Here is a 72089-nt window from a genome sequence, read left to right as displayed (position 1 = left end):
CGGTCTCCTTCCCGTACATAAGAAAAAGAAGAATAATAAAGATTTTTAAGGCTACGGCCTTCCACACAGGGTTCCAATTGTTGTCAATAATCTTGGGATTATCTATGTCATTAAGGTTTGGGGTGTCTCCCTTCCAATACTCTTTGTATTCTAGCAGGTACACCTCCTCTGTTGCTTTCTCTGGTTCCTCTACTTTGAGCCTGTAGCTCTGGAACATTTCGTAATCCTCCATTTGCCAATGGAAGAGCCCGTTCAATGACCCTGTCTCATCCTCGGAGCATTCTCCTAGTTTGAGAATCCCTTCATCGTTGGGCTCCCTGCAGCCCCGTCCTTCGTCCCTCGAGTCACCTTTTCCTTCATCCTCTAATTCTGAAGATGATGCCAGTTCCTCGTCAACAACCTGGGTCCTCAGATCAATGGTGTACTTCCGCCCCCCTTTCTCCATAGAAAGGGTGTTCTTTTTCCAGTCGTGGTTCACCTTTGTTGTAACTAGCCACCCTCTACCTAAGATGGCATCATACCCCTTCTTCTTGAGTGGGATTACCACAAAATCTAGTATGAAAGGTTGCGTGCCGATGGTGACTGGTTGGGCCATCAGGGTGTCGAGTGGCTTGATGTTGTGTTGGTTTGCACCTACCAAGTTGAACGTGGGTGGCCATAGTTTTGGCTTCCCCAGCTTCTTCCACGTATCCTCTGGCAGTACATTCACCCCCGAACCTCCATCCACGATGGTGTCTTTGAGGATAGCCTTGAGAATTCCCATCTCTACTACAGTAGGATGTCGACCACTATTCAAGGCCAACAACATTGGGTTAGCCGAGGGGCTGACCAAAAATTTCGCTCATGTGGCACACAAAGGTGCCTGCGTAGTGGTTTGTATGGAATTAAAAATGGCGGTTCTTAACTGTGGCATTGTTTCTAGAAGGTCCTTTACCCTTATAGGTACTTCCATTTGCAGTACTTGCCCAATGATGTTATTTTCCGCTTCCATACAGGATGATGTACTCGCCACCTCATTGTCCCGTTCAATATTGGCCTTTGCCTCCCATAATCTCTCCTTCTCCGTACGGGGGTCGGGATAAGTGGCCTTTTTCGTTTGGGCACGGGTGATTGCCAGTACTTCTTTCTCACCAGTCTTCTCAATGTTGAGGAGATTAACCCCTACCTGTGGGCAATTTGCGTCTCATGGTTGCCTGGCCCACACCATCGGCAGAGGTGCTGAGGGGTGGCTTCCTTCATGCAATCACGGGCGAAGTGCCTCCATTGATTATAGGCCCTACATTGGATAATTGGTCGGCCCTTGGCATCATACTGGATACAGCTTCCATTATTATTATTGTTATTGTTGCTATTTCTTTCGCCACTGCGTCTGTTGTCCCGGTAACCTCCAAATGATGTCGTTGTGTTGGTTTGCGAAGTTCCAACGGTCGGCTGCTCTTGTGTGAAGAGAACTTGTTGGCTCCTGGTTTTCATATTGTAGGGACATTCCTTTGTCAAATGTCCTGCAATCTGACAAATGTTGCAGAAAGCCTTCTTGGGGCAAGACCCCTTGGTGTGTCCGTCACTCCTACAGTCGATACACCACATGCCATTTTCTTCAGTCTTACTTGTACTCCCCTTCATGGCTTTGAATTCTTTCCGCATTCATTCCATGTCCTTTTGGAGAGCGTGCACCTTTTTACTCGATTTGCCACTGTTGTTGCTTTCCCCGTCAGAGTCTTCATCATTATCAGATGAATATTTATTACTTTTCTTCTTCTTTGACATTTTGTATTCGCTCTCTAGGTCCATCGCCCTATTATAGGCATCGTCATATGACGTCGGGGGTACAATTTTCATCTTTTTTCGTAGGGAGGATTTCAATCCTTCAATGAACCATCATTTCTTCAATCCCTCTGCTGGTTGGCTTTCCATTTTACCCAGCAATTCCTTCAGCCTCCTACTGTATGTCCGTACTGTCTCCTTGGTACCTTGTTTGGTACTGTATATCTCCGTTACAATTTCATTGTCATCATGGAGCAACTGAAACTCTTCCGTGAATTCCTTCTGTAGGTTGGCCCACGTGGCCACTTTTGCTTATCTACATCGAAGTACCAATCTATGGCAACTCCACATAACGTGGCTAGGAACTATTGTACCCAGTCATTCTGGTCTGTCACTCCATTGGCAGACCAAATGGTTTCACATATACGGCAGTGCCGTAAGGGGTCTTCCTTTCCGTTCCCTGTGAACTTTGGTAATTTTTGTTTACTCACCAACCTGGGTCGTCTTCCTGGGGGCGGTTGTGTCTATGTCTGTGGCCCTATGTTGCTTCCTCTGGTGGTGTTGGTGGTGTGTCCTGCGTGGGCGACTAGAGGTATGGTGTTTTGCCTATCGTGTGTGGCACCTACACCCGTATAGTTACCCTCCCCTTCGCTCTCACATGCACCCACTCCTGGTTCCCGTTGGTGATCTTCACTCCATGGCATAAGGGATAAGTTTCTGAACTGATCCCGAGTCTCCTCGACTAGATTTCGCCGTAACCTTGTTTCTTCCAGAAACTCTTCGTGGCTCCACGTCCTATGATGATCTGGCGATGCGTAGAAATTTTTGTCGGCCTCTACACCCTCCGTGACACCTCCTTGGTTCCCCTCGGGCCCCCCTTCGGCAGGTCGTCCTTCAGCAAGTTGCCTCAACCTCCGTCTACGTTCTACTTCTGCTCCAGAATCAAGGCCCTCTGCGTGGCCTCCCACTCGTTCATTTCAGCTTTTTTATTTCTATCTTTATTCAATAGGTTTAGCATTAATTATCGCACATTCCCATAACTCACAATACATAAATCAAAACATGTCTTTATTAATTCATCTGCTCAAATACAACTCGTGTCAATGACACTTTTATTTGAAAATAAGAAGTTCAAGGTTCAATTCCCTCCTGGCTTGGTGCCATCTCGTTCTGTTTCCCGTCGGCTGTTCTCTTCATAGTGTTGTAGGATTTGTTGTCGTCACTCTTCCTGGGCAATCTCCTCCAGGCAGGCCTGTTGTGCCAGCGATGCATGTGCAAGCAACCGGAGGAGGTGGTTCATCAACCAGTTTACTGTCGGGCTAACCTCCAATGTTGTCCACACGGCACTTGGTGGGATTTCTGCCTCCGCCACCTCTCATCAGACGTAGGTCTGAATGGCTACCTAGAGAAAAATTGAAAATTCTCGCATTATCGTGTCTTCTCTTATGTAAAGTTCTGTTCACGCGTCGTCGGCCTCTAGGTTTATTTCACCAACGGGTAGGCCCATTGTGTCTGTGCACCATCCGTGTCTTCCGTTCCTGAGTACTTCTAGACAATGGCACCAAATGTTTACCCTCTCGGGTGAATAGCTTAAAGCACACAGATAAAACACGTAATGCAGAACAATAATGCCATAGATATCAGATGCAATATATCAAATGTTATTCCATTGATCATTGTTTCCATTACAAGTTACATTTGGAAGTATACAAAGATTCTGAGGGGGTGCGAGTGCCAACCGTCGCACCGCAACTACCACCCCTCGGTCGCCAACTAACCAACACAATTACAACTTAATTAACTAGTTTTATTTCTGTGTACAATATTGCCACCAACACCCTTAAGCTCTTTCAATGTGTACTCTCAACATTTAGGATTAGGACCTCTAGCTAAACTAGGACCCCTTAAGTTTCCATTTATCTAATCACATTGAACTCCCCTTAAGCCATCCTATAATGACCCCATTAAGACATATAAAATAGATCTTAACCCCTTAAGCCTTCCCATTCAAGGCTTAAGATTTCATACTTGTTATATATAAGTTTAAAATTTAGACATATATAAGTTTGATCATGACCTCTTTATCTCTTTCATACATAACATACTTTCAACATGTATACAAGTGACAAATGTTCATGATTAGGATATCTAGCTGAAGTAGGACCCCTTAATCTATATTCTTAATTGCGTGTGTGACTCCTTATCTAAGCTTTCATTTATATCTACAATCACGTTGAACTCCCTTTACTTGTCATCCTTAAATTTGACATCATTTATATCTACGATCATAAGTTTGGCATACTTAACAATTAGATCACCAATTAGGTACCTTCAGAGCTTCCATATACTTGACATCATGTACTCATGTATAAGTTCGATCATGACCCTTAAGCGAGCTTTCATATTGAAACTTACTTTCAATGTATACTTTCAACATTCAATATTAAGACCTCTAGTTGAAATAGGACCCATTAAGATATTAACTATCACATGACCCCTTAAGTCATTCATTATCACATGACCCCTTAAGACATTAACTATCACATGACCCCTTATACTTTCAATGTATGTACTTGACATTCAAGATCTCATTAGAACCTTTAGTTAAAATAGGACTCCTTAAGACATCCTCAACCACATGACCCTTCAAACATTAATTATCCATGACCCCTGAAGACATTCATTATCATTGACCCCTTAAGACATTCATTATCACATGACCCCTTATACTTTTAATGAATGTACTTGACATTTAAGATCTCATTGGCATCTCTAGCTAAAATATTACGCCTTAAGACATTCATTATAACATGACCCCTTATACTTTCAATGTATGTACTTGACATTCAGGATCTCATTAGGACCTCTAGCTGAAATAGGACCCCTCAAGACATCCTCAATCACATGACCCTTTAGACATTAATTATCACATGACCCCTTAAGACATTGATTATCGCATGACCCCTTATACTTCAATGGGTGAACTCACAATAATGGTTCCCACTTTTTTGCCACTTTTGACATTGAGATGAACAATTTTAAAATAATCTTCAACTTCCGACAACTATAACTTTTAAACTATTAAGAATTTGAAGATGATGTAAATTAGTGATTTGTAGAATTTTGTCTGTAGATTCTATATATTTTTTTTTTCAAATTTTTTTGAAGGATTTTTAAAAAAAAATTCCATCTCCCTCGAAAAGTAGTTTTTTACAACAAACTACATTTTTTAAGAGTGATGTGCCTCCCGAAATGCATAAATTTTTTTCTATAAATGATAAAAACTCAACTCTTTCAAATTTTGGTTTGTAACATCAATATCAAGGGCTTGCAGTTGGTTTGATAGTGATATGTTCAATATTTTTCATTTTATTAAGTTTTGAAGTCCGACTAGTCATAATTCAGACATAGGTTTACGTTTGAACACATAACTTATTCCATATTTATCGAAAATCAATTTTATTTTTTTTGTTAGAAATAAGACATCAATACTCAGAGCTTAGATATTTTTCAGAATTTTTTTGAATTAGTTTCCTATTTTTCCCAATGCGTTGAACAGAGAAGTTCATGTTCGGTGAAAAACCTATATTTGGTAAAATTAAAAAAACAAGTTCATAATAAACTCAATATGTAATAAAATTATATTCATTGGAAAGCTTACTTTGAGGACTATAATAGTACATTTTGGGTTGTCAAGATCATTCCATTTGAGCCTTCAACCAGAGGTTTCAAGGCAAAAAATCTGCAAAAAAATGTAGAAATCTTTAGAGAAGTGTTAAAAAAAGGGTTCGAACGAAGGGGGGTTCGAGCGAACCCCCCTTTTTTAGGGGGGTTCGATCGAACCCCCACGCTATAATTGAAAAATGACATAAACGGTCATTAAAGATGCTTCGCTCGAAAGATGGGGTTTGAGCGAAGTGGGGTCTTCGCTCGAACCCCAAAGGGTATTCCGTTCGAACACCCCCACTTCGCTCGAACTCCCCGTAAACAAAATTTTCCACTTTCGCCAATTTCCTTTGTTGGCAAAAGTGGGAACCAGCTTTGTGAGTTCACCCCAATGAATGTACTTGATATTCAGAATCTCATTAGGACCTCTAGCTAAAATAGGACCCCTTAAGACATCCTTAATCGCATGACCCCTTAAGACATTCATTATAACATGACCCCTTACACTTCAATGTATTTACTTAACATTTAGGGTCTCATTAGGACCTCTAGTTCTGATTAATTAAGAAAAATAGGTTTTGCAGGACTCGAAACCTTTAACAAAGGAGATTAAAATAAGACAATAAAAAGTCCAGAGCTTATAAACCGCTTACAAAATGACTAGCAAAAAAGCCAACAAACCAAAAAGACAGCTAAAGATAAAAACAACAAAGAAACAAGGAAAGCACTACACAACTATAGTCTTCAGCAGGTCCTCCGCCTTTTTCACCAACTGGTCATAGGTGGCCCCAATAGCTTTGAGATCTTCCAGGTCCTTGTTAGGTTTCTTTTCTTTCTTTTTGCCTCTGGTTCGGGTTCTGGGTCCTTGAGCATCCCCTGTGCCTTCAGTGTCTGGGTCAATATCCAGGGTCTCCTTCTCTTCGTCCAGTTTGTTGATGAGAGTATTAGTGTTGCTAGCAGAAATCTTCAAGATGCTTAAACTCTGTTCAACAATACTCTTTAGGTACTCCTCAATTTTGTTTACTTTACTGGCGGTACCCGAGATAGTTTGATCATTAGCATCAGCAAGATTTTTCCTTTCCAGCATATCTTTCTCTATTTTCTCAAATCTGGGGTTGAAGGAGTCTCTTATGTTTTCAGCTTTTGCAATGGTATTTTTCAGGTCCTCAATGTAATCAGCCATAGTCTTCCCTTCCCCAGTGTTGATGGTTTCCAAAATCTGAATTTTGTTGCTGAGTTTTTTGTTGTCATCCACAACTTTCTTGTAACCAGTTATTAGCCACTCCATAGTATCCATGAAACCTTGGATACCCTCTAGAGGAGGGTTAGGGGGAGGATCAACCTTACCAGGGATATCCTGTTCCTTTTTTGGGGTGTCCCGAATAGTAGTTGTGTCTTCAAACCTAAGAGCCTCGCCCGTGGTCACCTTCTCCAGGTTCTGTTCGGCTTCCGAGGTCCTTTCCTGCTTATAAACCTCCAACTCCTTCACATTCTCCTCCTTCCTCTTGTGCTTATTTCTAGTCTAGGTGTGAACTTTAGTTTTCTTTTTCAGCGAACCTTGAGGGTTCTCCTTCTCTGAGTCTTTAGAGACCTCCTCCTATGAGGAAGGGCTAATCTGGAGGATTCTGCCTTTAAGTTTTTTACCCTTAGAGGAAGAAGGTCTTGTTTTAATGTATTTCCTCTTCTTACCAGTTTCATAATCCGAAACATCCAAGCTCTCCTCAGAATCACTCGATGGGTCACTATTAGACTCCTCATCCACTGAAAAGACAGAGTCAGACCCATCCTCCTCAGACTCTATAGAGGGCTACAGGTGGGCTATTTGATTGGCCTTGAGATGGTCATAAATAAGGACCATTAAGCCTTGATGCATGACAGTGTCCCCCATAGGGTTCTCTTTGTAGGCCTTAATAGTGGCATTCATCGAGCATAGCAGAAAATAAGGAAAAATAACCTTCTCATCATGCCTAAAATGATTCAGCAAGATGAAATGGTAGCCATAAACTTTTGTAAACCTACCATCTAATGTAATCTAGCGCATTAAAACAAAGAGGACCTCTCGCCAGGGTTTAACAAAAGCCCTAAGGGGGTAGTAAGTTTTACTTAACTTCACCAGGTGTTTATTCTCCTTCTCGGTTTCCAGATATCTGTCAATGGCCTCCTTATTGACTTTTTTGTCTCTATAGAAGTTGCATCCTTCCCTTCTAAGGCCCGTGGCTTGGGAAATAAGGTCTTCATCAATTTCAATAGTCTGGTCTCCTATTTTCAACATACCCTTTCTCCAGTTTTTGCAGAAAAAACTAGTAACCATGTCATCCCATCCGTGGAGTCTCTCCATGAATTTCAAAAAACCACCCTTTTGCAGGATGCTCCAGACCTCCTCCTTTTGTTTCCATTCTTTGCAACTGCTTGGTTCATATCGCCGCATTATTATAATAACTCGAAGTACTCCATTTAGTCCTTTTCATTATTATTTTGTCAATCAAAAATCTTTGGAGTGCTTCTATATCGGTCCTTAAAAATGATTAGTCTGACATTTCAGGGAGTCCTTGTTCTCCCGTCCACGTAATCATCTCATCTTTGTTAACCGCCGCATTGGAAGCCCAATCAGCAGAGCCATTGGCCTCACGGTAGATGTGGGATATGTAACTTTTTTTTAAAGTGTTGATAAGGTCTCTAGCGGCTTTAATGATATTGTTGATCGACCATGAGGGCTTTGAGGTCCCCTTAAGACATTTGATGATATTGTTTGAGTCCCCTTCAATCCATAAGTAGGGGCAATTCCATTTTTTAGCAAGGAGAATACCTTGGAGAGTTGACATTGCTTCTGCTTTATGGTTTGTTTGGCTCCCAATTGGGACAATAACCCTTTCCTTGCAAATACCTTTAGCATCTCTAAGAATAGCTCCACAACCTGCAGGGCTCGGGTCACCTTTGCAACACCATCAAAATTGACTTTGAACCAACCATGAGGGGGGGGTTTGCCACCTAGCTTCAAGTCTTTTATTTTGGTTGGGATCAAAACTATCAGCAATCTTAAAATTCCATGAGCTTAAAATATTTGATTCCAGGGGGTTGTTCGAGAAACAGGGACCCTTAATGATCCCAATATTTTCCACAATCGCCCATTGAATTTTCTGGAACACAATATCCTGATTAAGAGATAAGTCCTTGAAGATACGATTGTTTCTTTCTTTCCATAATCCCCACAGGATGTGAGGAAGAGATAGCTGCCACAGAGATCTCAAAAAGGAGTTAGTCCAATGACAATTCCAGGAGGAAAACAGTTCACTGATAGTGCTAGGAAACACCCAATCAATGCTAAAACTTTTAAGAAATATTTCCCAGACTAAGGTAGAATAGGAACAATGGATGGCCAGGTGGTCCATAGACTCTTCCTCCTGAAGACACAAAGAACATCTATTAGGGAAGGCAAAGCCTCTGCCCTTTAGGTTGTCTAGGGTCAAGATCTTATTTTGAAGGATGGTCCAGTAGAAAAAATTAATTTTGGGGGTCAGATCCTTAATCCAGGCTTTAGACCAGAAAGGATTACCAAGAGGGGTGGGGGAAAGGACACAATACATAGAGGAAATAGTTAAAATACCTTTGGGTTCATGTTTCCAAATAAGGGAGTCTTCCTCTTTATTCAACCATACCGAAGACAGATGGATCTTGAGCTTAGAAAGGCTAGGGTGGATACTTTCAATGTTCTGTCATTTGTTACCAGACCAATACTCTGCAACTAGGGAGCCAAAAGTTCTAATACAGGAGGGAGCATGGAGGGCCCATTCATTGATTTCAGTCAAGGGTTTATCAAAAAGTCAGGGGTCCTCCCAGAATTTAACTTTCCTGCCATTTCCTACTTTGCAGATCACTCCTTTAGCAATTCTTTCTTTGCACTTAGAGGCATGATTCCATATATGGGACCCATTAATACTGATTTCCAAATTGATAAAAGAAGAAAGAGAAGAGGACAGAAGAGAGTACTCACTTCGCCAGATTCATTAGGACCTCTAGTTGAAATAGGACCCCTTAGGTCATTAATTATCACATGACCCCTTAAGACATTCATTATCACATGACCCCTTATACATTCAATGTATGTACTTGACATTTAGGATCTTAGGACCTATCTAAGCTGAAATAGGACCCCTAAAGACATCCTTAGTCACATAATCCCTTATAATTTCAATGTACACTTTCAACATTCGATATTAGGACCTCTAGCTAAAATAGGACCCTTAAGACATTAATTATCGCATGAACCCTTAAGACATTCATTATCTCATGACCCTTTAAGGCATTCATTGTCAATGACCCCTTATACTCTTAATGTATGTACTTGACATTTAGGATCTTAGAACCTCTCTAAGTTGAAATAGGACCCCTTAAGACATCCTCAATCACATGACCCCTTATACTTTCAACATTTAGTATAAGGACCTCTGGCTAAAATAGGACCCCTTAAGACATTAATCATCACATGACCCCGTAAGACACTCATTATCACATGACCCCTTAAGACATTAATTATCACATGACCCCTTATACTTTCAATGTATGTACTTGACATTTAGGATCTTATTAGAACCTCTAATTGAAATAGGACCCCTTAGTTGACATCCTCAATCACATGACCCCTTAAGACATGTATGAGTACTGACTTGACATGCATTTATTAGAAGTTTGATCATTCTCAATCATTATTCACTTAAACATCAAGAATGATTTATTTTTTAGTATGTAAATGTATTTTAAAGTTGTAGTAAGATATCTGTAAATTTTGAATGTTATAATACATATGTACATATGTACATGTGCTTAAAAGTTTCAAATGATACATACATACTTTGATTTATAGTTAGATTGTGATTTCTTTCAATACATGTATGTATGTACATATGACTTAATATGTATAGTTTTAATTGTGTTTAAAAATAATTTAAATATATATAGATTCTTTAAAGTTAATTTTATAAAAATAAAATTGTGTATTTTGTTCATGTATATAGGTAGAGCTTGCCCATAGATACATGATGGATGAATTTGACATAGAAGAGTTGCTTAATCCCCCACCTCCACCCCCTCCACATAAATTATTTCCACCTGACCCACCTCAACACCCTCCACCTCCACCTCCACCCCTAGATCCAATGAGGCTCGATATTAGTCGGGATCAATGATAATATAGCATCCATTCAAGAAAAAATAAAGGCAACCTTAAATGAGCCATACATGCCCCCCATGTAGTGTGTTTTGCATCTTCAATGCAAAATGTTGTTGATGTTGTTAGGTCCATTGATGTGGACCTAGATTCATATTGTTTATGGAGTGAGGAGAGACAACAATTTTATTCAAATGGTCTCTCCTATAGGAAAATATTAGACCTGAAAATAACCAAACCCGACTCAGCTCTGTGTTTCATTGACCCCATCATTGGCTTAAAAATTTCTCCAAATAAATCATGCATATACATGAGGTGGTGTCAACATGCTGCGAAGGTGGCTCATTTTTGGGAGTAGTGGTGGATGGCCTTTGACCATTGACCACATGCTAATTTAGAGGTTCCCCTTTATTTTTTGATGAAATTATATGCTGAATTTTTAATGGGTTATCGAACCCCATTATTTTGATGTGAGATCATTTCGGGGTGTTAGTGGTATCATGCCACAACAAAGGTTGAGGGAACGAGCTCACCCTAATCGACCCATCCCTTGTTAGCTTAATGTGGATCCTCCTTCTATCGCTATTCCTATTCCTATTCATTAGCATTCCATGATATCAACACTAGGAGCATTGATTGTGCTCATTACTAATCTTAGCGAGTAGAATATTGATATGGCAGTTTGTTGTTATGATGGAGGAGCATCAAGAGGAGATGGTGCCAGTAGGTCCACTCCATGTGTGTCGGCATCCCATTTTTACACAAATTGTAATTGATTATGTTATGACCCTAGTGATGTTGCATCCACTTTAGGTGCACGTGGTCCATCCAATTTAGTTGCACATGGAGTATCAATTCATGATATTGGTTCATATGTAGATTTTCTATGTGTTGACGATCATCCAATGGATCACCATAGACATGTACATGTTGCATTATAAATTTTTGTTTTTATAATTTTAATTTATAATGGACATAAATTATATATTATAAACTAATTAATAATTTTAAATGTTTTGTGTCAAAACCATGGTTAGGGGTACATTTACTTCTTCTTTTGATTGATTTTGTTTTATATCGACACTTGTGCAACTCGACACACATTTTGGGGTATATTATTTGATTGATTTTTTAATTTGATAAATTTTAAGTCGCAACATTGTTCATCATACAATAAATTTATAAACTATATATTAATGTTGGTACATGTTTAGGGAGTGACACTGACTTCCACGTCAAATCATCCACCTAAGGTTGTGGCAAGTGCTCCTCCAGTATTAGTTGTTGCAAATGAGGTAATCAATGTATGTTGACCAATTTTGTATTTATAAATAAAGTTAGATATTTATGCATATGTAGAAGTTTATATTAAGAATTTAATTACTTAAATTTTTAAATATGTATATACATATGCAAATTTTGTAGGTGGACACCATTATGCGGATAGGTTTTTCACACCCATATGATCTTGGTCAATTTCAGGAGTCATCAGTTGCATTTCAGGTGAACAATTTTATTTTAATATGTACATATATGAATTTAATTTGTATAGTTCTTTTAAATGGATCAATATCAATTTATAGACCATGACATGTGTGTGCTTTATTTGACCTTGTAGGACATTGTTAATACTACTTTTGTTCTTGATATAGCCACTCAAACCATGTCTCAAGATGAGAAACAAGCAACAATATTTTTTAATTTTGATTATGTATTTAAAATCAATTAAATATTTCACTTGATTTTTAGTGTGAACATACATATGTTTATTTATACTTAAATTCTGAACTACAAGTTGAGATAGGTTTGACCATGGCCATAGCACCTATATGTAGAGATGTAGAGCACCTGGATGTGCTAGGAGGAGATGATCGTGTACGATAATTTGTCTATGATTTTATAAATTAAATCGCTAAATAATATATATGATTTCATTTTCTTCTATAGCATGAGACAGGAGAGACAAGACCCATAACACCTAGAGATGGAGAACACCTCGATGAAGGAGGAGGTGACCAGACTTATACGATATTTAATTTAGAGATGATTTTATTTAAATTAAAAAGTGAATTACAAATATTAAATCATTTTAATTAGAAATAAAAATCTGACTTCAAGTTCATTTTTCTCTTACAGAGTGATTTTGTTCATTGTAGTTCACGTGGATTGAAGAGGAGTTGGGATTTTAGGGAGTCCTCTTGATTTTAGGGACTAGATATAGATTTTTATATACATGTTTCATAGACTTATTTAGTGCACTTGCTTCATGGACTAAATCTCTTTGTATGTATATGTTGAACAGTATTTCATGGACTTTATTATGTATGCTTTAGTACATTTCATGGACATTATTATATGATTTCTAGTACTTTGTTATACATTTATATGGACTTTATAATATGATTTCTTACATATTTTAGTGATTTATAACAATGCTTGTACCAATTTAGGAACTTATATAACATATTTTTAAATCAAACATTTATTCAATAAATGCACACATGTAACAAATCTCATTAATATGGGGGTGACCCATGTAGTACAACGGTTAAAACACTTGCTTGGTGAAATTGCCACCAAGGTTCAAATCCTTGCTGGTAGGCTTGGTACTTTCGTTGGGCTGGTGTGCTTGCGGATTTTAACAACAGTAGTGTTTGTCACCTTAAAAAGTGCCTCTTACTGATAAAAAAACAACAAATTTCATTAATATTTAGGAACTTAAATAATATGCACATTAACATTACAAATGAAGCATGAGTGTTTATTTTATTACTGTGGAGGTCGCGTGATGGAAAGTTTGAAACGACCCGTGCATGATTCTCCCGCTTGTTCCCCTGCAGGCCCCCTACTGGTGATCGCCTCGTTGGTTCATACAGGGATGTTGGTCCCTCATGGGCGTCTATGACCACTAGGGGCCCTCACCATGAACCTGAACGTTGTTCTGCTAGGGTTCCTTCTTCACACAGAGGGGTTGGGAGAGGGTTTATCCCTGTCTATTGTGCCGCTTTTGTTATCGAGGATAAGGAGTCTGAACAGGAAATTGTAAACAACGTGAAGGTCTTCACGGAGCATAGTGCTATTTGTAGATTCAAGGGTATTTGGCCAAGCCTCCTAGAGCTGCACAAGTGGATTTCCTAGCACTGGGATCCCCTCATTTCTAGTACAGTTCACATTTTCCCTATGGCTAAAGGTTTCTTTGTTGCTAAATTTGAGGATGCTAATGATAGAAGAAAAATCCTATGTGAGTTTTTTCTATGAGAAAGATAATATGCCGATGTTGGTCAAACCTTGGTACTCTGATTTTAACCCCCTTTCAGAGATGTTTAACAAAATTCCGATTTGGGTTAGGCTTTCTTACCTTCCTCTACACTTGTGGGTTGATTCTCTCTTTGAGGATATTGGTGATGCTATCGAGAGCTTCATTATGGTGGATAATAAATCCTATGGGCTTTATCATACTATGTTTGTTCGCATTCTGGTTGAGCTAGATGTTTCTAAGGGTCTGCCAATAGAAATTGTTATTAACTCCTCTTTTGGCAGCTAGGTCCAGACCTTGGATTATGAGGGTATTTCGTTCTGGTGTCATAGATGTTTCAAAACTGGTCATGTGGCAGGGAATTGTGGGATTGAGAAGAAAAATTCTTCGGCTTCTTGGTGGTCAGGGGCCTCTCACCAACATTATACGGTTAGGAAATCTCCTATTGATGTTGGGGTTTCTACTTTGGCTAGATCGGACTCTTTGGTAACAATGAAAGATTCTTCGGTTGCCACTAAGGATGCTTCTATGATTCATGTTGTTGTGATATTGAATGGTGATGCCCCTTCTACTGAAAATGGATTGCTGCCTCTTACCCCGTTGGTTTCTTCGTGCGTTAATACAACTTTTGTCCCTCTTGTTAGTGGCAATCATGTGTCCATGATGGTGGTACCTCTTACCTCGCCGACTGCTTCAAAGGGTGTTGGCACAACTTCTGTTGGTTGTGTCTCTATGCCCACGACGGTTGTTGCTCCCTCTTTTGGTACCCTTTTTTCCACTCCGGAAAGATCAATGTTGGGCCCTTCAAATTGGTCTGTTGCGGTAGCTAAAGTGGAAGATGGTTGGAATACTGTTAAGGGAAAGCATTCAAAGACGTCCAAGCCCTCTTTTGATATGACTCTTCATTCCCATAAGGCCAAATAAGGGCCTTTGTAGTTGGTTATTTGGGCTGGTTTTACTGGCCCTGTTGTCTTTTGGGGCAGTCCCTGTCTTTGTTTTCAGTTGTTCTATCTAGTCGGGATTTCAAAGCTTTATCTTTCTTTTAATCTGATATAAAGGGTTTCAGGGCCCCTTCAAAACATGTTTTCACTTAATAAAAAACATTACAAATGAAGCAATAAATTAGAGATCTAAAAAAATTAACATTAAAAAGTTGATCCATATTTTTAAATTAGATTTACTTTAAAATCAATATAAAAGTTCAAGAATATATACAAAATTGATCCTTCATTGGCATTTGATTGCAATGAGCTCATAGAGAAAATCGGGTTCAAGATATATATATATATATATATTGATTTCAAAGTTTTTGTCAATGTTATCATTGATGTCAAGGTATCTGAAAGTTTTCTTAAGCAATAATTCCTTCTATCGTGACATGTCAAAGCATTTGAAGGACAAAATCAAGTATTAGTATATAGTTCACATCTTGTACCAATATCAGTTGTTTTTAACTGTCTAGTATGTGTTGTTGTCTAGAAGTGTTTACAACAAGTTTTTGAGGTCTGTTGCTCAAAGACAATATATGCACTTAGTTACATTCTCCTGGTTTATCATACTATAGTCTACCATAGTTGATGGTTATGCCTTGTAGTTTTGAAGCAAAGTAAAGTTGCATGTGAAGTATGATTATCCAGAGTTTCAAAGGATTTGGTCAAGCATTCAGAAAGATAGAGATGACTGAGTGCATGTTGTGTTATCTTGTTGATTGTGTCAATGTTCATGTTGGATGCACCAAAGATTGATAATGTGTGTCAATCAAAGGAAGCATGTGAAGGTTGCTTGGGAATAGTTGAGTTTGTGTTGGGTATTGCATAGAGTGATCCTACTCCTTATATAATGTGTTGGCATTAGGATTGAATTGACTACATGTTTGGTTTAAGGAATGTACATGTGGCCAACTTGTAGCTATTGTAATTATTCTCACTGAGGTTTTTACCTCCTTGATTTTCATGCATATTTGGTGTTCTCGTGTGTTGATGTGTGGTTGTGTTTATCATTTGCACAACTACTTTAATGATAATATAGGATCTACTAATGGTTTTAATGTTGTGTTGGTTTTAAAGTTGAATTTGGCATATATTGATTCACCGCCCCTCTCTGTATATTTGTGTACTCGACAAATAGGAAGTGACAAAAATGAAAGAGATGAAGGAGAAAGAAGGCTACCAAAAAGGAGAGGAAAAGTCAAGATGTGCCAAAAAAACTCTCTTTGATAGAGTTAAGATAGGATGACATGTGAAAGTCAAACTTCAACCATCCTCTTGATTGAGGTTAAGCGAGTGTCTATTAATTTCTACTATAAACCCCAAACTGTGAAGGAACTTATGAGGGTGCGTAGTTGAGGGGATGAAGATTCTCATGATAGTAAGCAATTTAAAAGAACTTTTTTTTTTTTAAAGATTTTATAAATTTTGTTGGAAATGCTTTCCACATAGGACAAAGTAACAATCAAGATATTTGAGGAATCATGACTCCTACAAGAGGTTTATAAGTTTTTGTTTGATTGTACTCTCAAAATATATTTAGACTTGTACCCATTAAGTTTAAACACTCTAGTTAGACAAGCAAATTTTGGAGCAGTTTGTTCATAAATGTAAATTCAAAAAGCCCAGTGTCAAGTGTTTTTTGTATGCTTGTCTTTTGGTCTAGGTGGTGGGGAGAAGATAAATATGCATGGAGATTATTGTGTGATTTTTTTGTAAACCCTAGTGCCCTTGCAAAACACTCTTTGACACCAAACACCACATCTACTTGAAGACTGAATTTCTTATGAAAAAAAGACACAAATTAATTATTCCCCTCCACTTTAATTACAACATTAATTGAAATTGAAATTTATCATACCTTGTCGAATCCCCTCAAATTTAATTCCTCCACTCAATGAATGCTCTCTTCTACTTAATATCTTTACTGTTTCCCAACTCCCTCGTCCACCTATTTTTAGAGTGCCCTTTCTTCCTCCCTATTTTTAGAGTAGCCTTTCTTCTCGCATTCTTCCCCTCTCGTCACCTTTTCATGTGTTCCCTTCCCTTCATTCCATCTCCTTTTCAATTTACTACCTCTTTCAATTTCCATCTCTGCTCAACTTCATTTCTCCTTCAACACCTTTCACTATATTAGTATTTTAATTTTATTCTGAATTTGGTTCCCACTTATTACTTTCCTTATTCTATTATTTTTTATTTGTATCATTTTTACCATCTCATGATATCTCATCACTTTGTTAATTTATTAATACTATTTTGAATTATATATTAACTTTTTATAATAATGTATCATGTGTTTACACGCACAATATGTAATCCACCTCAAATTAGGTTAAGGTGGGCTTATTCCAAGACTCTATTTGGGACAAGTCAACATCTGAATTTTGTTCGTCTATTTTACATCTCATATTCTTTGCATTATTAATAAATACCATTATTTCATTTGTTAGCTACATTTCTTTTTAAGTTTTCAATCTTCTTTCTGTATTTTAGTGTCTTTATACTTATTATCACTACTTTTTCAGTCCATTTTTTTATTATTGCTTAATATTTGATATTAAGCAATGTGTTCATTAATGTGAGGAATTCTTTAGTCATAAGATTTATGTTATGACTAGGGAACGAATTTTAAGTTTGTTTGGATCTTAATTGTTTCTATTATTTTGATTCTTATTCATGTCTTGATATTATTTATTATTATTAATATAATTTGTCCTCTCTTTTCTATTTGAAGAGTTTAATTTATAAGCTTTTATATTTTCTTCAAAAGTGTAATTTTGAATTTTAATTCGAAAACATTTATACAATTATTACTAAAAGACCTTTTAATCATTTATATAATCTGTGAAAATGTCATGTCTTTATTATAATCTCATGATCAATAAAAGAGTAACAAAAGAAAATTTCTTTCTACACAAATTCAAAGGTCAGATAAAGGCTTTTGCCACCAAGTCCAAATTATAATGAGTTTGAAAAAGCAATTTGCTCAACCACGAACTTATTTGCTCGAAGAAAGAACATGAAAATTAAATCTCTATATGCTGTCATGACATAAAATCAAATAGATCTTGCAAGGTTTACTGAGAGATCAGTGTAATCAAATTGAATTTATATAAACTCCATTCTTGCTATCATGTTCTAGATTGGAGAGTATACACTCAATACTCGTTTACAAAAACAAGTACTTCCTATGTTATGATTATAAAATTTCTAGGAGAGTCCCAGCTCAATCCTCATTATCATAAGTAAGATACACTTAGCAATTTCTAAATAGGAAAAGATATGTAAGCAGTACTGTGGCAGTCAATGTATGATAAAAGCCTCACTCGTCATAGTACAACTAAACCATGTTTATTCATCATAGTCAATATGGAATATGATTAACAAGAAACATCATAAGCAATAAGTTACAACTAAACCATGTTTATTCATTATTCTCACTCCATTAAAGGTAAGAAATAATCTATGGATACAAACATGATGCTATGATCTTGGTTTGTAAGCCACAGAGGAAACGCAACTAAACTAGCTTTTTGCAACTCATAAACAAAGCTCGTACCCATATAACAATCAAATAAATCCAAACTAACAAACCCAACTCATATTTACTGTGCATTATTTTGAAAAAAGGAATAATAAATGACATGCATCAAGAGCAGATATGAAAAGATACCAACAAGATTCTTTTAATAACACTCCAAAATCTTGCAAGCAAAAAATGTACTTGGCTCAAATTTAGTTAAACTGAAATCCTCAAATATTACCCTTGCATGTCCAGAAAGGTTTTAACTTCGAGGAAGTGGACTAACAGAAACCAGGGGAAAGCAAAAGTCGCAATTCCTAGAAACACAATTAACTCATGCTATCAACTTCCAAGTCTAATCCTTCAGACCTCTGATGATGTACTACAGCTCTTTGCAGCAACTTGCCAATCACATATATATTATTTCTATCATCAAATTTCTTCTATTTTAACCTATAAATAAGATAGCCTGCATAATGGGAATAATAAGTTTAGTCTCAAACCTAGTTTAACAGAAAATGTATTTGTTGTTTTAACTTCGAAGAAGTGAGCTAACAGAAACCAAGGGAAAACAAAAGTTGCAAATCCTGATTTTATTCTCAAAACAAATATTAAATATCAACCATGTTACGAATGTTCATCCCAGCAACCAGAGCAATCAGGACCCCCTTTCAATGAGCAAATCAAATGGTTTCAATTAGAAAAGCTCTAGACGGTGAGCACAAGCATCATTGCATGGAGACTATATAACTGTAACATATAGACAAAGGTATGACATCATGTTTAAATATTCTCCACAAATATCCAGCAGGATTAAAGCACGGTAAGTAATGGAAAACTTTTGATATCTTATGTACAACTTGCAAATATTTTAAAATATAGAAAGAAAAGTCAATCAAACAACTATTCAATAGGCTATAATTTAGAAGGATCCAAAACAATCTGAAAATTCCAACAAAAAATCACAGAAATCGGCAAACATATTGTTCTTAGCAGTCCTGAAGTTTTAAGATCTCAGATTTCAGAAATCATGCTACTGTGAACAATGTTGAAGTTGATATCAATGCATGTCAACAACTTATTATCAGTATCCATCATCTTCATCTTAAGCTTATAGGAACCCTGTAACAGAGCCAACAGATATATAACATCAGACCCAATTATAGCACGAATGTTAAGAGGTCCATACTTATTCATAAAGTAGAATAATACTTTTTCATCAAAATTGTAGCATTCCTGGCACGTTACAATCTAATTATATTATATTGCAGGTGCAAAATCTGCCTTCAAGACTACATGTGATAGGCAAGTAATTAGCCCATGACAGACCAAAGTGGCAAATAAAAAATGCAAGCAAAGTACATAAATAAAATGAAAAAACAAAGATGCAGATTAAGAAATCATGATACTATCAGGTGACAACTCTTTAGAGATTTTTTTAATGCAACCACAGATAGAGGGTTCAATGAAAGAATATTAATTCATGCAACTCAAACACAAACTGAAAACTCAGAGCAAGAGTACACAACAGAAGCTGAGCTCTTTAGCAAAAGGTAAAGAACAATATAACATCTCTATGAGTGCCCCATGAAAGGCAAACTAATTTTTTTAAGTTAAAGGTTGCAATTAGTATGTAATGGCATCTGCCGTATGGCAAGTGACCAGTGGCATCCCCAACAGAGGTGGCAAAGGTGGTGGTTCTGTGGGGGGACGTTTCCCCCAAGTCCCCAAGTCTTAGAAACGTCCCCCTACAAGGGACATGGGTTTTTTTGGGGGGGACGCGTCCCTATGGAACACTGGTTTTTGGACATTGCATCTTTTGGAAATTCAGCCACATCATGGATTCTTTGAAATCATGGATCCTTCCATGAGCTATTCATTTACTCAGAATGTTAAGATCTCCGACCAGGGTTTTGAGAATTAACATTTTTGCATTTCTTTTTTAAATTTCACCTTTGTTTTTAGATTTGCATAGACCTGTCATTGCAAAGTTTAGCCCTAGTTTTAGTTACAATTGTTTCTTTGTGTGAGCGGAAATCTAAACAGCCTAGGGATTTCAGTTTGTAGTTTTCTGATAAAATCCTAGCGTTAAAAGTTTTCCAGAGAATTTTGAAACAAAACATAGGAATCTGAATCCTTGCGTGAAATATAAAGTGCTGCCAAGACGAAATTGCAACTTTAACTCGGAAATGGTAAAAAAAAAAGTGGGAAATCCACTGACATGTGCCATGCTATAGTGCAATAAACTGACGATTTGAATCATTGTTTGAAACCTGAGATCAGTTTGCAACCCGCTCCTAGAAGGTAACGATCACTTCAGCGCTTGAGTGTGAAATGGTGATTTAGATCTGCCTAAAAGCTTGAAATTTTTTACAACTCGCCTTCAGAAAACCCTTTTATTCTCATGCCAACACTTCCGAATGCAAAATGAAACAAAAACCAAACTCACAATGCGACTTTATACTCCTGCGTTACTTCATGCCATGACATTTTGGCATAATAGTGACTTTTTCCAAGAATCGTACCTCGTGGGGAATATCGGAAGTTCGACCTCAATAAAAAATTTCGCAACTTTACAATATTATCAGCACTTTAAGGTTGCTAAGGAGATTTCAGAAGTTTGCACCCAACAGGGATTTCACAGTGTCACTTGGAAATTGGCAACTTCATGAAGCCTTCAAAAATGTTAATGCCTTTGGGATTTTCAAAGGTTTGAACCTGGCCAGAAAATTTCGAAACTTTGCCAAAATCAAGGATTTTATTCTATTTAGGAGAGTTTCAGAGATTTGGGTAATGGGAATTTTTAAACTTAGAAATTACAAACTTTTGGTCAGATCGAGGATTCGCCTCCATCAAGGATGTTTCAGTGATTCTAAGTGCCAAAGGAAATTTCAAATTTCAAGAAGTTTTAGTGTATTAGGAATTTTCCTTGAAAAGTTTAATTCCCCAACACTTGAAACCTCCACGCAAGACTTTTGTAATGGAATTTGAAAATTCGGTCCCAACAAGGAATTTTGATTTTTTAGCTAGAGTTTGGACCTTTTCCATGACAAGCTTAATTCCCCAATGTTTTAATTTTCCCGAACATGCAACTTTTCCCTGACTTAAGACTCTTTTGCTTGAATTATTGACTTTAGGACCACCTCACTTGAGCAATGACTTGTGAACACTCTAGGCTAAAACGACAAAAAACTCTCTCAAAAGGCCCCCAAGGGGCAGAATTGGAAATGACAAGCCAAAAGACAAAGAAACACACCAAGAGAAAAAACGAAAGGGAAAAAGGGGATTCCTATTTCGGACGGGGTGTGTATGCAAGGCACAACAAGTTTGGACCCACTTTGGCTGTTGTGTCTAGCTTGTTCCTAATTTATGCTTGATTGTGCTCAATTTCGCGACCGTTTCCATTAACTCAGTGCATTGCCCTATTCACAACCTTTTTCCCAGCTCAAACTACTAGGACTAGGGCATCCAGTGCCCCTGTCCAAGCAATTTAGCCCCGAAATTCGAAATATGAATGTCAACTTTGCAAGCAACGAGAATTTGCCCTTGGATGTCAACCTTTCCCAATAATTAAATTCAAAAAGGTGTAAGTTGATATAAATACAACTCCCCCTCTTATTCAAACTCTCAGTCTTATTGATACATCCTATGAGCATTCAATCAAGCATAAGCAATTCAATTGAGCATAGATCTGCAATCAAGGAGCAAGGCATTCAAGCATACATCTTTGTTACAGCAACCATGATCAACTTCATTGTGTTTCTCCATGATGAAGGCACGCATTAACATCTTCTAGCAAAATCAAGCCTTATGTGAGACTTCATGCCAAAGGTTTCATGTTTGAGGTAAAATATGTCAATTCAAATATTTTGCAAACAGTCTGCTGCACAGAAATTTCTGCAACCCAAATACATTTTGCAGAGCAAAGAAAGAGTGTAGGCCATGATCACAGAGGCAAGCTCTGCAAATTTGGAGAGATTTGCGGACAGTTTGCAGCTATGAGATTTCTGCAACCCAAATACATTTTGCAGAGCAAAGAAAGAGTGCGGACCATGATCACAGAGGCGAGCTCTGCAAATTTTTGGTGCTGCTTGCAAAAGCATGCGGTGTGTGCATTTCTTGATGAGATATAAAAGAAAAAGTCAAAAAAATAAACTGCAAAACTTGAAACAATCTTCTTCTATACCCTCTGTCTTTTTCTTCTTCCAGTGATTTGTTGTTCAACTTGTAGATGAGCGCAGAGGGAATCATAGTGTTAAGAGGAACATCTGAGCCCTCCATTTCTTACATACTTTTATGATACATTGAACCTCTAAATGTTCTGTGTGAGCAAGTACACCATTAAACAGACCTGAGACCATTTTGTACTATTTCTCGCCATGCCACTCTGCTTCCGCATACTACTAATTATATCAACAGATTAGATATATTAAGCTAATTGCTCTCATGTCATCACTCTTCCAGATACTAGTGGGTATATAGGAAGGTGTGGTATTTTGGGCAGTTTGACTATTGGGGTTATAGGTATATTTAAAGGCAGGAATGATAAGTTGAAGCAATAAGGGTTTTTTCTAAGTGGTAAGTGAATACCTTAAACATTTGAAACCTATTACACTTGGACATTAGCACCATAGATCAGTTGGTTCTCCGTGTAAATGAAAATTGGTTTGAATGGAAATGCAACATGGCCACTCTTTTATTAGAACATTCATTTTGGGACATTGTGAAGACAGTTTGGCTAAATACTACAATGGTTTGAAATGTCAAAAAGCTAGAGCAATGTTGTTAAGTATGTTAATCAAGACTCACCTCATTAAGTGTGCAACTCCATATAAGATTTAGCACAATATCCTTATCTATCTAAATAAGTTGGAAGAGCACAGGGCCAACTCTGTGGTTCTAGGAAAAACAATTGGCAAGATGAGACAATTTTGTTTCCTTGAAACTGAAATGATCAAAATGTTGTGGTTGGCAATGGTCATAAGTAACAGTGTTTGGTGTGAGAACAATGAAATTCAAGAATGGCTCCTTTGACAATGTTTTGTATGGTCCTGGAATTGCAGAGAATCTTTTGTCAATGAAAGCTTGCTTTACAAGGATACAAGATTGAGTTTCTTGGAAATACGTGTTCTATTAAAGATCCAAAGATCAAATTATTTGTTGTTGCAACCAGTAATTTGAAGGATAACTGATGGATATTTGATAGATTTTGTGGTAAGGAGAATCAAGCTCTGGTTGATTTAGTTGATGATGCTAGTCGTTTTTGGGATGATAAGTTAGAACATCTCAATTAGCAGAGTATTGACTTCTTAAAAAGGCATGGTGTTCTACATATCACTACATCCCAAGGTGTTTGTGAAGGGTGTGTCTATAGGAAGCATCACAGAGAAACCATTGATAAGAACTCTGCAAATAGAGCATTAAACAAACTTGGGTTGATGCATATTTACTTCATGGGTTGACAACCAATAAATTAACAAAGTGGTTTGAAGCATAGATGGAGTACTTGGCGAGTTTTGAAAAACTCGCAAGTTTTTTTACTTTGCTAGTATTTACACTTATATTTGCACAAAAAACTCGCAGAGTTTTTGGCCAATTTTTTGGTGAGTTCTTCACAAAAACTCGGCGAGTCTCTAGCAAAAACTTGGTTGCATAAAAAAAAGAGGCCCAAACATGTCAAAAAATGATCTAAATTTATTTTTTCAAGTCAGTGTCATTCTCTTCATTAGAATATATACATGAAATATAACATTTAAGAATAAGTAACTTTAAGTTATATTTCATATATATATTGGCAAGATGCTTTAGAGTGGTTTCAGATCTCTAGGAGTTATAATGCAAATTCTAGGTTTTAGAAGATCTTTTAAAATTTCAGACTTAGTCAAATTTCAGTAATCAGTAGGCTCCTCAGCATTCTCTCGCTCTCTCTATCTCACTCACTTTATCTGCCCTGAATTTTAGACCTATCTATCTCCCTATCCCTCTTCCTCTATCCCCTCTCTCTACCACTCTTCCTCTATCCCCTCTCTCTACCACTCTCTACTCTCTCCCCCAAGATCTAGACCTATCTCTCTACCCCTCACTCTCTCACCCTCAGACCCCCACAAGGGGTGCTACCCTCAACCTCATTTTTGGCGAGGTGGAGGAGTCACATCGGACTCCTAGGACTAGACCCTCTAGTTCTATCTCTCCCCTGGTTTTCACTAGAGTTGGGAAGAGGAAGAGGAAGATCTAAAATGTTTTGATGTAATATTTACTTTTAGTTTTACAAAAACAATTTGCTATTTCATTTTGTTTTAGTCTATCAGCTATCAGCCATCAGCATTCCACAAGAGGATGCCATTTTGTACCCAGTTTGCATTTAAATCACTCAAATATATCTAGACTAAACTTCTTTCTTTTGTGTACTCGTTTATTGACTCATTGGATGCATCTCCTCATTGAATTTTGCAAAAACAAATGCATTTCTAATTAAATTTAAGCATTTTTTTAAGTTGTCAAGTTTTTACCGAGTTTTCGCCAAGTTTTTTTTTTAGGCTTTGGTGAGTTTTTGTTTTTGGCGAGTTTTCCAACTATGGTTTGAAGTATGTTTTGGTCTTGATTAGTGACATAGCTAGAAAGACTTGGGTTCACTTTTTAAAGAAGGATGAGGTGTTGTCCACTTTCGATGTCTTCAAGGCAGAAGTGCAAAAACCAGTTGAGTACAAAGATCAAGAGGTTCTGGACAAATAACAACACAATATGTCAATTGGGCATACACAAACTTTCTTAAGCAACATGGCATATTCACAATTGGCAGTTCCTCAATGTCCACAAGCAGACAAGGTAGCTGAGAGATAGAATTGTAAGCTCATGAAGATGGTTACAAGTATGTTACAAGCTTGGAAGTTTCATAAGGTTTAATGGGCAGAAGCCATGAATTGTTCTTACTTCTTACGATATTGGTAATCGAATAGCAAGGTTCTGAAGGAGGTGACTCCCAAGGAGGAATGGAGTTGTAGAAAGCTTTGCTTATCTCGTATCAAAGTCTTTGGGTGTGCTGCTTATTCCTATAATCCTTATGAGAACAGAAAGTAACTTGATGTGAAGACTCAAAGGTGCATCTTTGATGATTATAGGGAAAAATCCAAGGCATAGAGCCCAGATCCATGATTAAGAAGGTGATTATTCAAAGAGACGTGGCATTTGATGAAGGAAAGAAAGGGTTGGATTGTAAGTATAGTGTTATTCCCAATATCTACAGCTCCCGATGCATGTTCTCCCCCTTAGATTTCCTTATTGAATTTGTAAAATACAAATGAAACAAGGAATGGAAGCACAATGACTAGGAAAGTTGAAGAAGAGGAAGAGACTACAAAAGAAAGGCCAAAAGCCTGTTGCCCAAAATGCCTAAATGGGCCAGACAGACCATTTGTGATGCTCTAGTGGAGGAAAATGTGTCGGATAAGAGGAGGAAAATGTGTTAGATACTAGGAAGAGAAAAAATAAATTGCAAACCAAGCTTTGATAGCTAAGCACAGGATTTGCATGATATGGGGACATACAAGAAAACCAAGGGCAATCAATGTTGAGAAGCAACAATGCATAATGAACATGATTCTCTCGTGAAGAATTGGACTTGGAAGTTCTGTAAGCTATTGAAAGGTAAGGTCATTGCTTGCAGGTGAGTCTACAAGACCAAGTTCACTTCAAAAGGGGAAGTTGAGAAGCATAAAGCTCAACTATGTGGCTAAGGAGTATTCATAGAGTGAAGGGAATGACTACAATGAAACGTTTTCTACAATTATAGGGATCGCTGTAGTTGGGGTAGTTCTTGCAATTGTAGTGAAGTATAAGTGGCAGGTGCACTAGTTTGATGTAAAGAATGTGTTTCTTAATGGTGATTTCTAGAAAGAGAGCTTCATGTAGCAACCTCCTGGATTCATGAAGAAAGGTGAGGAACATTTGGTTTGTAGATCAAAGAAATCATCCTATGGCTTGAAATAGGGGTCTCATGCGTGGTGTGAAAGGATAGGTCAATATCTTCAAGATTTGGGCTTCAAAAACTTTGAAAAGGAGCCCAATCTATATAGACTAAAAAGACACATTGGTGGGGATGGCCCTGCAGGGCAACATCAATGTTGCAAGTGGGTGTTGATACCACTTCCACGGTTTGAACCTCAGCATGTTTATATGCTTGTCCGAACCTGCTTTCTTCGTCCTGTGTGTATTGCAAACTCCTGGTTCGTTGGAGATTGGCCCACCTCGCGTGATTCATGCCACAATGTTTGGCTTGTGGTGGATGAGGACTATGTGCTCCTTGCTTGCGCTAGTGGTCCCGACGTTGGAATTACCCACAAGATGATGCGCTGTCAGCGAAGTTAGTGGAAAGAAAGCAGGGGGTGTTAATGCCCCAATCTAAGGCTGACTCAGTGGTAGTCATGGGCAGGTTAGCGCAGAAATCAATGAGGAACCTGTTGTGACGTTTTCACACATCGCCCCATTGCAAATGGGGACCCTTGTTTTTTTTGCTTTTTAGGGTTTGTTCTTTAGGTTTTTTAGGGTTTTGTTAGTTAGCCTTTGCATTTTGAGTGCTGTCGGGGAGATCAATAGGATAGCAAGTCCGGCAAGTCTGAAGTCCTGATCCTGAAATCTGGCTAAGTCTGGAATGTCCTGATCCTGAAATTTGACTAAGTCTGGAAACTGAAAAAACCTCCAAAAACTAGATTTTGCAATATAACTTCTGGAGGTCTGAAACCACTCTCAAACATCCTGAAAGTATATATGGAATATAACTTAAAGTATAAGAAAGAAGAAACATAGAAGGAAATGACATAGAAGGAAAGAAGAAACATAGAAGGAAATGACATAGAAGGAAATGTCACTTAAATGTTATATTCCATAAAAATTGTCCTGATAGAGAGTCTCAAAAGTCAAATTTCGCTCCTGTCCCTCACCAAGGGACCAGAGCGAAAATGCTTAGTGGAGTCATTTCTGACCTTGTTTGGACGAATTGAGACATCAAAGGCATGGTGAAGGACGAAATGAGCATGATAGAGCATCCAGACTTGATCAAAAACAATGAAATGATGAAGTTTTTGCCTAGAAGGTCAAATTCGCTCCTATCCCTCACTGAAGGACCAGAGCGATTTTCTTTATATGCACAATTTTAGACTTTTTTTGGACATTAACTTTTATTCATAGCATTAAGTAAGATGATATCTTCCTTAGCCAAGACATTTTTTGATGAAAATTGTAACGATTTGGCCTAGAGAGCAAATTTCGCTCCTGTCCCTCAGTGAAGGACCGAAGCTTAAAATCAAATATTGCTTTGTCCTTGCAGGATTTTGACGACTTGACGATTTGAAGAGGTCCAAGGAGATGCATTTTATCAAATGAATATAACTTGAAGTACCGTCGTGAAGGAGAATGACCCAAGATGTAAAAATCGCTCCTGTCCCTCAGCCAGGGACCAGGGCAAAGTTCTTTGTAGCTCCCGTATCTCTCCCAGGGACCAGAGCGAAATCCTTCATAAGGCATGTTCTGGACGAAGATCAAGCAAGTTTTTGGTTTGAAGGCAAGAAAAGATGTGACTTGAGCCCGTTGAAGATAAATTGAAGATTATGAAACGTCAACAAGGGACCTAAATGCCCAAGTTCGCTCCTGTCCCTCAGGCAGGGACCAGAGCGATTTTTGTCTTAGACAAATTTTTTGCCAAGTTGGAAAGATTTCCAAGGCATGGATGAGTGAAAAGGTACATTACGAATCCGTTGAAGATAAGTTTTGAAGGTGATAAATTGAAATGATGCCTACAGGACCAAGATCGCTCCTGTCCCTTTCCAAGGGACCAGGGCGATATAATGATAATATTGCCTCTTCTTCAAATTCAAGATACTCTAAGACGGAGAACAAGGTGGCAAGGACGTTTTGAAGTGTTCCAATCAAGCACAAAGCATCAAAGGTCGCCAACATTGAAAGATTTGCACTAAAATATCCCAGTTCGCTCCTGTCCCTCAGGAAGGGACTAGAGCGAAATTTGCATAAAGGCATAAATTTTGAAAGTTTATCACACATCAAGCGACTAAGAAGGATCAAGGGACTTTATTTTGCACGATGAAAGTAATTGCAAGTTGGCCGAAACAAGGACAAGCTCAAAATGTTGAAGTTCGCTCCTGTCCCTCAGGAAGGGACCAGAGCGATATTGAATATATTGGCCAATTCATGCAAAAATCACGTTAAGTCAATGTTTTGCAAGGTCATACAAGGTCTAAGGTGTCTTTTGAAGATGATATACAAGGGTTTTGAACGTCAAAAGGTTATTATTTGAGCTAAAGAGATTATATCGCTCCTGTCCTTTGGACAAGGACCAAAGCGATTTTCATTAAAACACTCATGTTCCTTCAAAATCATGACAATACAAGGATAGGCAAGATCGAGGACGTCATTTGGAAGGTAATGAACGAAGAACAAAGATTGGAAGTTTGCAAATTTGAGCCAGGACACCAGGATCGCTCCTGTCCCTCACCAAGGGACCAGGGTGATATTTGCTAGAACACTTGTTATCCTTTGAAGATCACGTCAAAGCAAAGTTGCACAAAGTTTAAAACATCATTTGGAAGGCAATACAAAGGAGGAGAACGTTAAAATGTTACCAATTTGAGCTTGAAATGGAGAAAACATCAAGATCGCTCCTGTCCCTCTCCAAGGGACCAGGGCGATGATCCTCTAAACATCAAATATGCCTCGTAGAAGTCAAATGAAACAAGCGTGGAGTGGAGAAATGATGTCATTATTCGCCTTATGATGAAGATTGGAGATCGAAGATGCAAAATCAAGGAGAAAGCATGAAGATCGCTCCTGTCCCTCTCCAAGGGACCAGGGCAATATCACATCTAAAGGGCATTCGTTTGCAAAAACAAGTCAATCAAGCTCGAAATCCCTAGCAAAAATGGCAATTTCAACGTAGGAATGAAGATTTTGAACGTCAAAAGTACAAGGATCGAGACTAAAATGGTAGATCGCTCCTGTCCCTCAGTCAGGGACCAGGGCGATGAGGTTTGAATCTTCCCACTTTTCCAATTTTTGCGCTAAACAAACATTTTGAATTTATTTAAATGCTAGAAAATTCGATAATTTGAAAATTTAATTAAAAATGGCATTTAAATATTGCACTTGATCATTAATTAATTATTTTTGCCTTGCAAAAAAAAGATCGAATTTATTAATTAAAAAACGATGGCATTTAATAATTAATTATTAATTAATTAAAAAAATTAAATGGAGCGCTTGGTTTATGAAAGTCGGCCTTTATTATTTATTAAAAATCATTTAAATTGTCTTATTTTATAAAAGTCGGCCTAAGTGAATTGGTGGTGTAAGCGCTTATAAAGGGTGGTGAAGATTGTTATTTTCACATTACCATTTTATCATTCAAGTGCGATTTGAGGAAGACAAAGGAGTAGTGCGAATTGTGTGTTAGAGGTGCGAATTTCATTTCAAGCAAAGGAAGGCGCTAATATCATCAAAGGAGTGCGAACTTAGTTTCCACTTGAGCGAACTTGCCAAGGACATTGAAGATCACGTCAAGGACATGTCAAAGGTGGCGAAGTTCCTAATTTGAACAAGAGATCACGTTGAAGCCATCTAATATCAATTTTGCCTAGGCGAATTTTCTTCATTTTGCATTCTAGAGTTAGCTCTCAAGAGAGGTATGGCGATATGGATTTATTGTTTTGATTTTGAACGTTGATCGTCATAGCTTAAATTTTGAATTTTGAATTTTGAATTGTAATAGCTCAATCGTTTTTTAGGAAATAATAACTCAAGGATTTATTATGAAGTTTCCTAAAAATTAATCTAATCTATGTTATATATTGCAAAATCATGTTTCTAATTTTGAAATGTTGTGTAGGCATCAAATGGAGATCTTCTCAAGGAAAATCAAGCCAGATCAAGAACGATCAAGCAAGGACAAGGACGACCTTCTTCCCTCCAGCCTAGCATCGACAAGGACGGCCTTCTTTGGACTAACGTCATCAAGGGCGATCTCTCCCAATCCAGCATTCCAAGGCGAGGTACATCATCATCCTGCACATCGAGGACACATGGAGTTAGAACAAGGGCTCGTTGAAGAAGTAAATAGTTCCAGATGAATTAATTAAAGCAAGCTTCTCAACAACATCAACTTGAATATTTACCAAGTTACAAGTGTCAGATGAGGTGGCATCCTAGTCATCACGTCTCCAATCAGTGAGGTCCATCTCAGCATGTCCAGATTCAATGTACTTAACTCATGGAAGGTGGCACAAACTCCGATGTACCTACCCCGGCTATCCATTGGTTGATTTTTCTAGAGGGGACATGTGTCCAAGCAATACAATTTTATCATTGGTCAAGCATTAAATGTTATGTAATGGTTGTAACAAACCCTAATTAGGGTTTTCATTGTTGAATCTTGGCCATTGATCTTGAATTGATCTAAGCCATCAAATTGTATTGTGGGCACTATATAAGCCCAGGCATTTCATTTGTAAAGGCTAATTAGCAATAGCTAGAGAGTTAGTAGATAGAGAGTAGTTAGAAATTGATAGAATAGTAATTAGAGTAGAATAGGAGGACAAGGCAAGAAATTGTTGCCATTGATTGTAAACAAACTCCATTTTCATTGAAGTAATGGTGAAGTGTGTCGTTTCTTGCAATTTGCATGGTTTCTTGTTGAGTCTTCAATCCTAGATGGTAGATGATTAGATGAATGGAGGAAATGCGATTGATTAATGGTGGAATTCGTATATCCATACTACTAGCAGTTTGTTGATTGCAGACTTGCCTTGTGTAGTCAACTGGAATCATTCAGCTTAAGCTCAAATTTCAATTTGTCGCTTCTTCATTGATATGCATCAACTTGATGGTGTCTATGCCTGCGGTGATGATTTGAACATCATAAAGCTTCCCTTAGAAGATCGCACTAGCCTTGTGGAGATGGTCCATTGATGTCAAAACAAGACCTAGTTAGAGTTTCATCAAAAATCAAATCATTGCTCCTACATTCTTAGTATTAGGATTAGATCTTCTCTTCGCCCTCATCCTTTTTCCATTTTTTTTTTAAATCTAAGTTAGTCAGAGCCTGTGTTCCAGCAAAGCAGATCGGAAGTTCAATCATCAAATGTAAGTCCCCTTGTGATTCCAGCAAATCACATCATACCACGGCGAGCTTATCCACACGTAGAGACCCTACATCAAAGAACCTTGGAGTCATCCTGATTGATCCTTTTTCGCGATATCTTCAGCAATCAGAGGCTTTACTCAAGAGAGGATAAGGTACCTTTAGGTATTTTATTCTGTGTATGATGGTGTACAAAATACACGTCAACAGAACCTTGCAGTGAGATGTAAGGCCCCTACTCCTGCCACGCAATCATTCAATGCTTGCAAGGCGATGAGGTATTAAGGCCTCGATCATGGCGAGCAGATAGGTAGCAAATGAGGCTGCGGTAGAATGGAGAAAGTGGAGTGATAAGGTGAGAATAGTGGAGCGATAAGGGATTGTAGTTGGAGAGATAAGGAGATGCTCAATGGAGTGGAGGGATAAGGAGATGTGGAGAGATAAGGCTTGCACGAGCATGGAGGCATATGGAGTGATAAGGAGTATGGATAGAACAAAAACTTCAGCAGGAGTCAAATCTGGGAGGCGTTAATGCCTCAGCAAGAATTGTAACCACAGGGATGGAGTCCCCCAATGTGACCCCGCTGGCAAAAGCGAGAGAAAAAAGAACCATTAACCGATCAAAAAAAAAACACATTGGTAAATTCTCTTTATTGCTCTCTATGTTAATGATTTAATTCTGACAAGGAACAATATTGATTTCATTACTAGAACTTCAAAGCAACTAGCCTTACTGTTTGAGATAACAAACTTGTTTTTGTTTTTGCTTTGCTATCTTTTTGCTTTATAAGTCTGGGAGGAGCAAGATAGATTTGTTGTCTTCAAGTCAAAGTATGTCAAACAGTTGTTGACAATATTCAAGATGGAAGATGTATAAGTTGTCGAACTCCATGTGATTCTAGTCGAAAGCTGACAAAGGATACAAAAACCCAATGGAATATCAAAGTCCAAAGGGAAATTTGTTGTATCTGACCCACACTTGACCTAATGTCTCTTTTGTTGTTGGATTGGTAGCCATGTTTATGCAAGAACCACAGAGTACTTGCATCAAAGATCCAAATCATCTATTGAGATGTGTAAAGGATACTCTAGATTTTAATGTTTCATTCAAGAGAGGAAGCAAATGCATTCTCCATGATTACAAATTCATATTGGGTGGGAGATCCTAAAGACAAAATGTCTACTTCTGGTTATGTCTTCATGCTGGGAGATTAACTACTCGTGGTCTTCCAAGAAACAGAATACTGTTTCAGAATAATTAATAGAAGCAAAGTACATTATAGTTGTGACTTGTGAGAGATGCTAGATAACTTGCACGTGCTGAAAGATGTGATGATGATTCATTGTGACAATTAGAGTGCTCTTCAAATTGCCAAGAATCCAATCTTTCATGTGAGGACTAAGCTTATGAAGATCAAGTCCCACAAGATTCATGAGCCATTGCAGCTTCAACAGATTTCAGTTGGACCTATTGGGACAAAGGATCAAGTGGCAGGTATCTTCACCAAGACATTAACGGAGAGTAAGTTTGTTAAGTTTCAGCAGCAAATGCCTCAATGAGCTTGTCATAGTGGGAAATTTGTCCTCGTGACATCATCTTAATTGGCTATGTACCATCTGTGATACATTAAGTGTGTTGTAAATCCTCCAATTTCACATTAAGCAAAGATGTCAGAATATTGATGTTGCATTGTAGGTATACCTTATAGTGCTTAAATGCCTATAAGTTAACCAATGCTGTGATAGTGCTTTAATGCCTATATTTAGGTTGTGTAGATTTATCCCACATATATTGTATGGCATAGGTAACTAGTTTAGTAACTGTATTAAAAAAGGTCAATTGTAATATGATTAATACCACAGCGATGCTCTTCTGTAACTAAATGTTTGAACAGAGGATTAATGAAGCTAAGGTACCAAATGTACTTTTTTTAAAATTCGTTTGTTCTCAGTTTTTCACCCTTTCCTGCAATAATGCAGGCCCTTCATGAGGTGTATTGATTGCACAAGGATCAATAAGTTAGTTAATAATCACCATTTGATAATCCATATCTTGCTAAAAAATAGATGTTCAACATATGCAAACTGAAAACCAAAAAGCATATAAACAACAAAATAAGTCATATTATTGAAAAATAAATTGAATGAATGATTCAATAATCGGATAATTACATTGAACGATATACACACGTATATATAGAGGTTACAAGACGATGTTCTATTATTAGAACATAACATTAAAGTAAAAGATTAAAGAGCTAAACGCTAAATTAAGCGTGAAAGCTAAATTAAGCTTAAAAGCTAAATTAAGCTTAAAAGCTAAATAAAGCTTAAAAGCTAATTAACTAATAAAAAGCTAACTTAACAAGCTAAATAAGTTGACAACTTAAAATAGAAGATGACCACTAAAAATAGAAGATGACCATTATAGAAGATATTAATATTATTTTAACACCTTCCCTAATGGTCATCGTACTCAATACCCTACAGAAAACATTGCAAGTGTTATGATCCCAGATGCAAAGAACACTCTGCTGCTATGGAGACCCTCCCAAGATCTGCAGAATGTAAATGACCAAGAGTACCAAAAGCCATCCAAGCGAATGTAGCCTTCACATGCAAATTAGAGATCTGGCACACACGAATTACTGAAGCCTGAAACAATGATTTTGAGGAAAAAATCAGCAAACCCTTTTGCAGAAGAGTACCAACTCCAAAACTGACTGCAAGTTACCACGGTTGTAGATGTTCGCCCTGGCAGGTGCGACCCAAACTGACTGCAACAAAGCTCGATTTTTGGGAGAAAAATTGAACAAAACCAGAGAACTTCGCGAATCACAAATCCCACGAGAACTTGCGTATTACAGATGATTTTTGAGGAAAAACTCATAAAAACCAACAAACAATTTTTGAAGAAAAAATCGTGAAAACCTAGAAATCCCACGCAAGCTTTGCGGATGACAGATAATAATTTTTAAGGAAAAAAATTTGAAACCGTACGAACAATTTTTGAGGAAAAAAATGTGAAAACCAATCAAACAAGAAATTTGCTTATCACAAAGCATAGAAGGCTGACTCCTCTCCAGAATTCTCTGCAACATGAGCCTTCTCTTGTTCCTGAGACCCTCCCAGCCTAGATTGCACGGATGCCAATAATTTCCTGCAATCTTTCTTCATATGGCCAAACTGGTGACAGTAGTTACACTGTACACTTTTCTTCTTCGAAGACTGCGTATATTGACCTTGCCCCTTCTGCTAGAAGGACTGACCTTTACCCTTGTTCTTATCCAAAACTTCAGCTATGAAGGCTTGTTCAGTGGACGAACTAGCGTTGCTTCCATCGATCATGTTGTAGAAGCTTGTTGCAGAGATCAGGAAACTTCAGATCAACACTAGTAGATGAGATATTGAGACTATCAATGAAATGCTCGTAGGATCTGGGAAGGCTTTTCAGCGTGATCACTACCATATCCTCCTCTTCCACCATGGTTCGGCCTATAGCTTCCAACTGGTCACGGATCTCCTTGATCTTCGTGACATGTGCCTGGATAGATAATTTCTCATCCATCATGATACAAAAAAAAAAATCTTCAGAAAGAAAGCTCGGCTCTTGTTGGACGTTTCATAAAGATCCTTCAAGAGATCCCAGATCTCTTTTGTTGTTTTACCTGAAGGCACCTATGGGAGTTGATCATCTATGACGGAGAGTTTGATAAGCATGACAGCCTCTCGATTCTTCACATCATGTTTGTCTTGATCATCACCTACTGTTGTAGGACGAGATTCCTTGCCCAAAACAAGCTGATCAAGGCAACAATACTCAAAGATCGATAACATGCGTTGTTTCCAGGTGTTGTAGTTGAGGCCGTTTAACTTCTGACTGTGTTCCAACATGATGTTGGTCAAAGATGCCATCAGAGAAATTGAGGTTGAACGTGGTCAACCTAGTGAAGGCACAAAAAATGAGACAGAAGACTCTGATTAAAAATCAAAATAGAAGCAGCTGCTGAGAAAACTGAAACCCTATAGAAGAATTCTGGCACAAATTTCGAGGTTTGGAAGAAACCCAGAAATGAAATTTTTTTACAGCATAAACAGTGCCCAGAAAACAACAAAATTCCCAACGTCCACAGAATTAATAGAAATTGCGAACTGTTTTTAAATTCCAAGGCAAATTCATTGGCATGAAATTTGAGGCACGAAAAACGAGGCACCCATAAAAATATGAGACCAACCCAAAAAAAGCTCTCGAAAAACCCACCAAGAATCTGAAATCAAAATGCAAATCCGATGGCTCAAAAATTGAGGCACGAAAAACGATGCACCCAGAAAAATCTGACGACGACCCACTTGAGGTCTCGAAAAACCCACCAAGAATCTGCAACCAAAATAAAATTTTGACTTGAACTGAAGGGTCGAAACCCTAGTCGACAATTGCATAAACCCTAGGAAATTTTCAATCTGCAAAAAAAACCTCCCGAAAATCTCCAGAACCCTAAAAAAACATGAACTACTGCCCAGCACAACGAAATTCGCCCACAAACCAGAAACCCTTGAAACCCTCAAAAAGCCTTAAAAAAGAACAAAATCGTTTTTTATAAAAAAACAATTAAAAAAATCTGGAAAATATTCTAGAAAGAAGGTCAAAAGAATCCCATCGACCCGCTCTGATACCATGAAAAATAAATTGAATGAATGATTCAATAATCGGATGATTACATCGAAAGATATACACACGTATATATAGAGGTTACAAGACGATGTTCTATTATTAGAACATAACGTTAAAGTAAAAGATTAAAGAGCTAAACGCTAAATTAAGCGTGAAAGCTAAATTAAGCTTAAAAGCTAATTAACTAAAAAGAAAAAGCTAAATGCTAAATAAAGCTTAAAAGCTAATTAACTAATAAAAAACTAACTTAACAAGCTAAATAAGTCGACAACTTAAAATAGAAGATGACCACTAAAAATAGAAGATGACCATTATAGAAGATATTAATATTATTTTAACAATTATCTGCATTTCCGCAGTCAATCAGTCTGCAAATCCAAAACTCCTTTTACAGTGAAGTTTGATCAAGAACAATTGGAAAACCATGGAAGGTTCTACATAAGATTCCACCATCATACTCAAATTCAACAAAGGCAAACAATGAAGTTGATATCTTGAAATTTGAGAGATCTAGAGGATAAGAATAAAAGGTTGACTTTAGAAGATCTCTTATTCACTGAAAAACCAAATATTTTACTTTTGCAAGAGATAAAAATGGACAAAACCAGAAACTATTGGGACCCATTTATAAATTTGGGGCAACTATACCAGCACTGCAATCTCCTCTTCTGGTGCTTCTAGTGGTACGCCAAGGAACTAAGCTTCTCCCTTGAAGATTCCATCCTCAACCCCAATTGGATCATAATTTCTGTGTGACAACTCCAATCTTTTGGTTAAAACTTAATATCACTAGTGTCTATCCCCCATCACACTGTATGGAAAAAAAGGATTGCTGGCAATCTATCCCTGAGGATCCAACTCTCATAATCTCACTAAATGGATTCTTGGCAGCAACTTCAGTATTATTCTTAGGGCCTTACCTATCCATGACAAAAAAAGAGAAATAGTGGAAGATATCATGGCTGATCAAAATATTGAAGACCTTAAGCCCAAAAAAGTTAAAAACACATAGTTTAACAAGGGTGCAAGTGCAGCTTGCATAGCTGCTATATGTGATAGGTTTTTTATCTCAGGAAGCTTGTTGGAAGCCTCTCCTTTCTGTATTTCCAAAATACTACAATCAGATGTCCAATTACAAACCCATTGCCTTAAAACTTCAACAGTAGATTGAAGTGAAGAACTATTCCTTTCAAATATTCCCCTATTTGGCTCAAGGAAGATGGATTCTTAACTTGTCCCAAATGCCTAGAGTGATGCTCCCTCCCACATCTTTCTAGGTCAAAATTGGGTGAATAGAATAAAACACTCCAAATTCACTATCAGAAGCTATTGTTCAGATTGCAGCAGGAAAAGACAAGTCTAAAAGAACTACAGGAACAATTGGAGGCTATCCAAAACCAGATTGAAGAACAACGCTCACAGGAAGAGCTAATTCTTCAACAACAGGAATGCAGCCAAAAATTTCTTAGTGCCTTGCACAATGAGGAAGCCACTTGGAGACTAAAATCGAGAATACAATGGCTGTCTAAAGGTGACCAGTACACCAAATATTTCGTTACAAAAGCACAGCAACGCAAAAACCTCAAAAAAGGTGACCAGTACACCAAATATTTCGTTACATGAAAGATATCATAAACATCGAGAATACAATGGCTGTCTAAAGGTGACCAGTACACCAAATATTTCGTTACATGAAAGACATCATAAACATCTAGACATATCACAGCAACAAGCACTTCATCTTTAAACTCCGGATGAAACCCATATGTCGATTTGCATTGCCTTGTGACTCAGATGATCACTCTGTTTCAGCCATATAATGATGGCCCATAGTTTTCAACCCAAGATCACCTTACAACTTTGGGACATTAGGTTTGCTTGTATCAAACAATGCATCGATCTTCTTACCCTTGATTAGTATCTTGATGTCGAATAATTTAGCGAGTTATTCATCTTGAGAACCTACACCCACTATACACGTACCTTTACACACCATGGCAAAGAGTCAAAGACAATCTCTCATTAATTTTATAACTGCAGACATTGTTACACATATGACAAGATTTAAAGGGCAGTCATAAGGAAGTTTAAAATAATCATGAGAATGTTGAAAGTGCTCTACAAACCTAACAGTGGATGAGAAACAAATTCAGAAACCTGTGAGAGACATTAGAGAGTATAAGGAGGAAGGTTTACAAAAGCGTAATGCAAACTGAAATGGTCATGAAGACAAAAGACTGTGATAGGTATAGAAAAGCATTGCAAAGTCAAGTATACAGTCAACAGAGGTTAAATGAACAAGAGGACAGTTGGATAGATATCCCTCCCATACTTGTGGGCCAAGGAGCCGAATGACTCGGAGGCTCATTCCATGCTCTTGGGCTAAGTAGAGGAAGATAGTCTCCCAGCGTCCTAACAAGTTATATAAGCTTCGTAATTATTTATCTGATTTCCATAAGCAACCATATCTGGAACCAATGTGAAACGTCTGATAGGGAGATGCAGCAGTAATGGTTACCTCATCATGTACGCCAACCCCAAGATGGATGTACTGGAGGTCCTGCCATTCTTGTGGGTCAAGGGACCAAATCACTCAGAGGATCATTCTGTGCCCTTGGGCTTGGTTGAGGAGGGCAATCTCCCAGCATCCTATCAAGCTTTTCCATCGGATTCCTAATATGGTTGGCTACTTGAAACAAGCTATGAAATGGATACAAATAAATTTAGGATATTTTGTTTTCGATAGGCATTATTTGTATATGATCATAGATCCTTGATATTAATGCTTGATGTTAATTAATTACGAATTTTTCAAAATTGAATTGCAATTGTATGATTTTATTATAGAATACTATTTGTAAAAAAAAATATTGTTGGAATTGTTATGTTTGGGCAAAATCAGGTATATCCCCTTTGGGGATATTACACATGTCATATAGGATCATTTCAACTAGGCTGACCTGATCCTTATCAATCCACAAAGATATGAATAGAATTATTGATTGTGAAACCTTATTGGGCAACCATATGACCAATGAGTTAGGATGATATCATCGCCATTAAATATAGAATATTTAACTGGAAATTATGTTGTTCATTGCTGGTAGTACAGCGATTTCATTCCTCCATTCTAATAATTGAACACTCTAAGATGAATGTTGAAGGGTCATTCCTAAACCTCCTTTCCATCTTAAACAAGTATGGAATGGTTACTATTGATTATAATTAGTAATAATATGATTAAATTGTTACAGATTAAGCAAGTGAAAGAAAATAATTAAGACCTAACTCATATCCACACCTCTTATTAAATCAGAGACAGTTGAGAGAGGGATGATGGTTGTGCATGAAGAATATAAGGGTGGAGAGATTGATGTCTCAAAAAAAGGAAGTTGAGAGTTTAAGATTGGTCTATGAGAAGTAAGGGGATAAAAGTGTTTGTGATGATGGTAAGCGATTAATCAAATACTTATTTAAGAGGATAAAGAAACGCTAACTGCCACTAGCAGATTGAACATCAAGGTGAACAAAGTGTTTAAAGAAGTAACTAACCACTAAGGAGAGATAGGTCCATTCAAGCCAGAAAATTTCAGTAAACAACCAATTCTCTAGTGACACACTGTAACATACAAGAAGGCTGTTCCATGAGGATTTGATTTAAGGTTCATTTAGTAATGCATGTGTCACATGGATGTTTAGCAGCAAATCGGAAAAGAAGTGATATGTTTGACTGTTGTGAAAGTACAAGGAGATTAGAAGGAGGTGACTCGTGAATATAGAAAGGAGGGAAAACTTTATTAAATGGGGAGAAATTTACTGATAAAAGAGGGATCAACACCATACAGTAAGGAAGTTTAAATATTGAGGCATTGATCCATTAGAGAAATTTTGTAAGGAGAGAGGAGTGAATAGGATCTATTGATGTAGAGTCACTTGCATCTGTTCTCTGGTAGTAGGACTAGACAAGAGATCTGGACAAGAGAACATTACCATATTTGAATAAAATTTCTTAGCTAGTTTTGGGTTAGTAAAAATACAACATAACCGTGGAGGTTGTAAAGCACAACCTTCATGTTCCTATCCTCTTGCATCTGTACGAAGGGCATTGTAGGATTTGATGTCAGATAAATGGTATTCAATTATTTACATCACACGAGTCTTTGAGCTTTCCTGGTTAAAAGAACAAGCAGCAGTCAGCTGTCAATATAAGAACAAGACCAAGGTACAGAGCTTTGGTAGGAGCATAAGAATGTACAAGAGAACTCAAAAAGAGGCGTTTCCAAGCCACTTAATAGGCAGCTCATTTCAAGAGGACAAGAAAAGATCTAATAGAGTCTCTTTTTCTACATTGATTGTTTTATTTGGCTTAAGAGAAGGCCAAAATCATCAATATTAGGAGACCAAGCTAAAGCTCTATAGGCAGCTCATTTCCAGAGGACAAGGAAAGATCTAAGTGAATCTGTTTTTTTAAGTGATTGTTTTATTCAATGTTCCATGGCCGTTGGGGACGGGGGGACGCAGGGACACAGGGACACAGGGGCGGGCTTCGGGGACGGGGGGGCAAAGGGCCTAAGTTTGGGGATGGCAAGGGGAGCGGCAGGGGGGTGGCAGGGGGGCGGTGATGATATACATATAGTACTTGAAAAACTAGTTATGAAAAGATGTATAAGAATTATATTTCAAATGAAACTTTGGCAAATTAGTAAAATAGATAAATTGCAAATGCTAAATACTAAGATTTCTTGAATAATAAATAAATTTGACAAATGAAATTGTCAAATTGGAGACCTCTATTATATCGATAATATGATTTATGATCATGATTCATCATTTGCTGATTAATTTCTTAGAATCATAGTTTGATGGGGGTTTGGGGGCAACACCAAAACGAGGTTTTGAGGGTAGCACCCCTAGCAGGGTTCTAGGTAAGAAAGAGAGATGTAGAGATAGGTCTCAATCTTGGGGGAAAGAGAAGAGAGTGAGATAGATAGAGGTAGAGAGAGGGATTAGAGCAAGAGTGATAGGTAGAGAGATAGGCCTAGAGTTGAAGGGAGACAAAGAAAGTGAGATAGAGAGAGCGAAAGAATACTGATAGGAGGTTTCTAATTACTGTAATTTGACTGTCTAAAATTTTTTAAATCTTCTAAAACCTAGAATCTGCATTATAACTCCTACAGATCTGAAACCACTCTCAAACATCCTGCCAATATATACATAAAATATAACTTAAAGTATGTCTTTTTCATACTTAAATGTTATATTTCATGTATATATCTGATGAAGAGAATGAGACTGGCTTGAAGACAAGGATGCCATTTTCACAAATTTTAAACCATTTTTGCTTAGGGTTCAAACTTCTAAGTTGGGGCTATGGTAGACTCCTAGGAGTTCCCAAGATGCCCAGGAGACTCCTAGGAGTCCCCGAGACATCCCGGAGACATTTGGGCATCCCTGACGTCTTCGATGTCCTGGTGGCGGTGGTGGGACGGCAATGGGATGGCAGGGGATGCCCCGTCCCTAACCCCCATCTCGAAGACATCCCCGTCTTGGAAATGTGGGGGTTTGGGGGGGGGGGGAACACGTCCCCGTGGTTCACTAGTTTTATTTGGATTAAAAGAAGGCCTTAATCATCAATATAAAAAGGAGACCAAGCTATATAGAGCTTCAACAAGAGCATAAGAGCATACAAGATATCATAAAAAGATGATAGGCAACAAATTCCAAGGAGGCAAGGAAAGATCTAGGTGAGTTTTTTACAGTGATTGTTTTATTTAGATTAAGAAAAGCACAAAACAATGCCAAGGAAATTTAAAGTTTGATAATCTTAAAGAATTTAATTAAATCACCATAATCTAGTGGAAATGTTTATGTAAAATTGATTGAGGACTCTGAAATGATCATGGGAAAGCTTAAGTAATGCAAGCATTAATTTCTTGCTTGTTAAATTCATGCCAATATGGATGAAATTCCTGGTAGAACCAATTGTTGGTGGGAGATTGTTAATGGTTTTCTAATAATACCGATTCTGTTAAAATGAAATTGAGTGTAAACAAGTGAAAGAATGCATCATTGATCAACCATTAAGTGCATGTTAATATCATATTGCAATGCTTCTTTTCTTGATATCTTGTGTGTGATTAGAAGGACAATTTTAATTTATGGATGCTTGTGGAACCAAGTGCTGATGCACAAGAACTCATAGGGCAACTCTTACTGAAGAACGTACTCCCTTAGGAACCATTGTAGAACTTTTAAGAATCTAACATAAATTGACACTAGGATATTAAGTTCAAAAAGTAATGCATCTGTCATATTTCAACTAGGATTTGTTAGGAATGCCAAAGAATGCAGCTTTTCTATCTAGCTCAGTATGAAACAATTTTTAGTTTTTAGATTTTTAAAAGGGGTTTGGAGAAGGCAATCCCTAACAGAGTAAGTGGAGTTTTGGGAACACTGCCCTTGTCATACAGGGTAGAGTGAAGGCCATAGCCCTCACCACCAAGACTAAAAAAGAGCCTCCAAGGCCATAGGGACCTTCACGGCATATGCCATTTGGGGCCCTTGTGGGTCCCCATAAAAAGTTTAGGATTTTTTAGTTTGCTTTTATGTCTTTTTTTTAGTTTTGTTGGTTTTCATGTTTTGATGGGCAGGAGACATCTCAGGAACAACAGGCCATCCCCAAAACACTGCATCACAATGAAGATATCCCAAGAAATATCCCCTGCATTGGGGATTGCAGGTGGGTGAGGAGACTTTCTAATCCCATCCCCAAAACATCCCTAGACAGTTACATTTGAAACCCCCCGAGATGCATCCCTGGAGTACACAAAATTTTCCATGTTTTGCAATATTTGCAAGAATCACATTGATTATCCAACTTTAAAATTCTAAAGGCAGTTAAAGCTAGAGGTGAAACATTGTAAAGGTTTTTTAACAAATTTTGAATTGGAAAAGATCGAAACTTGGATAACTTGATACATATTTGAATTTCTCATTTCTACTCAAGATGAGCATTTATCTTCAAGGGTTACTTCTAGGATTATTATACAAATCCCATAGCAGCTAAGTAGCAAATATGCCAACAATAAGATATACTAAAGAACCAAAACAAAATCTTGTCTTCCCTAGTAATTTCTCTCTCAAAGGCTATAAAGGAGCCTTGGTTCCTCCACATCTCCTTAAACCAAAATTAGCAATGAATATTGCTTTCAGCCTTTTTGCCTTTGATCTAGTATGTGCAATCCACCAAGTTCAAACATTTCTTAAATATTTGAGATATTGGTCAGTCTGGCAATATTGACTAGACTTTAGATGTGGATATTTCTCCAAATTTGTGACTAAAGAATATAACATTTTTCATTTGATACGTGTACAATACAAGTGGTTTCAAGCTTTGGGTTCTCACCCAGTAGAACAGAAAGAATTCTTAGAAGAGGGAGACACTATTTTAAATTGAGTGAATTATATATTAAAATATCCAATGAAGATAATAAAAAGGTAATATTGTGACATTTTCACACATCGCCCCAAAGCAAATGGAGACCCCCTACTTTTTAGGTCCTCTTGGTCTTTTGGTTGTTTTTCTCTGGGTCTTTTCACAGCAATCCTTTTGGTCTCCCTAATCTACAAGTGTTTTGCTGAAATTTGATCGAGTCTGCAAGTCGTTTGAGCAAATTTGGCTAAGTTTGGAACTCGCTTTGCCTATTTTAGGTTTTTGCCCTTCAGACTTAAGTTTGAGGTCTGTTTCTTAGAGTTTTGGAAAATCTAAACGTTGCAATGAAGTCAAAACCTTTCAAGGAAGTTACCAGTGAAATTTGAGCAAATTTTAAGCAACTTTCTATTTTTTAGGGATTTCACTGTCTCCCGGATTGTCTTTATTTTGCCAAAAATTAAACTTACTATTTTTAGCAGTTTCTATTTTTAGTAAGTTTTTATTTTTAGTGTCATCATGTCCTGATTTGCCCTAATTTTGACGTTTTGAAGTACTTACTATTTTTAGAAAGTCTATTTTTGGCAAGTTCAGCACAAGCAGGGGTCCCAATACTAAAGACTGAGTAGTCTTGAACATTTGTCTATATTTGGAAAGTTTGAAAAAGCAGACAGTTGATCAAGAATGGCTAAGTGTGGAATTCATTCTAGAAGCGGAAAGGCATTAAAAAAATATCTTCCAAGGCAAAGAAAATCACTTCAATCCTGAAATGGCATCCCAATCCGGAAATGAGCAAAAATGTCAAAATCCAAGGAAATCCTTACCTAGCAGTGAATGGATTCCAAAGATGGCATGGGCGCCAAAGTGAGGTCATGGAGGATTTTTCCTCAATGACTAAATTTGGTCTTCTAAGTCATTGAGCGCCCAAGTCAGGTAAGAGGGCGCCAAATTGGGATTGTGGAGGAATTTTTCTCCACAACACATTTTCCTGCACCACGATGAAATAGCGCCCAAGCAAGGTACTGGAGCGCCAAAATGGCCTTGTGGAGGAATTTTCCTCCACAACCCAAATTCCTGTTGCATATGCTTCCAGAGCCCAAACTCAAGACAGAGTGCTAGATGAGGGGTGTGAAGGAATATTTCCAAGGCAAGGAATTCCTGCATGGGGTGATTTTAGCGCCAAAGGATGGATAGATAGTGCCAAACTTAGGCACAAAAGGAATTCATGAAAGACTTGAAAATCCTTCCAGTGTGTTTCTAGTGCCCAAGACCAAGGGGAGAGCGCCAAATTGGAGGTATGAAGGAATTTCTCCTCAACATCAAATTCCTCCACTACATGCAATTAGCACCCATATCAGAGGAAGAGCACCAAAATGTTGGAAGGAAGGAATTCATTCCAAGTAAGATTTTCCTCCACAACATCAATTCCATGCCCAACGAAAAAGTTGAAAAGAAGAGCATGGGAATTAAGGCAAGGAAATCTCCTCAGGGAGAAAAATCAAAATCCCCTCTCAAGCATGGAAATTCGCCAAAGAATGAAGAAATTTCAAGACGAGAAGAAAATTGACCAAGTGAGAAGTTTTCTCTCTCCTGAATTCTGGAGCCTAAAATGAAAAAATTCCTAAAAAATAGGAAAGGTGAAAAATTGACTAAGTGTTGGAAATTCCTTCCTTCAAGACAGAATTCTTGGAAAATGTGAAATTTGGCTAAGGATTGAAGAAATTCCTTCCTCAGGGGTAAGTAGAATCAAGGTCAAGATTGAGCACCAAAATGAGGTTAAGGAGGAAGTTTTCGTCCACAATAAAATTCCTTCACCATGGAGAAATTGTGCTCCAAGAAAGGAATGGGTGCCAAAATGACGTCAAGGAAGAAAATTCTAATTTTTCAGAACTCCTCCAAAACAAGTAGAAAATGAAAAAACATGATCTGGGAAGAAAATTTCAAAATTTCAAAAAAAAATTCCTTTCACAGGGAAGAAATTCTACTCCAGGTGAAGAAATTTCAAGGCAAAGGTAAAAATTGGTCAAGAGAGAGAATTTTCTCTCCCCTGAATTTCGGAGCTCAAAATGAAAAAATTCCTAAAAAATAGGAAAGGTGGTGAATTGATCAAAAATCTCTTGTAGAACAAGATGAATTCAAAAACACAAGAAAATTCTTCCAGGAAGAAATTCTCTCTACAATAATTTTCTCTCCCAAAATTCCAAACAAACAGAATTCTTGCATGAGCTGATAAATTTTTTAAAATTCTTCCAAGGCAGGAAAATCTTCCAAAAATGTCTTTTGTGAGCCTAGAATGGAAAGATTCTTGTAAAGGATGAGTTGGCGACATGCAAAGAGAATATTCCATATTAATGAAGCACAACCCGAAAAATTATGTAAGTTCCTATGACAGTGGGGTCCATTTGCATGGCAAGAATCTATTGAGTACATGAAGGCATAGTGGTGCATTCATTGTTGGAATATTTGACCAAGGTGGCGGCTAATTCATTGCATGGTAGTCGTTGCATGTTGAGGTAGTGGAGCATATTTTTGCATGTTGTCGTCGCATTTTGGAGATGATGGAGCATTTATGGCATTATGGCTGATTTTTGCATGGAAGAATATTTATGACATATTGAGCAAATTTGATGGAGAGTGGTGCATTTAATGCAGTGGACGCCATTTTGGGCAAGTAAGAATTTATTGTAATTGGGCATGATGGGCATTTAATGTTCATTCCCACCTTGTTGCATCATGTGTGAGGAATCTTTTGGGTCAAACCCTAATTAGAGTTTGCATGTAATCAAGGCTTGAAGCCTATATAAAGGGGTGATCCCCTCATTTGTAAAGGGAGGGAGATTTGTATGAAATTGTTGCAATAAGTTATTGAGATAATACTAGTGAAACATTGTTCTTTGATGGTGCCCACTTAAGTTATTTTTTGAAAACTTGCATGGTTTCACCTTCCTCACTTAAAGTAGAAGTAGAGTAGTGCTTTGATTTCAATGGAAAATGTAATGGTGTTTGATGAATTTCCATGGTTCATACTTTTTACATCTTGTTGATTATAAGTTGCAGTGTAAAGTTAGTCTAAGCCACTAAATTTGTGCTAAGTTCGATTGCGGATAGTCGTTTGGATTGTGTCGTTTTGGGTATTCAAATGTACTTCCTCAATGCGAAAATCCTCCAACATCCTTGGAAAATTGCACCAGTTCCTGTGGAGTTGTAGTTAATCTTGGTGAAGCAAAACTTGGTTTATTTGGAATTCGTCCATTAGAGCACTATATATTGATATCAATACCCTTAGGAGTAGATTTAGATCCTTCTAACCCTTTCCCCTTTAATTTTAGTCCGTTTGAAGCAGAAGGATCATAGAATTGCTATATCCAATGATGAAGTTTCAGCCACAACAAAGAGGTGAAAGAATGATCAAACGTACGTCCCCTTGGATTACCAACATTTTCACATCAAGCCAACTGAGTCGCGTCCATTGCATAATCAAAACCTTGGAGTCAATTGTTTGAACTTATCGCAATCTTAGCATACAATTGAACTTTGATCAAGAGAGAGTAAAGTGACAGTTGAAAAAATTTATTCTGTGTTGCGCATGGTCACAAAACGCACGTCAACAGGTAAGAGTAAAGTTATTTTTTTAGGTCACTGCCAAGAGAAATGTCAATTGGTGGACAAGGCCCCCTTTTTGAAGCTCTCAAGGGATTCTTTTTAACTTTTACCATTTACCTTGTATAGAGTTCAAATTTGGACCTCTTTAGGCTTCAGTCATTTGACCAAGCTCATTTTAAAAGAAGTCTTTCGAATTCATCTCATCCGAACCTGGTAGAAATGGATAAATACACCCTTTTTTTCTGATATAGATAATCACTTGTCCAGTTTCCAGCACATTCATACAATGCCTCCTCTCAATTTGAGCATAGAGCCCCTCTTTGGAGTACCTAAGTCTTCACCATGAGGTCCACACAAACTGTAACACCAGAGAGTGCATAAAGAATGATCACATGATGACTGTGATTTGAATTAGTTGCTAAGATCCTAGGAGTCCCACGGGGCTTGCACACAACTTCATCCAGCCTTTCATTTGGCAGGAATGGATCCCTGATGGTCTCTCTGTGAGCCAAGCAACTTCACCAATGGACCTAATAAGAACCTGATAGTCTTTATCCATGGTGGCTCATAGTCAGTAGTCAATATCTTGACTCTTAATGTGAGTAAAATCTCAGCTCTTAGTACTAATTTTAACATACTCAGAGAAAAATTTAAGCATTGTCCTCAGGAGCAATTTGTAAATGTGCAACTCTAATTTGTAGGTTTCCCCTCACTGATCCTTTTACTAGCTGATCTATTTTAAATATGTCTATCTGACAAATGCTGAGAGATATCAATGTAAAGACAACTCTCTTTGATTAGTCACATTGGCATGATATATGCATCAAGATTTGTCACAAGGGTTCAAATAAAATTGACAAACCCTAAGAAGGTGAGACAGAAATACTTCATTTGGGAAACAAAGACATAATAATATCTAAATTTACAATATCAGTAAAACCAATCTGACTTACAGGTGGAGTGAACCCTGGCAAACTCTGGGAATTTGTGAGAACGAAACTTCCTTGCTTCACAGGGCATGATGTCTTGGAACAAAGATCATGACTCTCTGAATGGACGTGCATTCCATAGTAAAAAACCTCAATACTCAGTATTCCACCAGAAATGTCATCCTCTGCAGAGCCAGATGAAATATTAGCTATTTGAATTGAAAAAAGTATAACTTAGGATAACTTGGTAAGTACTGCAAAGTGCATAACAATCATAATCCAAAATACCGTTTACAGGAAAAATATTAAAACCCTAATAAAAAAACTACACATAGCTCTGTTAAAAACAAACCTCCATTATATAATAGAACAGACCTGAAATTGAAGAAAATTGGATAATCAAATATAAGATACATTATAGGTTTATAACAGTAGCACACAAGACCACTTAAGTTTTATAAGCATTGAAAATGGTTTATGTGGCCAATTTGGATGTATATGTATATGTATGTATGTATATAGATACATATATACATATATACACGTGTATGCATAATAGCATATACATACATACATATATGTACATATATGTATGTATGTATATGTACATATATGTATGTATATATATGTAAGTATATATGTATATATAGGTATGTATACATATATACATACATATACATACATATGCATACCTATATATACATATATACATACATATATATACATACCTATATATATGTATGTATATGTACATATATGTATGTATATATATGTATATATAGGTATGTATACATATATACATACATATACATACCTATATATACATATATACATACATATATATACATACCTATATATACATATATACATACATATACATACATATACATACCTATATATACATATATACATACATATATATACATACCTATATATACATACCTATATATACATATATACATACATATATGTACATATACATACATACATATACATACATATATGTACCTATACATATACATACATATATATGTATATGTATGTATATAAAGGTATGCATGTGCATGTGTGTATATATGTATATGCATGTGTGTGTGTGTACATATACATACATACATAAATACATATGTATATGTATGTGTAATGTAATGTATATGATATACATATATATACATATATACACGTATATACATTATTACATACATACATATATATTTGATAAGAAAAAATGCTGCTTTTCCATCCAGTGCAACCCAAAACAGTTCTGGGGCAGCAGCTCTCAACATGGTCAAGGCACAGCTTCCATTGCAAGGTCCAGGGGCAGTGCCCCTAGTGGATTTTCCCCAAGCTCCGAATTCATGAAAAAATGCACTTTTACGATTAGTTAGTGTCGGGTTTCTTTTGAGTGTGTTTTTTTATTTAATTTGTGAAATCACCCCACACCTGGCCATTTAGCTCAGGCACATCTCGGACATTCCCACATCAAATAGACAGGCCCAGGGCAGAACTCAAGCCAGATCTAAACCAGGATCAAATCCCGGCCTGAGCAAGTCCAGGTATGGCAGGGCTTCCTGCGGGATCCAGCAACATAAAAAAAGGTGTTAAAGATTTACTTATATGGAATAGATTTCACTTTGTACCCTTACATTAATCAAAGATAGATACTAGATAGGAACTGCATCCCATTAATGTCCCTGTGAAAGATGACATGCAAATCAATCCAAATTCAAGTACCATATTTACCTATTGGACCAAACCTGCTAATGTTAAGTATCACGCCATCAGCTCTCATTTTTTTTTGTGTAAATTGAATCTCTCACCATCAGCCAATATGCTTTGAAAACAGTGATAAATAAATAGCATTCTTGTAGTAATAATCCTGATGCACTGAATCAGAATGTTGCCACCAATGGTACTAATGATAGTGAATTAGATCAGGTAGTAAGTAATGATTGTAAAGACATTTAAACATTCACTGTGAAGCCCAAATGTCATTACGATTTTGATTTTGAAGATCTAAGAAAATTGTCATTATAGAGCTCGAGGCCCTAGGACCTAGACACTCTGCATAGCACATTCCCTACCACTATGTGAATATGATGCATTAATATTGCTGTAAATGCTAGATATTGAAAATATCTTTTTCATGTCATTTGTTCATATTTTATTTATGTGATAATCCAAAATTTTGCCAGATATATAGTTTCAAACCTTTTCCATTGCTTTATGAAATTCCAAAATTTGATTATGAAACTTTCCCTACTAAATTTTTTCAGCTTTGAAACTATAGCAAGTGGCTTGAAATAATCCTAATTAAATTTCCAACTAATTGACAGCAAAGATAGGCTTAAGGACGTTCTTTAATCTTGTGCATATAGAGAGTGGGAAAGCATTCTTTGCCTAACAAATAAAAAATTTCTAGGTTCCACCACAGTTGAAAAACCCGGATGAGATTGGATGGCTTGGCAGAACTGGTTGAATAAAACATTTTTTAATATTTTTTTCAAAATTTAAAATTGACCATAAATGATAAAACAAAAAAAAGAATATCTTGTGGTGTAATGGATATGGAGGCACTTGTAAGAGTATCACCTATGTTTAAAACCCCCTCACTGTAACAAAGCAACCCATAACTCCAGCAGTCGTGCATTGGTGTAGCATATTAATTTATCCAAGTACCAAGCAACGTATAAATTTAAGCCAAAAAAATGATAGTTTTTTAATAATTTTCCCAACAAAAAAAGATAACTCTTTTTTGGAAATCCTGAACTTCTAAACCCTTTCCCCTCCCCTCCATCAAGAACTTATTGTCTATTCAAAAAAATTACAAAATAATTTAATTAAAAAGAAATTTTAAGCGTATTATAAATCTGGGAAACAATTCAACGCAATTTATGAAAGTATACTTTCTGAGTCCACCCTAGAAGACAAGAATTCTGCTTGACGAACTTCAACAGCTGGCAGACCATTCCAACAATAAGATCTTCACCATGTAAATTCCACAATTTCAACAAAATTTTGAGTTCCATTAATGCATCTCAAACCTTAGGCCTCCTCTTAGCCCTAATAAGTAGGATTAGTATCTAAGGTTCAGTACCATCACTCTATTCACTGCTCTGGATACTAAGGGAGGCCTTTCACAGCCTAGCATGGAATCTTTCTATAGAGATCACCTGGGATAATTGATGATGAGTGTTTTTTTTATGTTCCCAGCATGGATATGTATAAGTGACAATGGTGGCCTAGAAAAGCGTGGTTTAAAAATTGGATCCTTTTAAGGGTTCTCTTCAGTGCATACCAATTTCTCTATTTGTAGGTAATTAAACAGCAATCGTAGGGAAAAGAACAATTTGTTACACTTTCGCACTTTCGTATTGATCTAATATCAGATTTTGAGATTGGCTAGTTTCTCCCAAATCATTTCATCTTATTGACAAACCCGATTCGGTATTTCTTCTCTCCTTCATTTTACTTTTAAAAGAGTAAAATTGTGTTGATATGACTTACCAGAAATAGCAGAAATCTCAAATGTTGCAGGCTTCCCACTCACGACTGGATTCGGACTAATAACCACGTTGTCAACCTTTACAGGAAAGGTATCCTTCGAACCTGGAGTGCAGAGAAACCGAATTAAATCTGTGGAATCCATCAAACTAAATTAAAACTTGCCTTGAATGCCATGAATTTCTCACCACAGTAGGTAGGTTTAACTGCATTCGCTGCAAAAATGAATGAGGAGGTGGTGACAAATAGTACAAGATTAAGGGCACAATAAAACCATTTGTTTTCCATTGTGATGAGTTCTACTATGATTTCTGTGCAAAATTTTCAGCCCAACTTCTCTGAAGAATGGTTCGGATCTTCGACTGCGGTGACATGTGATTCATTGAAATCTATTGTAAGATGAATCTTATAAAAATACAAATAAAAGAACAACCGTCACCTGTTGGCAATGTTCATTGATGATTATTTTGACGTTTGTCACCTACCGTTCAAGGATTTCGTGAAAGCCTTCTTTTTTTTAAGTTTATAGTTTTCGTAGGATCTAATTTTGTTATTGGGGACCAATCTCGTCTTTACGAACATGGTGATGTTTTTTTTAATCTTCGAGGTGCGAGGGATATCAATCAATTTTTTCTTCTTTTTTTTTCTTTTTTCTACTCTCCTTTTTCTTTTGTTCAATTTTTTCTTTTTTCTTTTTTTCTTTTTGTCTCGAGAAAGAGTTATCTATATCGTCAACTTTAAAGTTAGCCATTCTATTTTTTTCCCCATTCTTGCTAGAGCACCTATTTGGCAACAATATAACTCGTTTGAGCAATAGCTATCATAAGTCTGAGGTATTAAAGTTCAAGATTATTGAGTTTAAATGGAATAGAATAGAATAGAAGATTTTTAACATTCATTAGTCCAAAAAGTTTATGAGATTATAGATTGAAATGAAATGAAGGATTTTAATAACATCCACGAGGCCAAAGCAGTTTATGGGACCCACCGACAACACACACCCCACAAAGTCAGGGCACCACGATCCTAAGTAACCTCTTTTCAAGAACTGCTCTTCTGCAGTGATTTTTTATTAACAGAGTCGTTGTTTTTTCGAGTTTTGTCTCTTCAAACAAAGTGTTTAAATTGTTTTTTTTCAAAATGTCTTCATAAATGACCTGGATGTCACTATAAGTCGAGCATTCCAGAACAAAATGTTGCTCCATCTCTACTGCTCCTGTGTTGCAATATAAGCATATCCTATTTTCCCACTCTTCTTTAGGCATCATCCATCTACCTGTTTCACACCTCAAGTGATGAGAGCTGGTTCTTAATTGAGCCATTAGCATTTTTGCTTTCCGTTTAATATTTGCTCCTATGTAGGCTTTTTCTTCATGATCTCCTGTGGGGTTGAATTATGTGATATAATAGGCTTTTTTATGTCCAACTTGTTTTGTCCATAAACTGCTCCTAAACTTTTCCTTCACAATTTTTTTTATTTCTCCATTGGTGTTTGGACATTCTTGTATACTAATGCCCCATTTGCTCATTCAATTGTCATTTTGTCTCATTCGTGTGTTCTTCCTTCTATCTAGTCTTTCCCCCATAATTAGCTTAGGCCAACGATGATTTTCCATATTTTGAATCTTCTTTAGATAGTTTACTGAACGAACCATCACTAAAGCTTCCAGGGGATAGGTACCGGTTTCAGCTAAAAGAATCTCATATGGGACAACAGTTTTAATTTTGAAAGTACTTATGATTAGGTGTTTTTGGATTCTTTCCAATTGTCTCCATTTCTGATCTGACATACTGCTACCCCAAATTTCACATCCGTATAGAATCACTGGAGTGACCAGCAAACCAAAAAGCATTCTCTTGCTTTTCCAATCCCAAAGTTCAGCATTTATACATCTATTTTGTAGCGCGTACAATGCCTTCCATCCACCTTGAATTCTTTTTGCTCTACAAGTTTTCCAATTAAGCTTGTTGTGAAAATCGAGTCTAAGATATTTGTACTTGTTCACTACTTCCAGCGGGCTACCTTAAAAAAGAAAATTGTCTTGTATCTTTTTATTTCTTCTCAAAGAGAAGATCATAACTTTGGTCTTGCTAATATTCACTTGCACCCTGACTTCCTCCCAAAAGACTTCAAGCGTCTTCAAGTGTTCTCTCAAACCCTTTGTAGATTTAGCTATTAAGATGAGATCATCCGCATATAGAAGTAGCTTTATTACATAATTAGCCAACTGGACTCCTTCGCTGTTATTCTTGTTTAGCCACTCTTACAACTTATCAATATATAACCCAAACAATGTTGGAGAAAGAGGGCAACCTTGTTTGACACCAATATCACTACCAAAACACTCTGACATTCCCTCTGAGGTTCTGATTTTAGCCTTGACCTGCTCATAAAGCGTACGGATAGCAGCCCTAGGCCTAATTGGAACTCCCAATTCCTCCATCCTATGCCATAGTTTATCCTGTGGAACTGTATCAAAGGCTTTTCTAAAGTCTACAAAGTAGCAAAAAGCCTCGCCCCCTTGAGTATTCCAAAAAAATTCAACCAAAAACCTAAGTGTAACACCATGGTCTATAGTAGAGTGTTTTGATCTAAAAATCGCTTGACCTTTGGCTCTTTTCCCTCTAATTTTTGCCCAGCTGCTAAGCCTGCATTCAATCATGCGACGGATGTGTAAGATAAAAAATAGAAGAAAAAACTTGTTGAATTGGTCTTTTTTTTTTTTCTTTTTCCTTTTTAAGATTAAAAGGTTGGGTTTAAATGGGAATATAATAGAAAAATTTTAACATTCACGAGGTTAAAGAAAGTCTATTGGATAGTAGATTTGTTGGATGTACAAAATCAAAGTTGGAAGATAATATCTATTGGTATGTCTTTTTCTTTCCCTTTTTCTTTTTTTTAAGGTTAAAAGGTTTGATTGAAAAAGTATCTCATAGACATATGTCTTTAAAATTTATATAGGAATAATGTTATTTGTTGGATTACAAATAAAACAAGTTTGTGTAATGTTCAATTAGGTTATATTTTTTTTAAGAAAGAGTAAGGGTAGGTTAGACTAAAATATCTCAATTTCATCTAAATATAATAGTTTGTAGGGCTAGTTACTAAGAGTGAAAATAAACCAATAATAATTAAATAAAGAGAAATATTTTTGCCCTATAACATTACACCCTGCATTACAAAAATGTGGAAATAAGGAATCATCTCCTCCAATATTATGAGAATGTGTCAAATATTCATTAAGGTTGTTAGAAAAGATGCAAATGGTATGGCTCTTTGTGGAATCAATATAGCATCCTATAGTTGGCTCAAAGGCCCCCAAATATGCAAGATTATGGTGTACTTCATTCTTTGTGTCTTATGTCTTATGAGGAATATGGATTTAAAAGAAAATAAGAATCTTAAAAAATTAAGTTCTAGCTTTACATAGATGTTGGGCACAAATTGAATGAATCATAATATAATATGTAAAACAAAGGAATAAGGTCAATGAAATGCAACTATCAACCTTTAAGGTGTGAATTATTAATATGTAGTAGATAAGGGTTTCTAAACTCATTAATGAGTTAATACATAATAAGAAAAAGGAAAAAGATAGCATTTTGTTATCCCTAAAGATAGGCATGAAATAGAATGTTGATGGAGCTTCCAAGAAGAATCTAGGTATAGAAAGAGTACTACTTATTGTGGTATGGCAAAGGTAGATTCTTGTGTGGTGTCTCCAAGATGTTAGGATTGAAATCAATTGTTGAAGTAGAATGGGAGGTTCTTATTGCGGGTCTCACACTAACATATAAATAAAGACTTAAATGATAAGTTAGATCAAAAGGTGGTTCACTAGTTGTTATTACACTAATAAAAGGTCATGGTCCTGACTGGAGGATGAGATTGAATCTTGAGGAGGTAATTTTGTGGATTTGTAAGTTTATAGTGGTCAAACAGATGAATTGTTATAGAGAAAAACTTTTCTCGTGGTCTCCTAGCTAACAAGGGTATTGACATTTCAATTTTATTAGTCATAGAAAGCAAGAAGCTCAAGAATGGGAGGATCTTAATAATTTGTTAACATTTGACATATGTCTACCCAATAATATTCGCAAATGTAAATTGATATATATTGGTATCCATGGTGCCAACAACTTGATCCATTTTAATTTTGTTGAGAGATGTAACACTACAATGGCACGCACCCAACTTTTTATCCGTGTAATTTTAATGACTAGACAGTAGATAATTTAAATTATTATTATTTATTATGACTAGACGGTAGGTAATTTAATAATAAGTTAATGACTAAAATCTAAATTAAAAGCAACTTTTATTATTATTTATTAAATAAATAAAAAATCAAGATTTTAAAAAACTTTTAATTTAAAAAATTATGTTTTTAATTCTAGATTTAAAAGAAATTCTATTTTTTTCATTCAAAATCATTTCATATTTTAAGATAAGACTTATTATATTTTTAAATCTAGATTTAAAAGAAACTTCTAATTTAAAAAATTATGTTTTTAAATCTAGATTTAAAAGAAAATTCTTTTTTTTTCATATTCTAAAATAAGACTAAATTCTAATAAATATTAACCATATGAAATTAATCAATCTATGCTAAAGGTAAAGATTTTTTTAAATTTGATATCTCTCGGAGTGGCGTACATAAATTTTATTTATAAAATATAGGTATGCTAGTGATAAATTTAAATCAAGACTAAGGTGCATGGATTATTTTGTGTGAAGGAAAAAAGTGTATAATCATCTATGATATGTTGAACACTTCTAGATACTGAGAGGGGGGTGAATCGACATATATTAAAACTTAACCATTCATTCATCGTTTATTCCAATTATCATATGTTTTAGAAGTAAACAACTAAAAACAAAAGTCCAATCTCATAAGCACACCAAAATTTTATAAGGAAAACCTAATGTGGGAAAAAACACTATGAGAACTATCTCACTATATGAAAACAAATTACAAAGTTTTAGGCTCTAGGCCAAGGAAGCTCATTGCTCCTAATATGAACTTGTAGGCTAAGACACACAACCTTAGGGCAAGACACAATGGACTTGCAAAACATTGAAAATCACTTCTTCGGGGCAAGATAAAATAGATTTGATTACATAGAATAAATATTGTTGAACTGAGTAGAAGTGCATCCTATGAAATGTTGATTACAATTCACTACTCTAAACATTTGAAGTTGACTTCATCACTGCTCATCTGTAATTGTGCACCTTCGCATTTACACCACACGCAATTCACAACTTATTATACAACACTTACAATCCTCCAAAATATATCATCCACACAAAGAAGATATTGTTGGCATTATGATGCAATTTTGTATGATTGGTAAATGGTATGGTTGTCATTGTTGGCAACATCATCTCCTTAGCTTTCACAGTCCATAGGCAGTGAGTAAACCGGCAGGCCGTGAGTGAATCAACAAGTTGTAGACCGACAGGCAGTAAGTAAACTGGCAAGCAATGAGAAGACTGGCAAGCATTAAGGAGATCAGGTAGCGGCGAGTAATTAAGCACGAAAGGTGTCCACCAGCTAAGCAAAGAGCAGACCGGTATCGGCATGTTCGACTATATTGACAAAGATTCCTGCAATAATTTCAGAGACACAATTTGAGGCTTGACAACAAAATTTTGAATGGTATGTTTTGGAGGGAAAGTTGGCAACAAACTAAAGGGTCTATAAATACACATATCTCATTCTTGAGATAGTTGTTGTCAAGGTGAATTAAGTTAATGTGAAAGTTGACACAGGGGGAGTTTTTAGAGTTTGCAAAGTTGAGTAACAGAGGACCAATAGAGTGGGGTTTCACTGAGTGATGACTCAGGTGACAGAGGACCGATAGTGTAGAATCCAAGTATCAACAAACCGACAGAAGGCAGAGTTGTGGAGAACAAGCACAACCGATGCAGACCTAGAGTGATCCTTAAGTGTGATCTGATCAAGCTAATGAGTAGCATTTTGTATCAGATCATCTATTTGTTTCTTTCTAACAACTGCAACATAAATCCCTTAATTGGGTGGACTTTAACATGTCCCATTGTATAAATCCCTTAACCAGGTGACATCTTAATTGATGTTCTAAGTCCTTTAACTAGGCTACCTTTAACAGGGTAAAGGCATTAATTGGCCTTGATCAAAATCCCTTAATCGGTTGGCACCTAACCAGTGTCTTTGTAATCTCCTAACAGGGATGGCTCTTCACCGGGCGTACTCTAGAAGAGTACAAATTTTGTGAGTTCCAACTCACATCATGATTTTCTCCCTATTGGGTTTCCACGAGATAAATTTTGCATGTCATTTTGTATATTTTCATGCTTGGTTATTCTTCTGCAATAGTTATTTATATTGACGAATATTGATTTAGCAACAACTAAAGATAAAAATTTTAATTGAGTAATTTCCGGTAATGTGTTGATTCACCCCTCCCCTCTCAGCACCGGTTGGGACTAATAGATACATCAATTAGATCGATATAATTAGATATAATGTGTAGAGTATAAACAATCGATCCCAAATACTTTCTCCAAAGCAATGCGAAAGGGAAAAAAGATGTGTGAAACATCACACTATGTTGACACACCTTCCAATCACTCCCAAATCATCACCTTCAACTTTGCACACTAATGCATGGACCAAAAACACTCAAGTCAACTTTGAAAGATAAAATCGATAATGCAAATTGATTAAACATACTCAAAATATGATGCGGGCCTTCACAACACCTACAGATGCACAATATTGCATCACCTAACACCAACAACACTAAATCATCAAAAGTCAAGGAATGTGAAGCGTTCCTGCAACTAGGTACACTGTTACTACATAATCGACACTTGGACCGACACCAAATCAACTACAGAACAAATAGAAACATAAAAACTTAGATATAACATTATTTTGCATCCATAAATACCCTACTATAACCACAAGCAAAGATTAATCAATTCAACGCAAAGCAGACAAGAATACTAAACCTTGTCTGACAAATTGTTCATCGAAACAGTCTCACTTAGCCAAAATATGTTGCATACATCTGAATACATCTTCAATGCTTCGAAATAGCTATGAGTAAACCAAATATACCATCTATAGTCATCACTATTAATCCCCATATATCAATGTGAACACGTGAGCGGACTCTTAATACAACACCACTAATCATGTACTTTTGAACCTTAGTTGATATCAATGACAACACAAAATCATATTTACAACAAGCTCCCCCTTTGTCATTGATGGCAACACTTGTGCAACCTTCAAAACACTAGTATATCTCTCCCCTTTTAACATCAAAGACAAAGGGCATCTCTACACCACTGTACAAACTTGAAATCTACAACAATTATCCACCTCTACAAAATTTCTCCCCCTATCTACATCAACTCCCCCTTAGGGTATGGAAAAAACTAAAAACCAAAACTATACTCCGACAATATTCTAATTATTTGCATATATTTGTGCATGAACAAAAAATTATCTTACGAGCAAAAATAAGTGCCTTGCATAGTTGGGGGGGATGATGCCCTTGTGAAAAAACTTGAGTTGAGTCCAAGATGTCTTCCAACCATCTCCCATAGAGGCCAAAATTTTGCATTGACTTTCAATCTTCAAAAGAAGATCCTCTTCCTCCTTGCTATTATCTAGAACCTTCACTGCTTGATCTGACTTTTGAGAGTCTTCAAGGAGTCTCACCATGCTAGTGAGTTGCAAGTCTACAAAATCTCTTAGATGACCAGACTATTTCTTGATTTTATCCTTCTTATCAACCAATAGATTCAATTGTAAGTACAAGTTCTTTATTTGAATCCGCCCATTTCCATCTACATCCTTCTTAAAGTCTATTGTATTGGATAGTTGTACAATTTGTGATTCTATAATATCTATCTGGTTGTTAATATCCTTAATAGATTCAGGCCACCAATGACTAAATTGGTATACCACCACTACATCATTTACACTCTTTTCAAAAACTTGTATGCTTTCTTGTAGCTTGATATGTCTTGTTGTACATCTATTCACCAAATCTTCTAGTCTTTTCTCTTCCACCTTCTTCTCTATGTCCTTCAAAACATTGGCTTCCAATTTGGTAGCATGTTCCTTAAATCCATTAAGCAACAACTGTAGTTGATTTACACTTGGCAAAGTCTCATCCAAAACTACTTTTAGAATTCCTTCATGAAGGACCTTCACTGCATCATCAATGTTATGCGCCATGTATTAGTGACTCAATGTTCTTCTTGCAAGTAGAATGGTGAAGTATGTCACCTAGATGAAGCATATGCAAGAGAGACAACTAATTAAGGTCCATCTGACCTTGATACATTGGTAGTTGAAGTACCTCGGAGGTAATCACCAATTCAAACTGCAACTATAGATTTAACAACTTTGATACAAAATTTCCAAAAGGTCTGGAGGATTCTCCACCAGGCTCTACATTCTTCTTTACTTTAGTCACCTTTCTTTACCAATTCCTTCTCCAGACTCTTCTCCTTCTCTGAAGTTTTCTCATTTTTGAATTCTTCTCTACAAATGTCTCCACACCCTTGTCTATCTCCACTTGATTGTTTGAACCTGTATCACCATCTCTCTGCTCATTTGTCTTCTTCTTTGAACCATCTTCAATATTGCCAACACTAGGAGCACACATTCTAGTCTCCACCAGACCAATAATAGTATTTGTCTTCTCCATAGGAGAAGACACAATCTTCTTTAGTTTTTTTGCCACATTTGTCGCTACCTCTTCTATATGTTTGATTAGTCCTTGATAGTCTTCGGGATCCTCAACCATAATGAGGCTAAGTCTCTCTTTTGTTTTGAACCTTGTATTGATAATTTGGATAATCTTTTCCCTGTTGTCCTAAGATAAGGGACTACATACCATATCTAATGCACGTGTTTAGATGTTAGACTCTTTCCTTATTGCATCCTTTCTTCTTTATAACAAATCTTCCAACAACTCGACTAATAGTTTATTAGCAATATCATTAACATTCTTGTTGAGAAAGTGGAGCGGGATGGGAGCGGAGCGAAAAGGAGCGGGAATCCCAAATTTCAAATTGGGCAATGGCGGAATTCCTGGGGAAGGTGGATTTCCTGGAAACTGTTGTGCCTCTGGGATCGGATCTGGCAAGTAGGCAGGAGGTCAGACATCACAAGGGTCAGAAGAGGACAAGGAAAAAGCAAAAATGGGAGAAGAAAAAGATTCGATCCCCGGGGACCCACACGATAGAGGAAAAGGGAAAAAATGGTCTTCTCTCTTTGGAGTGAAGCCGCTGGATAAATCTGGGCTTCTAGAAGTAACAAACATTTCAGACCCCACCTCTGGTCTAGTCGCTATTTCCATTCCGGACAAAGTGGTCGATATGACTGTAGCTGGCCTATCTATGACATTAGTGGGATGATTCTATGGCTTTAGGCCTAACATCGATGATGTTAGGAATTTCATAAGGAGAAAATGGATTGTAAAAGGACAAGTGGAAGTGGTGGCGCTGCCTAGAGGGTTTTTTACCTTCGCTTTCAACTCTGAAGAAGACATGAACAAAGCTCTTTGTGAAGGCCCCTGGATGTTTGGCAAGTCTTCCCTAGCTCTCCAGAAATGGGCCTCAAATCTCGTCCTGGATGAATCCTTCTTCGTTTCTACGCCAGTCTGGACACGCCTCCCGGGTCTTCCGCTGGAATACTAGAACGAGGAAGTTTTCAAGGGCATTGCGAAATCCTTCGAAGAACTCTTATCGATCGACCCGATGACGATGGCTAAATCAAGGTTAGTCTTTGCTCGCATCTGCGTAAATGTTAACCAAATGACAGATATGACTCAATCCATAGATATCATATCTAAACTAGGAAAATGGTCCCAAGCTATTGAATTTGAATCTCTATCGTTTGCCTATTTCCATTGTAAAAAATCGAGGCATTGGGCAAAATCATGTTCGCTCAAGAAAGGCAAGGAATTCAAGACAAATAGTAACACTAAGAACAAAAAGATCTGGCAAATGACAAACAAAAAAGCAGATTCATCAACATCCGAGTGTAATGAAAAAAAGGATGCAACGGAACTTATGAATGAAGTCAAGAGGACTGGGAGTAGCAGCAATGATAAACAAGATTGTGTTTTCTCCAACAACCCACCAGAGAGCTCTAAAGAAGCAGAGCCAGGAACTAAGTTGATCAATAAAAAAAACCCAGAAGCTCAGGAGAATGAATCTGTTAGTTAGGAGAAGGAAGAAACCATTCCGAACCAGGAGGATGGATCAGCTAGCCAGGAGAAGGAAGAATCCTATCCAGCCTCTTCACTCTCTAAATCGGCTGAGGTAAACTTTAATGAAGCCCAAGACCCTTTTGATACTGAGCCCTTACTGCTTTTAACTAATGGAAGCCCAAAGCCTCTCCTCTGTAAAACCCCTACCCAAAGTGTGCATATGCTAGATGAGATTCTCCGGATACCTAGGTTGAGAGAAGGAAAATCAAACAAGGAGGAAGTCAATGCAGGAATATCAACTAGAAGCAAGATTAAGGAAAAGGCAGATGTTGGAAGTAAGATTAAAAAGCAAGGAAGGCCATCCCTAAAACATCAAAGGGAATAGGAAAGCTGGAAGAACCGTGCTGATGGAACACAGTGTTCCATTGAGTCAGCCCTATCCCCAGTTAAAGTATGAAGATTATATCCTGGAATATCAGAGGGCTAAATGCCCCCCATAAGCAGGATGTGTTACGAAACATCATCAGATATCATAAACCGGATGTGGTCCTTGTTCAGTAAACCAAGATGTCTAAAGAAAAAGTTGAAAGGATCAGAATTTTCAAGGAAAACGAAGTCATAGGATCTAACTCGAAGGGTGCTTCTGGAGGAACTGCGATTTTGGAACAAAAAAACCATAATAGGAAAGGAAATCATCTCCGCTTTTAATAGGAACTCAGTTTTGCTTGAGCATAGTAAGGACAACTTTGTTTGGGTGTTATCTAATGTCTACGCTCCTAATACCAAATTCGGGAGAGCTAAATATTGGAAAAGCCTTGCCACTGACAGACTCTAGTTTGCTGATCAAAGCTGGATTATTATGGGAGACTTCAATACCCTGCTCAAAGATGAAGAAAAGATGGGAGGTATCCCTTTACATCTTGATGGAAAACAAGACCTTATGGATTTCATTAATGACCAAGCTCTCATTGATGTAGATCTCCAGGGCATCAATTACTCTTGGACCAATAGAAGAACCGGAGTTGATCTGATTCAAGTTAGGCTTGATAGATGTTTAATTTCTCCTGACTGGCTTTCTAAGTATAGTTGCTCCCTTGGCTCTGTTATCAAAATTGGTTCAGACCATGTCCCCATCTTCTTTTCTGCCAACTCTTTTTCGGCAAAGAGAAACTTCCCTTTCAGATTTGAAAAAGCTTGGCTCTCCCATCCTTCTCTGGAAGCCTGCATTGCTGAATGGTGGAACTTTGAAGTGGAGGGCAAGGCTCTTTTTAGAATTGCTAAAACCCTCAACATCATAAAAGCCAAAATTAAAACCTGGAACAAAGAGATTTTTGGGGACATATTCAAGAACAAAACTCAAGTCAAAGCTGAATTAAAGTATGTACAGGATAGAATCCAAGAGGTGGGGTTGACCGAAGATCTTAGGATGGCTGAAAATGATCTTTTATCTAAATACCACTCAATCATTTCTAATGAAGAGACTTTTTGGAGACAAAGATCCAGAGCCTTGTTCCTGAAGGAAGGAGATAAAAACACCCGCTTCTTTCACTTAACCGCTCTTAAGTACAGGGCAGCCAACAGAATATCCAGACTAACCTACAATAAAGGCGTCCTAACAGAGGATTGCGACATCAGGAAGGAAGCTCTCAAGCATTTTAGTACCTTGTTGGGTGAAGTGGATAACCTGGATTACAACAAGCAAAATACCCTTTTACAAGCTATCCCTTCTATCCTGTCAAAAGCTGACAATCGCCTCGTATCATGTATTCCTTCTAATCCAGAAATCAGAAAGGTGGTGTTATCCTTTCAGGGTGATAAATCCCCTGGTCTGAACGACTTCCCCATGTTTTTCTTCCAAAACTTCTGGCACATTGTGGAGGCTGACATATGCAATGGTGTTAAGGAATTCTTTGGCACCAGAAGACTTCTTAAGGAACTGAATGCCACCTTCATTGTCCTAATCCCAAAGAACCCCGGAGCTGATTCTCTTAACAAGTTTAGACCCATCAGTTTGTGTAACTCTGTCTACAAGATCCTTTCCAAGGTTTTGACTTCCAGGTTGCTGGATGTTCTCCCAAGGATTATCTCTATCCAACAGAATGGCTTTGTCCCCGGAAGACAGATTTTGGACTCTATTATCTTTGTTCATGAAAATATCCACTCCCTGAAAGTGGCGAATAACCAAGGATTCTTCCTTAAGTTAGACATGGCTAAAGATTTTGATAGAGTGAATTGACAGTTTCTCCTTAGGATCATGAAATCGTTTGGTTTTGGTGACAAGTTATCCAGCTCTGTTCTCAACTCATGGAAACTTCCTCCTCTGGTTTTATTGTTAATGGCTCCCCGTCTAGTTTCTTCAAAAGCTCCAGAGGTCTTAGACAGGGAGACCCCATCTCCCCTATCCTATTCACCATTCTTGCTGAATGCCTGGGTAGAGTCATCCTTAAAAATATGGAAGAAAGAAATCTTAAGGGTCTGAAACCTTCTTCATCCAATGATGTCTGCTCCCATGAACAATTCATTGATGACTCTATCACCATGGGGGAAGCCACCATCTTAGAAGCCAAAAATATGAAGATTATTTTGAATACCTATGAATCTGTCTCTGGTCAAAAAATCAACTGGGATAAAAGCTCTCTGTTATTCATCAACACCCTGGCCCAAAGGCAAATAAGGATTGGTAGGATTCTTGGCTACAACATATCTGAGTTTCCTTCTACCTATTTGGGGCTTCCTCTATGTCTCAAGCTCGAGGATTCCTTCTGGAATAAGTTAATAGACAAACTTAACTTGAAACTCGCTGGCTGGAAAGGGGCTGTCCTTAGTCAAGCTGGTAAAGTCACTCTGCTCAAAGCCACTCTCCAAAATCTTCCTGTGTATGCTCTTAGCTTGTTCAAAATCCCCTCAAAGTTTGCAGAAGCTATTGAAAGAATCCAAAAAAAGTTCCTCTGGTCGGGTGTGGATGTTAAAAACAGAATCCCCCTTATTGCCTGGAATAACATTTGTTCCCCTAAGGCCTCAAGTGGGTTGGGTTTAAGGAACATTGGTTCTATGAATAAAGCTTTATTAACCAAGCAAATATGGAGATTCAAAGGGGAGGAAAGAGAATGGAACTCTATTTGGAAAAAAATAAATATCTCTATATGCAACCTTCTGAGGAAGAATTCTTTGACAACTCTTTCTCTGTTGATGGATCTGCCATTTGGAATGTCGTGCAATCTGCTAAAGGTTGGGCTACTGCTGGCAGAACCTGGAACCTTGGGGATGGGAGGAAAATAAGATTTTGGGAAGATAGATGGATCCTGTATAAACCTCTGGAGGAAATTCCTATCCTCAAAGATTGGAAAGATAGTTTCAAATGCAGGTATGGTGAAATGGTAAGAGATTATTGGAGAATGGGGATTGGATTGACTTTAGCCAGCAGTGTCTGGATCTCAAGTTCCTTCAGATTGCTCTCTTTGCTAAAATCCCTAGAGACAACAAAGATGACATTCTGATATGGGGGGAAACTCTGGATGGGAAATACTCTGTTTCCTCTGTTGTGGCTATTCACAATGTCCCGGTGGAAGATATTCCTATCTGGGCTAAAGTTTGGAATAAGAAATTAGTTCCCAAAGTCAACATCTTCTTTTGGATTTTCATCCAAAATAAGATATTAACCCTGGACAATCTTCATAAAAGAGGCATTATTTTTCCTAATAGGTGTTGTCTTTGTTGCAGGGAAGAAGAGACTACTTGCCATATTCTCAATCAATGCTCTTTTAGCCAGGATATCTGGAAAATCATCCTTTCCAAGTGGAACCTGAGCTGGGTCTTCTCGAACTCTCTTGGTGACACTTGGCTTCAATGGCATTGTCTTAACTCTAATCCTAAAATTGTGGAGACCTGGAGACTTACTCTGTCGATTGTTATTTGGAATATATGGAAAGAGTGCAACAACAGGATTTTCAGAGATAAAAGGGCTATTCCTAAAGTGGTTGCAGATAAAATCTTTAGGAGTATTTTTGAATGCCTCTATTGTATTGATCAGGGACTTGTTGCTAAAGATAATTTCAAAGATAGGTGGAACCTTTCTACTACTACTACTAGCAAGGAGAAAGGCAGAGAAGGTCTTGTCTGGTGTTTTCCCCCGCAGGGATGGATTAAGGCTAACTTTGATGGGGCTTCTAAAGGGAATCCAGGTAAAGCTGGATATGGGGGCATTGTCAAGAATTTTTTTGGAAGTTGTCTTAAGGCGGTGGCTAGTCCTCTGGGGAATCAAACTAGCCATTTTGTTGAAGCCTCTACTGCCTTGAATACCTTAATTATAGCCAAAAATCTTAATTATGATAAAATATGGCTTGAGGGGGATTCACTTAATATTATTAAGTGCTTAAAGGGGGAATCAGAGCCTTCTTGGTCTATTGAGAATATCATCATGAAAGCTAGAGAGATCATTACCAGTTTCAAAGAAATTATTATACAACATGCCTTCAGAGAGAAAAACAGTGTTGCTGATTGTTTAGTGAATACTGGAGTTAACTCTAACTCTCAAATGATTTGGCATGAGGATGACCTCAATTTAAATATTAAAGAGATCCTCAGAAAGGAACGTTATATGGGGAGAGAAGGACAATTAAATCATGACAAGTAAAAAGCATCATTTACGCCTTGCTGGAAAGGCCATCATCACCTGGCATTGTGACAGATCTCCTACTATCTCTAATAAATTGCCGCACGCTTTGTGCATTACTCAGTGCAAAAACCTGAGCAGCATTGAGAAAGAAGGTCTCAATTTGTAGAGAAACAGAGCATATAGCTCGCAACCGAAAATGGGAGGAGACCTAAGACGTGAAGAACCTGACAACATTTCGACCTGGAAAGCAATGTCAAAAGTCTGGGCAAAACTAGAGAAGGGCTCTCTTACCAGCTTCATGGAAAAGCTTGAGGACTATGACAAAGGTAGGGTTAACTTAGCCGTTTCCAAGATTTTCGAAAACTGGTCTAATGGCTCTTTTAAACTTTATGGAGTTAAATTTAAGTTGGACGCTAGGCTTATTTCAACTGTGACTGGAATGCCCCACACTGGGCTTAACTTCTTTCGATACCTCAAGGTCTCCAACAATGCGGTTAACCTGTTCCCACTGAAAGAGAAAGAGCGGGCTAAAATAGGCCAGGCTAACAGGGGCTACTACGAAGCTGCAAACATCAAGAAGTTGTGGGGTTGGGTCCTGAACACAATCATGGAGTATATCACGGTTGAAGGTCATTTCTCCAGGGACCACACCTACCACTTCGTGCTCTTAAACCATTTTAGACATGACAAAAAGGTGTCTCTGCCCTGCTACCTTTTTCGGTCCCTCAACAAACACATGACTAACCCTTCTAGCCCAATTCTCCATTGTGGGCTCCTGCTGCTCATCTATGAGCATTGCAAAACCCTCGCTCTGCAGGAAAATAAGTGGATCTCCGCTTCCCTAGGTAAGAGAAAGATGGAAGAGGGAGAAACTAGCAAGGAGAAGGCGTAATCCAGCAAGAAAAGGAAAAGTGCCCCCGGGTTGGAAACAAAGGACATTGTCAAGGAAAGCAGTGGTATGGAGATGGATGAATCTAATGGTGAAGACAGTTGGAAAGAAGAGGAGCTGGGCAACGAGGAAGAAAGTGGAGATTTTGAGCCTGGTCAAGATAGCCCTATTCTAAGCGATCACCCTGGTAAGGACAATAGCCATCTGATGGAAGAAACGACTCCCAAGGATAATGAGGAAATCAAAGTCAATTCTAAGAAGGAAATAAACAAAGACTCTGAGAAGGACCTGACTGAGGATAGGGATAGCAAGGACAAGGAAAGTGTTGGTGAGAGGCTTATCCTAGATAATCTCAAGAAGCTCTCGGAGGCTAGAATGGATTTCGACAGACGGACCTACGAAACCCTGAAAAACCTAGAAAAGAAAGGGATAAACTCAGATAAAAAGAGGGAGGATGAAAACAAAGAGCATATTAATTGGAAGCAGGAAATGGAGAACAAGGTAAAATCGCTGGAAGAGGGAAAAGAAGCGATGAATCATCTGATGGGAGTTATCCCAAGTATCCTCTCTACTATCACCAAAAACCTGGAGGACATCGCCAAGGTCTTTGACCATACTCCTAAACCGGTTGTGGATCTTGACCTGGAGGAGGAGACCATCCAGACCGGAAGTGGTGATGCTACCCCGACGGGCGGGACTGCGAAGAGAACCAGGGCCAGTATCAAGAAAGTTGTGGCTACTGCTACTAAGGATCCACCCAACTTCAAAGACAACATCAAAGAGCTGCAAGAAATTTGCAACACCTTGGCTAAAGCCCTGGAAAAAGTCTGATTCCTAGAAGGCCTGCTGGCTTTTCGGGGCTTTTGTGGGTTTTCTTCAGTTTTCTGCTGGTTTTCTCTTTTTGGTTCTGTTTCTCGTGGCTTTGCTATTTAAGTCTTGTTTGTAAAGGGTTTCGGGCCCCCTTCAAAACTTGCTTTTTCATTAATCAAAAACATTCTTGTTGAAAGTTATTAAGTACTAGATGGCCTTCTCTATTGTCACCTTCTTTGTCAAATGGGCCTCCTTATACAATCCTATAGTCATCTCCGAATAATCATGTTGACAGATAACATTAACCAAACTATTGAGATCAAGAGGTTGATAATCAATATTGACTGGAGGGGTATCTGACTTCTTCTTCTTTCCCTTTACCTTTTCCTTCTTTTCAATTTTATTTTCTTTCTTCTTTTCTACTGCCTTCTCCTTTCTCTTCTTAGTAGGGGTCTCTACCGGGGAGACCATTGTTCTCTTTCTTTAGATGAGAGGGGCATTATCCTCTTCATCCTCTTTCCTTTTGGACCTCTTCCTTATCACAAATTTCTCCTTTTGTCCCTCTTCATTAGTGTTGCTGCCTAATTCCTCAACAATTGTCTCTTGACCCAATTTTTCTCTTGTGACCTTTTGTTTTGGTCTTTTCCCCTTCTTCTCACCTGATGCAACTCTCATAGAGGTTTCAAAGGAACCAATATTCATCAGAGGGGAAGCAAGTGCAGATCTTGTTCTTGTCTGAGCTTGTTTATTAAAAACCAAGACATGGGGCATAGGTTAATCTTCTTATACATATTGTCCATTATGTAACAATGGTCCTTGTTGACTAGAAAAGTGACTTTATTTTTGTACTTCCGAACCAATCCACTAAGGATTCTCTCTCTCTTGCATCTTTTCTTGAAAGTTCTTGAACCATCTTGAATATTGGGTTTTATATGCCTTTGCGATCTTATTGAAATTCCTAATGTGTTATTTTATCTATATTGTTATAGGGGTGAACTTGTTCCAAACTTTACTCCTAACTTTCGAAAGCTCATCCATGAACATAAATGCTAAGTAGATTATCAATGACCCATGCCTAAATGGTTATTTGGTGTTCTTCATCCTATTGAGATTGTTGAATAGTTATTGTCTTAGAAGCTCATAGAGATCAAACTTCTCTCCCTTGACCACCATTTGGAAATCAGAGTATGTTGCAGTGGCAGTGGAAAAATCCTCACAGTTCTGATAGTATATCTTGTATGCCAGACCTTTGGTCACATTCTGGACACCTAGATAAATGATGTCCTCAACCATCATTTCCCTCTTGTTGGACTTTGTACTGGTTAGTTGAGTAATTGTATCATTATTTACCATTTTAGGAAAAGAAGAGTGTCGAAGGTACACAACCTTGTCAAAGCCCTAATTGCATCCTTCATGATATTATGTGGATGATCTAGAAACATAGTATGTCCATGGATCGAACTTAGAATGATTTAAATACATGCATGCTCATAGTTGAAATCAGGAAACTCGTTCCATATGTTTAACCCCATCTCTGGAATACACTTATACTATTGCTTAAAAGTTGTCAAGTCATCTTCTACTAGCTTTATCCATGAATCATTGAACTTTAGATGACTAAACCTGGTTAGGGGCACATGAATGTAAGCCCTAACATCCTCTATGTATACTACATCCAATGGTACCTTTGAAAATTCTCCTTCCTTGTCTTTCTCCATCGACACAAATGGGTAAGGCTGGAATTGGAGTCATGGATTCAAGGAAAGATCAACAACAATGTTATAAATATATGTTTGGTTGTAATTGATGTCAAGCCAAGTGATCCAAATTGGTCCGGATAGGTGTTGCAAAGTAGTGATATGTATGTATGTTACAGAGTAGTGATATGTATGTATGTTACAAAGAAGTGATATGTATGTATGAAGGTGTTGCAGAATAGTAGAAGATAGGTATGCATGTATGAAGATAAAGAACCTTGTTGATATGTCAGGTTGCAGATGTGTCACAGTTAGTGCAGATGTATTTTTTGGAAGGGTGTTTCTCTAGAATTGTGTTGCCAGTATGTGGATATTTTTTTCATGTTGAACTAGTATTGAATTCAATTGTGGAAAGTGCTTTGGTGTTCTAGAAGTTCTTCTCCAATAGTGTAGTTAGCGTTGATGGTGTTTGACAGTGTGTGCAGTGCTCCGGATTCCTCCGCATTTTGGTTTCTGGTGATGATCTTTTGGAAATACATTGTCCATGACCTTAATGTATTTATGTCAAATTGGATTGTGTTTTTGTGCTTCAGTAGCATGCTTGCGGAAGTTCGAGGATATGATCATTCTGGGTCTAGCTAACCTTGAATGTTTTTGTTCTTATTTTTGCTTTGGTGCTTGTAGCATGTGATCTAACCATTAGAATATTTTTGAATAAAATCATGTAGAAGTCCAATGAAGAAGTGTCTTGGAGAAAGTGTTCTTAAGGCCAACTTGGTGCATATATTGATAGTATATATATGTTATGATTTGATCAGTATGTTATGAAGTGGAAGTGAATGAGTGTGTGAGAGTGCAAGTTCAAGTGCAAGTGAGAGTGTTCGTGTGTTTGTATGTTGAAGGGAAAAGGCAGAATTGGTGCGCTAGTGATTGCAGAAGATAGATTGATTTAGAGTTGCAAAGATCCTTGATTAGATCTATTGCAAGCAGTTGTTTGGATACCTGAGCTTATAAGGAACTGATCCCATGCATGTGTAGATGCAATTTTCTTAGTTCATTTATATCTCTATTTCTTGATAGTGAGTCTTTTGGTAGTAAGCCATTGTAATCCAGGCGGTGAGCCCTTTGACAGTCAACCTTGTAATCTAATATAACTAGTTATATTATCTTGAGAGTTCCCTCTTCATGGTTTTTCCCATTTGGGTTTTCCACATATAAAAATCTAGTCTCTCTCTCTCTCTCTCTCTCTCTCTCTCCCTCTCACATGGTTGTGTGTCTTGAATTTCAATTATGTTGCATGCATTTCTTTTGGGCTAAGGTTAATTGATAATAAGATAAATTTTCAAAAGTTTAGTTTTTAATTTCTTATAAGGGAATATTGATTCACCCCCCCTCTCAGTATTCTAATTTGTTTAACAATTGGTATCAGAGTTTGGCCCCTTGTTGCTAGCTTAACTAGTTGAGGGAGATCCTTGTTATTTGAACAAATGGCTCCTATGGATATGACAAGAGAATACTATTTGGATGAAGAGTTGAAGACAAGCCTTGAAAATCTAGAGGGTGTGGAATTTGAGAATGAAGAATTGAAAGAGAATGTCAAGGAAGTGAATGATTTTGTTAATAAATTGAGAGATCAAATCCAAAAGTTCCAAGAAACACAATGAGAAATTAATAAAGAATTGAAACGAGCGAATGAGATTGTTGTGAGTCTGAAGTTGCAAATTGAAGAAAGCGAGAAACTGGAAGAAAGTCTGAAGGATACAATCAATCAAAAGGCAAAAGAATGTGGAAAGATAGAACAAGAAATCATGAAGTTGAAGGCAGAAGCAAAAGTCATTGAAAGCAGTGCTTTATTGGATAAACTATTGGGTATGTAAAAGTTTAATAGTGACAAAAAAGGATTAGGTTTTCAATGCGGTGAATGCTCTAATCAGAATGACAAAGGCAAAGTCAAAGAAGAGAAGGTGGAAGATAAAAAGAAAACCAAAGATGCAAACAAGAATCAAGTACTTACTACAAATAGACCACCATTTGTCAACCAAATGCTCAAAGGTACCTATCATTCAATGGTTATTGTTTTCATTGCAAAAGTTTTGGACACAAGGCTAATAGTTGCAGCAATCAAGGTATGAATAGAAGCTATAGATCATTTGTAAAAGGAGTGAATAGATCACTTATGAACATGATGAATAATCCCTTTAATGGTTATTGTCA

General features: G+C 37.3%; 1 protein-coding gene across 1 annotated transcript; it reads right to left on the bottom strand.

Annotated features, from left to right (window-relative positions):
* Window positions 1-19037: 19037 nt before the first annotated feature.
* Window positions 19038-52124, bottom strand: LOC131065864 (uncharacterized). The gene is made up of 4 exons (XM_058000510.2): window positions 51829-52124; window positions 51644-51745; window positions 48161-48321; window positions 19038-19484 (listed from the first exon to the last, which is right to left on the bottom strand). Exons 1-4 carry the CDS (start codon window positions 51926-51928, stop codon window positions 19377-19379), a joined length of 471 nt encoding a protein of 156 aa, XP_057856493.1. The 5' UTR covers window positions 51929-52124; the 3' UTR covers window positions 19038-19376.
* Window positions 52125-72089: the final 19965 nt, after the last annotated feature.

This window comes from Cryptomeria japonica, chromosome 6 (genome assembly GCF_030272615.1).
Source record: "Cryptomeria japonica chromosome 6, Sugi_1.0, whole genome shotgun sequence".
Lineage (NCBI taxonomy): Eukaryota > Viridiplantae > Streptophyta > Pinopsida > Cupressales > Cupressaceae > Cryptomeria > Cryptomeria japonica.
The sequence above is the reverse complement of the archived record's forward strand: the minus strand, read 5'-3'. Positions and strand labels throughout refer to the sequence as shown.

Excerpts from the sequence above, each read along its gene's own strand:
- LOC131065864 (XM_058000510.2), bottom strand. The coding sequence starts at position 51,928 with ATGGAAAACAAATGGTTTTATTGTGCCCTTAATCTTGTACTATTTGTC. Across the intron at positions 51,746-51,828 it reads AGTTAAACCTACCTACTGTG|GTTCGAAGGATACCTTTCCT; the intron begins GTGAGAAATTCA and ends TCTGCACTCCAG. Across the intron at positions 48,322-51,643 it reads TGAGATTTCTGCTATTTCTG|AGGATGACATTTCTGGTGGA; the intron begins GTAAGTCATATC and ends CTGGCTCTGCAG.